The following is a 72,089-nucleotide window of genomic DNA, read 5'->3' on the forward strand; positions in this document are numbered from 1 at the left end:
GTTCCAAACAACCAAAGACGTTCACGAAGGAAAACCATTCCAAAAGAGTAAGTTTTTTTATAAAAAAAAATTAAAAAGAAGTATAGGTTTTAATTTTTGTTTGTATGAATCTTTTCCTATTTCATAGATGGATTGAACGCTCCATTTATTAGGAGTATAAGATTTTTTGTTTTACGTGGAAATCTTGTTTTTATTCATCTCTAATGGCCAAAGAGGAGATCCAAGCAATCAAAGACTTTCACGAAGGAAAACCATTCCAAAAGAGTAAGTTTTTTGGTTGAAAATGTTCAGAATCCATAAAAGAAGCACTCTTGAATTGGAGATACAGGCATGGACACTCAAACGTTACAACCAATATTGCTCGAGTGCTCCTTAAGGCACTCAAGCGCTCTCAATGGAAACAATATGGTTTTTAGGGTTTTTCTGAGTTCCTAACCCTAATTTTTTGTTATAAGGATATTTTGATAATTTTAATGTTTTTGGAATTTCTGGATTCCAAATTTTATTACCAAAATCTATAACAAGATCCCTAAAGGCAATTAGAATTTTAATTAATTTCCACATTTGTGTTTTTGGGTTTTTTACATATGTTTATTATATATGACATGTTTGGCATAGAAATGAGTTTTTTCAGTAAATCTTAATAAGAAATAAATTTTTATAAATTGACTTTCCAAATATGAATACTTATTTAAAGGGAGAATTATGTTTTGGAGGTAGATGGGCCCCCAAATTAACAAAAGGTCCATGTAACTCTTCAAATTGAGCCAAAAACCCAATAAAAGTATGGAAATTGAGTTGAAGGATATCATCCTTCAGTATTTCCAAAAATGCCCTTTGTTGATTTTGAGAAAAAAAATTAATATTTTTGAAAAATACTTTTATTTAATTTAATATTTTTTTAAAATACTTTTATGTAATTTAATATTTTTTAAAATACTTTTATTTAATTTAATATTTTTTAAAAATAAATTTATTTAATTTAATATTTTTTAAAAATAAATTTATTTAATTTAATATTTAAAAAAATTTAATTTAATATTTTTTTAAATACTTTAATTTAATTTAATATTTTTGAAAAAAAAATTTAATTTAATATTTTTGAAAACTGCTTTTATTTAATTTAGTATTTTTGAAAAAAAAAATTATTGAAAAAAAATTATTTAACTTAATTTTATAAAATATTTTATACGTGTTCTTAAATGGTATATTTGTCCGTTACTATTTCATATCCTTCATCTCAATTTGAAGAGTTATATGGACTTTTTGTTAATTTGGGAGTTCATCTACCCCCAAAAGATAATTCTTCCTTATTTGAATTTGAAAATGTAAGAAACTAAGAAAATATTTTTATAGAAAGATTTTAAGAGGATTAAGAGCAATTTATTTCCTTTTATAAAATTAATTCTTAAAGATTTTATCTTTAAAATCTTCCCTAAATTTTTTAGATATTTAGGAATATTTTTTTTATTTAAGAAAAATGCTCTTATTTTCTATATAAAATGGGATTTTCCTTATTTGCATAAGATTCCATTTTAGAGTAAGTACTTTTTGAAAATTCATGATGAATAATTTATTATTAAGAAAGCTACCAAAAACAGTTGTGAAGAGATTATGGGAATAAAATTCTTTGAAAATAGGTTCCAATATGAAATATTTACTAAATTGGAAATAATGTATGAAAAAAAAATGAGAGTTTTAGGAAAATGGAATTTTAAATTTTAAGAGCTTATTTTATTTTCAAATTAATTTTTAAATAAGGCACCCTCATGGAAAATTTTAAAAATTTTCAAAGATACTTTCTCCTTTTACATTAAGGTTCTAATATAGGAAATAGATATTTTTAGAAAATTTTCATAGAGGATATTTTATTCAACAAGAAATTACTAAGGTTAAAGCTCTTAATTATTCTAAAAGATTAAGTTGGATAGGATCATAGCAAAACCCACAACCTTCATTATTAAACTCATCTTGATTTTGGATCACCACTACCGTAATAGTGCATTAGGTCAAAGGAATTAAGGGATATAAACTTTCCATTTGGACAAAAGTAGACATATTTGTGGTGGGGGCAACCACTCCAATGGTGGGTTCTTCACTTGGTAACATTGATGTCAAGGATAATGATTATATAGTTAACTTGGATATGAAGTGATTAAATTGTCCGCTATTGTCTCCCTTTCTAAGTCTAAAGGCTAAATAAAAATTGTATGTTGATCTTAAGGTTAAATATGATAGGAAAATCAATCTAAGAGGGTCTTTACTTAATAATAAGATCATGACCTACTCAACAAGGGCTTGATTCTTGTGATACTAGGATACTTAGCAAAAGACATTAGTAAAATGTGTAACTCAAGAATTTGCTCTAAATACCCTAATGAACAATCCTTACAAGAAGAAAGGAATGCTTATCATAGATGACATAAGGCGGATTAGAAGACCAAGTTTATTATACTTAGGTCTTTGGATAACGTGTTACAATAGTAACACGACTTATGCCATAACTTAGGATATTCTCTTCAGATTGCAAGAGATGTGTGGTGGCAAAAGTAAGTCATCTAGACAAACTACCCTAAGGACTATCATGAACACCAAGATGATGAAAGGAACTCTTGTTAGAGACTATATGATATATATGATCATGCTCTTCAATGAGATGGAATTATTTAGAGTTGAGATTAATAAGGAAACCAAAGTCAATATGATCATAGAGACCTTGTCAACTTCCTTCAAGTAGTTCAAGTTGAACTATTTTGTGAATAAGTTGTTGATGAACTTACTAGAGTTTATAAGGGAACTCTAGATAGCTAAGAGGATTCTCAAATATCGAGAGGGTTTTCACATGGAATTTAAGGATTCTTCTAGGTCTTCTACCAAGAAGAAGAAGAACAAAAATGGAAACACCAAGCAAAGATGTAAGTTTAGGTGAGGAAAAGAAGAGTAAAGAAAATAGTAAGTGATTCCTTTGTGGAAATAAAGGCTACTAGGAAAAGGAGTGCCTTGTATTCCTCTTAATTGAATCATGTTTAGTGATACATTTCACATATTCTTAGTGTATAGATTCCAAGGCCACTAACTATATCTATAAATTTGTAATTTTTTACAAGGGTTTCAATTAAGGAAAAGGGTGAATGATAGGAACATGTGCTTGATTGTAGCTTCTAATGTAAGGATGGTTGTACAGAAAGTGTGAGATATTATCTTAGTCTTAGAGAATAAGAGTCTTCTAAAGCTTAAAGATTGTCATTATGTTCCTAATTATACAAAAAAATTGATTTCAATTTCTAGTTTATGTAAATCAAATTGTTCAATGTTTTTAAATAAACAAGTATTATTAAAATAAATTATCATTTATATGCTTAAGATTATTAGTTGAAAGTCTTTATCATGTGACTTCATTATTACTATTGCCAAGTAATAAGAATAATCATATCTCACTAAAAAGGAACAAACCTAGCAATAATCAAACTTATGTTTGACATTTACATCTTGATCATATTAATCTAAATAGGATCTAAAGATTGATCAAGTCTGGATCATTGGACATTTTGATTCTAGAGGATCTTCCGGTTTGTAAATCCTATATAGAATATAAAATGATTGAAAAAGTCATTTATTATTAAAGGATATAGAGCCAGAGAATGTTTATAGTTAGCTCATATTGAAGTATGTGGACCTTTTAATATTCATGCACAAGAGGGTATAAGTACTTCATCACCTTTAGTTTGGATATATTTACATAATATATAGAAAACCCAATGCCTTGAAGATAAATTCATTGAATTTAAGGTAGAATTAGAGAATCAATTAAGCAAACATATGAAGGCATATTGAAATGATATAAGAAGTAATAATATATCTTTTGAAATTGTTTTGTTGAAAAAATTGATTTATATAATATAATTTGTCATATGCAACAATAATATCATGTTCGTCAATAATAAATATGAATTTCATAAGTGTACATTCATTATTAAGTTACATTAAATATTATTTAATAATAATATTGTAACATTTGATAATAATACGTAAAATTTGAAAATATATTTAATATTAAAATTATGATATATTTAATTCAAATATATTCAATAATAGAAAATAAATGGTGATATATGTATGATATCTTGATTTATAATTTTTTATTCTTAACAACCAATTAAATGAAATTTAAAAATAAAATAATTAAAATTAATTGATTTTATTATCTTATTTTTCCCATAGATATTTTTATATGTACTTATTAAAATTAATTTAATTAAAGCTAAATTTAAAAAAAAACAATAATATAATATATAATTGTATTTACATCTTTGCCATAAGATGGAAGTGGCATAGTTGATTACCTACTTAGGAACCAGCTAAGAAAACCAGGTTTGAATCATTTGGTAACATCTTTTGGGCATTTGACTAAGAATTTGGTAATTGTTGACTTGCACCAATTTTATCGTAGAAAATCCTGATAAATCAGGACATAATTGATAAATCCAGAAAAATTACCAGTAATTTTGAAAATTTTTGAAAAATCGAAAAATGGATATATCCTACCTTGATATCATATCGTGACATTTGGTTCAAAGTAAATAATTATTTTCTCACAAATTTTTTTAAGTTTGTGTATCTTTATTTCTATTTTATATAAAGAATAAAAAAAAATGTAAAATGTAAAATCTTTCAAATAATTTTCCTTTTTATTTTCTATTATAAACCGAAGAAGAATGGGTTCCTATCCTAGGAGGATACAACTATTCTAAGGATTGTCATGACCCTAGACTTTAACTAATTAATTTACAAACTTATAGATGGTAAAAATTTCATTGAAGATGACATTGCCTGAACTATCATATGAGCTAGTTGTTGAGTGAGAGGGTGATTAGCCTAGTTGTTAGTACCCCTAAAGAGAAAAATAGGGACCCTTTATCGTGAGCAAGGAGGAAACGGTACTACAGTACCTCGCGCTACAGTGCCGCTCCAAGTCTCCATTTGCTTGCTGCAAAGGGGATTTGAACCCCAAACCTTAGTTTGGGGTTCACCCACTTACCACCTGGGCTAAGTCCCCTTTTGATATATAATATGCAACAACTATATATATACTTAAATTCATTATATAAAGAAAATATAAGAATATTTTAAAGAGCAAATTAATTATAATTATTTTATAATTAAATGCAAAGTCTTTTAATTAATTACCAAAAATATAAAAATTATATAATTTTCTTCATAATGTTTTTAATATCATTAATAATTAATTAAATATTAAAAAATTATACATATATCATTATTCATTTTATATTGTTTAATACAATTGAATTAAATGGATCATATTTTAATATTAATATATATTTTAAAATTAGACATATTATAATCAAATATCATAATATTAGGTGTAATTTAATAATAAATGTACACTTATAAAATTCATATTTTTATCGATGCATACGATATTATTATCAAATATGATAAATCATGTTATACATATATCAAAATTTTTAATAAAATAACTTTAAAATGTCTATTATACTTCTAATTATATTATTATGAGGTTTTTCTTGCATTTCCATGAGTTTTTAACAATTTTAAGCCTACCAATAATATCCACCGATATATCTCCGATATATCCAAAAATATCTCCGATATATCCGATATATCCGTAAAATCGAATTACCGATATATCCGTGATTACCGATATTTTCATCCTTGATCGTGAGTGCATGCAAGGCACATATATGCCCATTCAGTTTTGAAGCACTAAGCTTGGTCAACCTATTTCATGTACTCAAATATTGAAATATAATCGCTCATATTCATCGACTAGGAATACACTCATTCATTGCCACACACATAGACTCATGGAGATCCCGACAACTACTATAGTATAGCCTATGTTTGGTTTTCATAAATTTTGAGAAAAAAAAAAAAAAAAAAGAAACTAGATAGAAAAAATATGAATAAATTATTTTTATATATTATTTTAAACTTATTTTATTAATTTTAATTCTTCAATATAAAAATAAAATAATTTAACAATACATAAATTTCTAACTTTTTTTAATTTTCTTCTTTTTTTTTCCTTAATATTTTCTCAAAACCAAACATAACCTTAGGCTATGTTTCGTTCCGGAAAATTTGAGGGAAAATGAAGGGAAATAAAATAAAAGGAAAAAATAGAATAAAAGAAAAAAAAAACTATGGAAAATAAAAAATAGATTTAAAATTTATAAATTGTTTTTATTTACTATTTCAAATTTATTTCCTTATTTAAACCAAACATAACCTTAGGCTATGTTTCGTTCCGGAAAATTTGAGGGAAAATGAAGGGAAATAAAATAAAAGGAAAAAATAGAATAAAAGAAAAAAAAACTATGGAAAATAAAAAATAGATTTAAAATTTATAAATTTTTTTTTTATTTACTATTTCAAATTTATTTCCTTATTTAGCTCATCAGATGTAAAGATCAAATAATTGAAAAATATGTAAGTTTTTAATTGGTTTTAATTATAATTGATTTTTTTTCATAAGACTATTTTTTTTTTAACAATTTATTTTTCTTTTCTTAATATTTTCTAGAACCAAATATAACCTAAATATTTTAAAATTTCAATCAACATGGGTCATAGGGCTCAAACCTGTGCCCAAACCCAAAACAAACACAATGAGCCAATGGGCTAACTTGCCCATTTACCAAATAATAAGCACCAGATAAATATATAGTAAAAGCATCATAAAACAAAATATTAAAAATTTATTTTAATAAGCAAATTAATTCTAATTATTTTATTTTAAAATTTCATTTAATTAATCACTAAAAATATAAAACCTATCATTATAATTTTCTTAACATTTTTTTTATATCATTTATATATATTAATTAAATTTAAAAATATAAATATTAAAAATATTTATACATATATCATCATTTATTTTATATTATTTAATACAATTGAAAGTAAATGGATTATAATTTTAAAATAAGATATATTATAATCAAATATTACAATATCATTGTCAAATAAAATTTGAAGTAATTTAATAATAAATATATATTTATAAAATTCATATTTTTTTTTATCAACTCATATGATATTATTATCAAATATAATTAATTATCTCATATACATATATCAATTTTTTTGTAAAACAACTTTAAAATTTCTACTATTGTTCATTATATCATTTTTAGAGTTTTTCTCAATATTTTCATAAGTTTTAATTAATTTTAGGCGTATTGAAATTTTTTTTCAAAATATCCATCGATATATCTGATATATCTGTAAAATCGAAATAACTGATTTATCTATGATTACCAATATTTTCATTAATGGTTTCAACAAAATTGTCAAACATTCCAACATGTACAAGTTTCTCACAACTCTTCCTAGCTCAAAGTATTATTTTTCCACGCTCATTTGATTGGTTAGCATCTAAATTTTTGAATGAAAATTTTGTACTTTCCCAATAAATTTCTAAAATGAGATATACATGAGATTTTTATACTAATTGTGGGGGGTTTCCCTCCACGTGTCCTCCCCCAAATCAAAAACCCTCGGTTCGTCCAAGGTAAGCAGATGATTAGTCTAAGATCAATCCATTTGAACCAAACCAAACCCTGTCTAGTGCAAGAGGAAAGAGATTTCCTTCTTTTTATGTGTCAGACGGAATGAATAGACCAAGTCAATTGAGATTTCCAGATCGATTAACTAACACAGTTGGAGATTCTAGGCATTGAACAGATGGATAATCACACCCAATGCCTAAGCAACGGCCTAGATGGCATTTACGCCTAAAAGTCAATGAATACTAATTGCTACGTGCAATTAGCAACTTTGACAAACGTAAATACATAGTCCACTACATGGTTCGAGACTCTTACTCGACAGCCAGCAAATGACACCAATCAGCGAATTTTGTTTGGTATGATTGTCAAATACGTGCAGAAATGATGGCATTAACTCTCTTGCTAAGGCTTGATTTTCCTCCTAATGGCAATCATCATCACAAAAAAGCCATGAATGCATCATCAGAGCTATGGCGATGATGTCATCCGCTTTATAAAAACCTCTCAAGAAGCATGAAAAAGGTACACGTGTACAAAGTCATTCAAAATAATTAGGTCCATCCTTATTACTTTTTGACTTGAGCTTCGGAGGGGCGTGTCTTGACCATCTGTCCGAACATCATTTTGTGCATGAAAGAAGTCTGAATGCCTCTAGAGAAACTAGACGAACTCAAATCTGGTTGGCACTGCATCAACATTGGTTATCTATTAGAATTTGGAATTTAAATGGGACCTCCTTTAACTTACATTATATATATAAAGTGATCAATCTATAAATAAATTAAGAAATAAATAAAAAAACTAATCATCTTTTTTTTTTTTTTTTGTCTAATTCTTTATTTTCAATACCTACAAATGGGAATAAAATAAATACTGAAAAGTTGAGTGAGATTTTTAAAATTTTGTTGAATTAATATAGGATTCCCAATAGGATTCTAGCAAACCAACACGTCAAGCCAACACTCCAACATTTATTTAGTAATATCTTTGACAATAAAACATAATATGACAATGAGAGAATCTAAAAAACTAGGATTGATAACTGATCATGGAAAGCTTATTTTAGAAAGGGGTACATGCACGTTCTGAAATATAAAACTAGTAATGAAGCAGCCATGTTGAATGTTGGATCGATGAAGCAGCCCTGTTGAATGTTGGTCATCCACTCTTAGTCATGGAAACAGTGACATTTACGAACGCAGTCTTCTCTCTGGACATGCGAACAACGACAATCTTTTTGTACCTGCTGAACACCTCCTCGATTATTCCATCACCAAAGTGGCTTACAAGCAATGGCTCCATCACTGCTCTTATCAACTTGGCCACATTGTATCCACAATCTTTATGAGCATTTGATGCGCAGAATTCACCGTGATACGCATTCCAGTTCACTTTAGAAACCTCCAGCCTATTTATGGTAAAGGATCCTTCCTTTTCAACCTCACATTTTACTTCAACTGGGGATGGTACATATTGAGGAATATTGAAGGAATCCATTTTCTCCTCGTCAATGAGCCCCTGGATTTAAACTTCGTTAAATTACATATGCTATTGTTGAATGATTTAATCTATACAAATTGGCAACATTAAGGCATGTAGAAATTGAATGTGCACCTCTGCCACCATATCGTTGAGAGCTACAGCTAAGAGCTCCCAGATGTAGCAACATTCTTTGCTAGAGGGATCGTCACTTCTTCCTAAAAATGTTAAAACCATACTTCCTCCTTCTAGTAGTTCCTCCGACCGACACCTGAGAAACATGGAGAAATGGCTTTGGAATTGCTCATAGTATGCTTTAAGCACGCTTGGTGGGCTCGAACTTGCCATGTAAATGTTCCCTTTGTTACTCTCCAGTCCTTGAGGAACCTCATGAACAATTGAAACTAGCTTACATGCTTTCTTCTTACTCAAATAATGGACAACCAATGGAGGCTGGAGGAAGAATGGACAAAATGAAGACTTTTGCTGGGGAAGAGCCTGCCGTAGAAAGAACCTGGAACTCCGGTTACAAAACATGATTCAGCTCCTGCTCCCATTGTTTTCTCAAGATCTTTTCAGAACTTGTTCAAGGATTTGAAAATGGTGTTGAAATCATTCCCCGGCAGATCATTCAAAAACACTTGAATTTCGGGCAATTGACGGTCCATTTTCTTGCACACCTTGTCCACTGTAGTGACAACTTCCAAGACCGCAAAAAAAGTGTTGGGTCCAGAAGAACAACCCAAGTCTATGATGCATAGGCTGGCCGTAAAGTTGTTGCAGTAAAGATTTGTTATGGCTTCCCTGATCATAGGTTTTGTCAAGGATATTATTTTTTTCTGCACCATTAATGTAGAACTTGTCATTGGAACCTTTTTAGAAATACTGCAGTATTTGATACCTGCACGATAAAAAATAAAAAATAAAAACAAAACATCGAAGTGCATAGGTGCTAGTGATCAATTAGCATATCTTGACTATTCATTCTTCAAATTAATTAAAGGAAACAGTTTATATGTATAATATATGCATGTCAACTGATGTATTAGGATTGACGAAGAATTAAATTTAGCAAAAGACACAGCTGAACTAATGAGTTTTTTGTGTAACTGATATCCCCATTTCCTCCCTTCATGCAAAGCACTTGAACTACTTCCATCTCTCCCTTCGTGCCTCTTTGTTGATTGCTCTCTCAGTTGGCACTTGGAATGGGAATTGTGTAGAAGGAGATGCTCCCTATTTATAGAACTTAGAGTCACATTTGTTGGTGCAGTGTCAACCAGATTTGAGTTCGTCTACCTTCTCTCGAGTCAGACGGGCTTCTTCCCTATACAAAAGGATATTCGAACAGGTGGTCTGGACATGCTCCTTCAAAGCTTAAGTTAGAAAGTAATAAAGATGAGTCTAATTATTTCGAATGGCTTTGTACGCGCGTACCTTTTTCATGCTTCTCAAAGGGTTCTTATAGAGCAAATGGTACCATCGCCATAGCGTTGATGATGCATTCATGCCTTTTTTGTGATGATGATTGTCATCAAGGCGAAAATCAAGTCTTAGCAAGAGAGTCAACGCCATCATTTTTGCGTGGATTGGGCAATCATACCAAAAAGAATCCGCTGACTAGTGTCATTTGCTGGTTGTCGAGCAAGAGTCTCATACCATATAGTAGACCATGCATTTACATTTGTCAATGTCGTTGATTGTGTGTAGCAATTAATATTCATTGACTTTTAGGCATAAATGTCATCTAAGCCATTGCTCAGGCATTAGGTGTGATTATTCATCTACTCAATGTTTGGAATCTTCAACTGTGTTGGTTAATCCGTCTAGGAATCTCAACTGGCATGGTTTGCTCATTCTGTCTAACATCCAGGAATAAGGAAATTTCTTTCCTCTTGCACCAGATAAAGTTTTTTTTTGTTAAGACGAATCATCTGCTTATCTTGAACAGACTAAGGGTTTTTGATTTTGGGGAGGACACGTGAAGAGAAACCCCCCACAACATCTTTGTGGAATTAATGATTTCATCTTCTTTGAACTCCAATTCCACGAAACCTTGCAGTCACTAATGATCATGTTCGATAAGTAAATAAATCTCATGAAATTCAACATTTTTTTTAAAATTAAATTTATTAAAATTAGAATGAAGATAATTTTTCATTCAATTTAAAATCTTTATCGTTTACCAATAAGTTTGTCAATAAATAATACAATTATTGATGAGTCCAATAATAATTTTTCTATTGCTATACCTAAAATTTGGAGGGTGAAATAATAAGAGAATTAAGAAGGATGAAGCAATAAGAAACTCTAAGGCTACGTTTGGTTGGCGAGATATAATAAAATAGGATTAGATATGTATATCTTAAAATATCATATCCCATTGGATAGGATATGCATATCCTATTATATGATTTCCAAGATATTATTGGATATACATATCAACATGATATTTTAAAATAGCATATCCAATGAGATATGTTATATCATATTTATATTTAATTTGTAAAATGAATAAAAAAAGAATATAAAATATATATTATTTTCAATGTTTAAAATAAAAATTATATCACATTCAAATATTTTTTATTTTTTAAAAAAATGAAAATTTTGTTATGTTTAACAATATAAATTATTAAAATATTTAAACTTTACAAATAATTTTTTTTATATTATGTTATTTAATATATAAAAATAATTTATATATCATATATTAATATTATTTTATAAATATTTTTTTAGTTTCGCTTTTTTAAAAATAAATTTAATTTATAACGAAAAACATATTTTGTAAAATGAGTATATTAAAAAACAAAGAATTGATAAAAAAAAATGAATTTTTAATGCATGGATATGTATATCCCATATCTTACCATGGTATTAACATATCACATTTAAAAATAGATGAAAAAAAAAAGTGGATAATATATCCCATCATTTACCCTATCTTATATATGTTTGATCGAACATAGAATATGATAAGTAATAGGATAACTTATCTTATCTTATATATTTCATCTCTTATCATATCACATATTATATCCTGTCAATCAAATATGGCCTAATAATTTTTTTTTAAGAAGAAAATTACCAAATCATTAAAGACTACAATTCTGTGTTACAAAGAACTTCTTCAAATATTTATCTAGATTATAATTTTATTTTTATCTAACAATTGATAATTCACAAGGTGGATAGAACTCATGACATTCACCATAACAAATCATACATAATACAACACGCCATATGACATAGTATTCACTAATGACAAGTGTGTCTCTTTATGGGTACTACCATTAAAACAGAAATAAGTAAATCTCAATGTTTTAAGAATCAAACTTATCGTTGAGTCATAAAAATGGTTGATTTACTATTTACTAATTGAATCTATGGTTGAATTACATTGATATCATAAATATATAATTTATATATTATATAAAATTAAAAATAATTATAAGAAATTTAAAATATATATAATTATTTTTTTATAATATTTTATTTTTATATTTGATATATCAAATTAAATAATAAAAATATTAATATTTTAAATTTTATTGAATAGAACATATATAATATTTAAGTATGAATATCTATTTAAAATGAATATATATATATATATATAATATATATATATATATATATATATATGATATTTAATTTTATTTTCATGTATTTTTATTTTATTATATTAATTAATTTATATTATTTTATAATTATCATTATATAATCATTTTATATAATAAGCACGTACCAGAGAGAATAAGATAAGAGAACTTTCGTTGATTTTTGTGTAATGATTCTCGGTGAAAAATTAGATAAAAACACACAAATTTAACATGATTTGACCAATTTGCCTACATCCACGAAAATAGGGATTAAGACTTTCACTATATTTCAAATTAGGGTTACATAAAAGGGTATTTATATTAATCTTCATGTCATAAAATTTCAAAAATACCCTTAAACCATACTGCGGGGATGTTTCACTATATCTCAAATTAGAGTTATATAAAAGAAAATTTATACTAATTATCAGATAATGAAATTCCAAAAATACCCCTGAATCGTACCACGAGAGGGCATTACCCCTCGCACCCCCCAACCTATCGTTTGCCCCTTCCGTACCCCTCCCTAACCTATTGTTTGCCCTCAGCAATAAAAATACAAGCTTAAATGGAAAATGTCGTCGCTCCACTCCAACATTTATCCCATTTTTCTTTGTATATATTTCACTTAATATGAACCACCAACTTTTTAAAAGAACGTTAAATTGATGTTTCATATGAATCAAACTTGCTCAAATAATTACACACACCAAAAAAAAAACAAAAAAAACAAAAACAAAAATAAAATGGGTTTATTTGTTTCCTTTGCGTACACGAAACTAAAAACAATTGGCAAACAATGAAAACAATACTAATAACGTGGGCATGAAACATGATGATGAAAGTAGGACAAGGTGACAGTAGGTGCATGCATGAGTTGGCCGCTTATACCAGGACAACCCGCTTAAAACAAATTGGGATTAAATATCAGCCACAACTGGAGGTATCAGTGGAGCATGCAATGACGTTTCTTCCATCACACAGCCTTATTTGTTTTTTTTCCCACGTTCTCACATTCGGAGCGTTGACTGAATCGAATAAATTATTGATTCACAATTCATTAATTCAATAAGATAATATCATAAATATATTTCATTAAAATTAAAAATAATTTTAAGAAGTTAATACATATAATAAAAAAATTTAATAATATCCTTTTTTTTATGTTGGATATGTCAATTAAGTGATGAACATAAATATAAGCATATTAATATATTAAATTTTAGTAAATAGAAGAGGTATAATATTTAAATATAAAAAAAATTATAATGTTTAATTTTATTTATATATCTATATATTTTATTATTTTAAAATTATTAAATATTTATATTTGTTTCAATGTTTCATATTATTAAAATATGGAAACAACATTAATACAATATGTAACAATATATTAATCATAGGGATTGTGTAGTATAGTAATTGTCTCTTCATTTTAAGAACCTCATGACCTTGATTGAATATAATTTACTTTCGGATTTTAAATATTTATATTAAAATTTTCTTTTACTTATTATTTATTATTAAATAGAAGAATACAAGATATTTGGTTTTTTACTCAATGGTAAAAATAACTTTTTAAGACAACAAAAACATAATCTCAATATGACTTCTATTCTATTAATACTTAATTAACATAAATAAAATAATTATAAATAAATAACTTAATATTTAATATTATTAAGTTGCATTTAAAATTAACTTAAGTTAGGTTATATTACTCTGCTTGATATCCAGGCAGTAACAATTAACATGAGGCTCTGATTTCTAACATAATCTGAGCCACATAAACTAATGTCTGGAAGAGAAGAGAAGCGAGTGCAATATATTTTGGCATGAAGATGCCCCACAATCTTTGGATACTGGTTTTGGAAATGAATAAGGGCCTTATATTATGAGAAAAATAACAATGGACACAATTTTTAAAAAATAATTTAAATGTAATTAAATATATATATTTTTAAATTATTTATAAAATATATTTATTTTAATGTAATTAAATAATTTTAAAATATTTTTTTGAAAATGTTAAATGAGAGAGAGGAACGGTTAGGGAAATTCTTATACTTGCCTTGTTCAACCCAATCTGATCTTATTTAATTTTTTTAATGAGACAAATAATAATTATTTTGAATAAATAAGACAAGGTTGAGATAAGAACAACCCGTCTCAAACCTATCATGTTGTCATCCTTACTAATGAGGGAAATTTTACAACCAAGGATGATTCAAATTAAAGTAAAAGAGAAATTCTCACAAGGATCAACGTCAATTTTGAGAAATACTACTAGCCCCCAATCTTTAGGTATGTCCGAAGATATTGATAAAATGAGGGTCAATCATCTTTCATAGAATAAATTTGAGTTGTTTTTAGTTACTTGTTTTTATAAATTGTTATAAATAATAATTAAAAATACAAAAAATATTTTAAAAATATGTACATGGTACAAAAGTGTATAATATTGTACACAATTTTTCATATTTAAATTTTTGGATAAAATTTTATTTGTAAACATAATTAAAAACTATTTTTTAGGACGTAAATATTTTTTATTTTAAAACCTAATATGGCCATTCATGTAACCTCCAGTGCCTTGCAGAGATCAGGTGGGATTAGCTATAGCCGTTGGGTCAGACACATCCAAGTCCAACAATAAAAGGGTACATTAATTAAATCATTCTAGCATTAAGATTATTTGACACTAAATGGTTCTGTGATTTGAGGGTTAAAACCCAATATGATAATTTGATCCCATTTAAGGATCATGAGCTTAGTCTACTTAGATGAAATTGTCAAAATCCGATCCAAGATGTACTATTTTTATTATATTTTATTTTTCTCAGGGCTCCAAGGCTGTTCCTAGTTCAAAGTATTATCTTTCCACATTTGATTGGTCAGCATCTAAATTTATGAATGAAAATTTTATGCTTTTCAAATAAATTTTTAAAATGAGATAGACATGAAATTTTTATACTAATGTTTATCGGTCAGAATTTGAAATTTAGTTTGGAACTCATTTAAGTTACATTATTTAAATTGAGCTACCCATAAATAAATCAAGAAGTGAATAAAAGAAATTGATCATCTCTTCTTCTTCTTTTTTTTTTTTCTAATTTTTTTTTCCAATACCTACAAATGGGAATAAAATAATTACTGAAAAGTTCAGGATGCTGACAAACCAATTAATTAACACGTAAAGACAACAAACATCTATTTAATAATATCTTCGACAATAAAACATCATATGACAATCTAAACAACTAGGATTGATAAATGATCATGGAAAGCTTATTTTGGTAAGGCGTACATGCACCTTCTGAAATTTGAAACTAGTAATGATAAAGCAGCCATGTTGAACGTTGGACCGATGAAGGAGCTGGCCCTGTTGAATGTTGGTCATCCACGCTTAGTCATAGAAACAGTGACATTTACGAACTCAGTCGTCTCTCTGGACATGCGATCAGCAACAATCTTTTGGTATCGGCTGAACACTTCCTCTATTATTCCATCACCGAAGTGGCTTACAAGCAAAGGCTCCGCCACTGCTCTGACCAGCTTGGCCACATTGTACCCACCATCTTTATGAGCATCTGATGGGCAGAATTCACCGTGATACGCGTTCCAGTTCACTTGAGAAACCTCCAGCCTATTTATGGTAAATGATCCTTCCTTTCCAACTTCACATTTGACTTCAGTTGGGGATGGTGTATAATGAGGAAGATTGAAGGAATCCATTTTCTCCTCGTCTATGAGCCCCTGCATTTCAACATTCTTAATTTACATGCAATTTCATATATTTATAGTTACCACAACGATGCTATCGATGAATGATTTAATGCATACAAATTGGCAACATTAAGGCATGTAGAAATCGAATGTGCACCTCTGCAACCATATCGTTGAGAGCCACAGCTAAGAGCTCCCAAATGTAGCAACATTCTTTGCTAGAGGGATCTTCGCTTCTTCTTCCTAAAAATGTTAAAACCATACTCCCTCCTTCTTGTAGTTCAGCCGAACGACATCTGAGGAACAAGGAGAAATCGCTTTGGAATTGCTCGTAGTATGCTTTAAGCACGCATGGTGGGCTCGAACTTGCCATGTAAATGTTCCCTTTGTTACTCTCCAGCCCTTGAGGAACCTGATGAACGATTGAAACTGCTAACTGACATGCTTTCTTCTTAATGAACGATTGAACCACTATTTAATTAAGAGCAAAGATTCACCTGAGACAGCCAGTGGAGACTGTAAGAAGAATGGATAAAATGAAGACTTTTGCTGGGGAACAGCCTGCCGTAGAAAGAACCTGGAACTCCGTTTATGAAACATGATTCAGCTCCTGCTCCCATTCTTTTCTCAAGATCCTTTTGGAACCCGGGCAAGGATTTGAAAATGGTGTTGAAATCATTCCCCGGCAGATCATTCAAAAACACTTGAATTTCGGGCAATTGACGCCCCGTTTTCTTGCCCACCCTGTCCACTGTAGTGACAACTTCCAAGACCGCAAACAAAGTGTTGGGTCCAGAAGAACATCCCAAGTCTGCGATGCATAGGCTGGTCGGAAATTTGTTGCAGTAAAGATTTGTTATGGCTTCCTCGATTATGGGCTTTGTCAAGGATATTACTTTTTTCTGCACCATCAAAGTGGAACTTTGTCATTGAAAACTTTTAGAAGAACGGCAGTACATGATACCTGCATGATAAAAAGACAAAACATCCAAGTGCATGTCTTGACTATTCATTCTTTAATTTAATAAAAGGAAACAGTTCGTATATATAATATTTGCATGTCAGCTGATGCATGAATATTGACGAAGAGTTAAATTCAGCAAGAGGCACACCTGAAGTAGTGAGTTTTGTGCGTAACTGGTATCCCCATTTCCTCCCTTCATGCAAAGAACTTGAGCTACTTCCATCTCTCCCTTCCTGCCTCTTTACTAATTGCTCTCTCTCTGTTGGCAATTGGAATGTGAATTGTGTTGAAGGAGATGCTCCCTATTTATAGAGCTTGGGGACCCTACTTCCTCGAAACCCCGCTAGTCACTATGGGTTGATAATTCGAAAGGGAAAGTTATTCTACCGACATCCACCAGAACAAACCATACGCAAAATAACACCCCACGTGGCATGCTGTCCACCAATCACTCATGGGTCTCCTTATGGTTCATGAGCTCCAGTCCTGGAGGCCTCAGACTACCTACTGAGAGCGATAACTGAATCCTATTGGCCAGATGAGGAGGATCCTATCGTTTTAAACTAATTGCTACGCGCAATTAACGACTTTGATAAACGTAAATACTTAATCAACTACATGGTCCAAGACTCTTACTTGACAGCCAGTAAATGGCACCAGGATTTTGTTTGGTATGATTGCCCAATCAATGTAAAAATGATGACGTTAACTTTCTTGCTAAGGCTTGATTTCTATCCCGATAGCAATCATCATCACAAAAAAGGCATGAATGCATTATCAGTGCTATGACGATGATGTCATTCACTCTATAAAAACCTTTCAAGAAGCATGAAAAATGTACATACAAAATAATTAGGTCCATCCTTATTACTTTCTGACTTGAGCTTCGGAGGGGCGTGCCCGGACCATATGTCCAAAGGTCTTTTTGTGTATGAAAGAAGTCTATATGCCTCTAGAGAAACTAGACGGACTCAAATCTGGTTGGCATTGCATTAACATTTATCTGTTAGAATTTGAAATTTAGATGGGACCTCCTTTAAGTTACATTAGATATATATAAATTGATCTATCTATAATTCTGTGTTACAAAGAACTTCTTCAAATATTTATCTAGATTATAATTTTATTTTTATCTAATAATTGATAATTCAAAAGGGAAAGTTATTCTACTAATACCACAAGGTGTATAGAACTCATGACATTCACCAATATTCACTAATGACAAGTGTGTCTCTTTATGGGTGCTACCATTAAAAGAGAAATAAGTAAGTCTCAATGTTTTTAGAATCAAACTTATCAATGAGTCATAAAAATGGTTGAATTACGTTGATATCATAAATATATAATTTATATATTATATAAAATTAAAAATAATTATAAGAAATTTAAAATATATATAATTATTTTTTTATAATATTTTATTTTTATATTTGATATATCAAATTAAATAATAAAAATATTAATATTTTAAATTTTATTGAATAGAACATATATAATATTTAAGTATGAAGATCTATTTAAAATGAATATATATATATATATATATATATATATATATATATATATATAATTTTATTTTCATGTATTTTTATTTTATTATATTAATTAATTTATATTATTTTATAATTATCATTATATAATCATTTTATATAACAAGCATGTACTAGAGAGAATAAGATAAGAGAACTTTTGTTGATTTTTGTGCAATGATTCTTGGTGAAAAATTAGAGAAAAACACAGATTTAACATGATTAGGCCGATTTGCCTACGTCCACGAAAACAGGAAATAAGACTTTCAGTGTATTTCAAATTAGAGTTACATAAAAGGGTATTTATACTAATTCTCAGATAATAAAATTCCAAAAATACCCTTATATTGTACTATGAGAGGGCGTTTGCCCCTCCCTAACCTATTATTTGACTTAAGCAATAAAAATACAAACTTAAATGGTAAATGTCATCATTCCACTCCAACATTTGCCCCATTTTTCTTCATATATCTTTTAATATCAACCACATATTACAACTTTCAACTTTTTAAAAGAACGTTAAATTGATGTTTCATATGAATCAAACCTGCTCAAATAATTACACACACGAAAAAAACAAACATAAAATGGGTTTATTTATTTCCTTTGCGTACACGAAACTAAAAACAATTGGCAAACAATGAAAACAATACTAATAACGTGGGCAAATGTTACTCCACCGACATCCACAGAACAAACCATACGCAAAATAACACCCCACGTGGCATGCTGTCCACCAATCACTTATGGTTCATGATCTCCAGTCCTGGAGGCCTCAGGCTACCTACTGAGAGCGATATCTAAATCCTATTGGCCAGATGGGGAGGATCCTATCGTTTTAAAGTATTCTAGCTTATTACAATACGCTTAAGAAAAACTAAAATTATTTGTTAGTCCTAGGTTTATCTGTGAATCTCACATTACTTTAGAAACAAATTAATAAATCAGTTTTTGTCTTATCCATCTGGTACTTGGTATTGAGTGGCGATTGATTTTCATATGTAATGAGAAAGTACCAGACAACAAAAGGGAAATTTGGCTTTTTACTCACTAATTAAAAAAAAAAAAATTATTAAATTGATAAAATATAAAAATAGAAACTCAATTTTTATAAATAAGTTTTATTTTATTTCATTTAAAATATTTTTAAAAATATTCACTTTTTCATAAGTTAGATGATTATTTTCTAAAATGACTTTTCATTTATCACATAAAAACTGATTTGAGATCAATAAAATAAAAATTTTTAAGAATTAAAAATACAATTAAAACTAAAAATATAAAAATAAAATATTAAATTTCACTTCATTAAATCATACTAGTATAATCATACTTGTAGAAAATATAGATTTAAAAAAGAGTTGGAAATATAATAGGAATCGATATTTTATTTTTAAAATTTTTAAGTTTTTTTGTTTTAATTGTATTTAATTTTTAAGTATTTTAGTTTTAATTGTATTTTTAATTCTTAAAATTTCTTATTTTATTATTGATGTCAACTAAAAAAAATTTTATTTAATTTTAATAAAAAAAATTAAGAATATGAATGAATCTATATAATAAAAGATTTAATTCATTATTAATTGGGGAATTAAAATCATTTTATTTATACTTGAGGGCCTGAATAATTTTTTTTTAAATGATTTGTATTTCATATTTTACAATAACAAACTTATAATATATTTATTTGCAATATATTTTTATCAAATTAAAATGATAATTAAATTATTTAATATAAAAAAAAGTATTTTAAGAAATAATTATTTAACTTATAAAAAAATATATGTATTTTAAAATATTTTTAAATGAATGAAGATAAATCCGTTTTATAAAAATTGGGGTTCCTTTTTCATATATTTTTTAAATTAATGAATCAAAACCCATTTTAAAAAAAATAAATAAATACGAGAAATTCTAACCTTTAAAAAGAATGTAACATTTTAGGTTTGATATGCATAAAGGAGACTCAAAACAATCGGCAAACAACAAAAATAATTTCAACCTATCTAATGGTTTTGGCCTTAAGTTCTGAGGAAAATATGGGCCACGGGCCAGCACGCTTTTTTTCTTTTTGATACTGAAGGGGTCCTTATGTTGTCCTGCATGGATGACCCAACACTTCTTTCGGAGATAATTTCCAGCAGTAATTGAAGTGACAGAAAGATGGCCTAATACTTCTTCCCAATAGTAAAGTCAAGGGATTACTGAAGATTTATACACAAAACCGTGAATCTCCAAATAAAACCAAACCGACCAAATTTCTATCACAACATCTCCATTGATTTAGGCGCTCATAAGGGTAAATGTTACCATTCTTCATATTTTTTATGAGATAGTTTGCCTAAAGTTTAGAATATATATATATATATATATATATATTTAGTCATTGATGAATATCTTTGAGGTGCACAATTGAGAGAATATTTGTCACCTTAAAGTATAAAAGGAAAATCCTACGAGGAATACATAATTTGCCTCTTTAAAACAAGTAAATGTTATGGTTCTTCACAATTTCATAAGAATTATGCAACAACATATATAAAATTTAAACCTTATGATGACAATGTACTTATGGAGCAAGACAACTCATGTTATGCAAAAAATAAATAAATAAATTTATTACTTAAAATTAATATCAATGTAATAAATATTAAAATTAATAAGGGTAAACGTATTAATTTAATGATTTGGAATAAATTTTAAGTTAACTTTAACAAATAATTTTAATACTCAAAATAAAAAATAAGTAATAAGTTTTAATTTAACAACTTTTAATTTAAAAATTAACTTAAGTTATTAAATAATAAGTATTAAGTTTTACTTGACACCCACTTAAAAATTTTTCTAATTTTTTCTTATCAATCAAATATAATTTGAAATTTTAGTAATTATCTAATTACTAACTTCCTATTATACATAATTAATCTTCATAAATTTTTATTATGACAATAAATTATGATATTTTGAAATGTTTGGAAATACTTTAAGTTAATATATTTTTTTTCATATGATTAGTCTTTTCGTAAGAATTAATTTTATAGATTTTTATGACATGTAAAATAAATAAATTTAATATTTATAACATTAAAATATTGATAAAAACAAACAACTAAGACTGAATAACATTCAAAAAGTAATAAAAAACAAATGACCACTATTTATATTAAGTTTCAATTCATGCCTATTTAAATTTCACACAAAGAAACAAACACAATCTTTGTTTTGGTTTGAAAAACTACTACCTTATGATAACTTTTGTTTATTTATCTGGTTTTTTCAAAAAGTACTTTTCAAAATTTTCTTTTAGTGATAAAAATATTATTATTATTATTATTATTATTATTATTATTATTATATACATCTTTATTTATCCTTTAATCATAAAAATTATTGTTTTTTTATATTTTTTTTCCTTGTTTAATTAATTTTCAAAATTTTTAATCATGATAAAAAATATTTTTATTTATTTTTAATATATTTGATTTGGTTTTGATGAAAAATTGTTTTGAATTGGATATAAGAAAGTTTTGTTGAAAAGTTTTGAATATATTAGCATGTTTAACTGAAAAGTTTTTATGAAAATGAATATATGATATATCTCTTATTTGTAATTATAATTAAAAATGTTTGATCCATAAAACTATATTGATGTTCCTTATTGAGCTTTAAACTATGCCCCTTTGTTGATAATTTTTTAAATATTCTCAGTTCAGATAAGGAGTGATGGTTAGGTTGTGAAAATTTTCTTTGTATGATTTTGGTTCAACTTTATTTTGAACATTGTTTAGGTGTTAAAATTTAATTCTCGTTAAAATTATTTGAATTTAGAGTTATTTGAACAATAACACTCTGATTGATGTGTTAGTTTTTAAAGTTGAGAATTGAGGGTCATATAATTTATTTATTTTACTACTTTGAATAGGAAATTGATAATTGGTAAATTCAAGTTATAAGATGAATGTTGTGTTGTTTCCACTTTGAACCTTTAGGTTTGAGGTGTGAAATGACCGGCATGCTTTTAGAGTGAGTTTTGGGGACGACAAAAGTGGTCAATGGAATGTGATTAGTTGACTTAAATATGAATAGTACGAGATACCAAATAAAAAATTAAACCATTTATTGAGCCAATTAGCTCTAATGTTCTACAGTGGTAATAACATCAACTACTAGTAAACAACCATTACAAAACAACCACAGATACACAGCCGTCTGTTTCCATTAGCAACTTCCAAACGGGTCTTCTCCAAGCATTGTTGTACCTTCCATTGCCTTTGGAAGTCGAAACAAGAAGAGGGACAATAGAAGAGGGTTGAATCCCCCAAAATCCCTGGATTAAATTATGGTAGAAAATGTAGACAATAGAAGAGGGACAAGCCTTAGAAAATGTGGACAAGGGGGTGAAGAATCCAAAGATCCATGACAGATGCCGGTCTTTCTCCATAAATTGTAGCCAAATACCACTGTAGTCTTATGATTGAGTTTGAAAGGGAGAGTCCATGGCTCAGAGGACCGTCTTGAAGGTTGATATTTGGTGCCCAAAATGCCAGAAGAAGCTCCTCCAAGCAGTCTCTGGATTAGAAGGTGAGATCAAATCCCATCCTTCCCTTTCTTAACTTTTAAAATACTTGAATAAATGCTAATGAAGAAAACTTTTATTTATTTATTTTTCCCATATTAGAAGGTTATAGAGATGCTTCAAACCCATTTCTTTTTCCCTTTTTTTCTTTTTTTTTGTGGGGGTGGGGGAGGGGAATTGCAGGTGTGAATACAATTGACATTGACGCAACCAAAGGTTTATTGACAGTAACCGGTGAGGCAGACCCTTATGAAATTATAGTTCGTGCTAGGAAGGCTTGCAAACACGCTGAAGTGGTGACTATTGGGCCTCCACCTGCTCCCTCAAAGAAGGCCGGAAAAGAGAAGCCCGAACAAAAGAAGCCCGATACCAAGGTCCACTCGTCTGACAACTGCCCTACGTGTCAGCGTTTTGCTGTCATCTATTTGGACCGGTGGGAAGAGCCCAATGTTATATGCTCTATCCTGTAACTCCACCCCATGCCCATTCATGAGCATTTCATTTTGCAATTTGGAAATTTTGAGTGAAATTTAATGATTGAAGTATAACTCCGTGTTGTACAAAATATGTTAGAATTTGGGTTACTAGTCCAGCACATCCAAATTTCTGGCTGAATCCACATTAACGTTTTTTAATTGGGCTTAAATGGTCCGATGGTGTCAAATTTGTTATTTTCTCCCAATGAGAAAAAAAAAATGTATCTCCTTCATGTCATAGACAGACCCCTCAAATAAAAGTGGTCCATCGTGCCTAAGGACATTTTAAAATTGAAGGGTTTTTTTTTTTCGCCAATGTTTATATCAAAACAAACTTTTCCCAAAATCGATTCCATTTATTGTGTCATTCCAATCCAGTAGGCCCATCCGGATTAATCAAACCCAACCAAACCACAGTGTTGGGCCGTGGCAAGGGCTGAGTTGGCCGGCCCAAAATAGAAAAAGTGACGGAAGAGTCAGAGATGATGATGCCAGCATGGCTCATGAGTCCTGGCAGTGGCCGCTGGCCCCTGGAACCACCGCTTTCGAGTTTTGGACCTCCTACCAAGTACCGACGACCCATAGATAAAAGGTTTATGTACTGGCCTCTATGGATCTAATTTGAACAATATCTCCGACGCTTATTCTACTACAAGGTCTTCATCATTTCTTTATCTTATTTGTTTTCAGGGTTATTTGATTAAAAGGGTCTCACAAAACCCAATTTTTGGAATTTAACCTCCCACGTTTTTTTTTTATCATTTGGATAAAAATGCCTTTATTATATTTTTGTAAAAATAATTATTATTTTTAAAACATACACTTAAATACTTGAAATAAAAAAAAGAGCATTTATATAAAAAAAATGAGTTACTTTAAAAAATAAAAAACATGAGATGAGTTAGATTTTCGATTTAGGAATTATTTCATTATTTTTAACCAAATATTTTTATTTTTAATTCAAACTGATATCCAGAGATACTCCCAAAATGATTTTAAAAAGCATGAAAATCGAATGGCCAACACCATTTGAACGGACTGGTTTGGGTTTATTATTTCTAGCGTCTTTTTAATAAGAGCGCGTGGCATACTTACCTTAACTCTTAAAAGAAAACACGTTGAAAATATTTTTAGAACTTTTTGTTTTCTCTTTAGAAAAATTGTTCCAAATTTCTTGTATTTTTAGAATACTTATATCAAATTTAAGAAGCTAAAAGTAAAAAAAACAACAAAAACAAAAAGCCAACATATACTTCTGAAAAATACAAAAAAAAAAATGTCTAATTATTAAAAACATGGAGGTAAATCAGTGCAGGTTCTGTTCCTTGTGTTTGATGAACTTCTAGTTTTGAGAAGAAACTTCAGAAAAGATGGCAAAAATGGGAGTTGATTTGGGAAAGAAATCCTTTTATGCCCCACTTGGTTAAAAGGTCAAAAGGGTCTCTATAAATGGGAAACGGTGTGTTCTTGTTAAGCTGTTGGGAAACGGGGTGTTCTTGCTAAGCTGTGGTGTCCTTTTCTTCCTGCCTCTATGGCCGCACCATTCTTTTGTCCATCAATTATAAATAGGAATTGCATATAAATAAAGAAAGAGAACAAGAAAGGGAGAAATGCAAACTCAAGATTTGTAATGGTGGGGTTCAATCCCGACCTACATCCACTCTCCTTGCTTTAATCCCAAGCGCTCGTCTAATTTCAATCCCAAGCTCTCCTTTAACTTCAATCCTAATGCATTATATTAAGGCTTACAAATCAAGGCCTTAAGCTTTACACTTGATTAATAGGCTCCAATGAACACCTGTAATTTTCTTCAGAAAAAAGTTTCACTCTTAAACTCCTCAAGTGATACCTGCACTTGAATTCACCTCACGAGATTCACAATAAAATGAATTTCTCGTTACAAATTCCTAATTTACAAATTTTTGCTAAGAATACAAAGAAAACTAGAATTGATTAGGTATACTAATAATAAAATGTTTGTTAAGTTTAATGCACTCAAAATATTTTCCTAAGACTCAAGAGATGATTGAATAGCAATTTGAAACTCTTCTCTTATTTATAAAAAGAAGTATAGAGTCTGTATAGAGAAGTTAAAAGGTCAAATTAGTCGATTCTTATAATCGAACATTTGTGTGGTCATCCACATATTAACCATTGGAGTATTTAATGAGGTGTAGAGAGTCGATGAAGGTCAAAAAACATATGTGAATTACCAAGTGGTCATCTATATTACCAAGCGGTTGTCTTAGTGGACTTTCACATGGCTTCTCGGAGCCAAAAATCACTTCTCGAGGTAAGTAGTTGTCCAGGAGGATTCTTATTTTTCGCCTATTAGTCATTTTGTCCCAAAACAAAGCACATGAATGATCGCCTAGACATCCACATGACAACTGGATGACCACTGGTCATCCACACGTAATAGCACAATATTTTTTAAAGTTCATACATGTTTTGGGGTTAGACCTTTTTTACCTCACTCATATGAATGTAGACCACTTTCTAACAAAGTCTTAATTGATATTTTAAGAATTTTTCAAGTCCAAAGAATTTCAGACATTTTTTACCTAACTCATGAATGTATACCACTTTCTAACATAGTCTTAATTGATATTTTAAGAATTTTTCAAGTCTAAAGAATTTCGATTAAGTTGATGATGTTTTTAAGCACCTTAAAAAAATTTCATGAAAAATTTGAGGTCCAAGTTAGTCTCCTAGGCTTGGTAGGTCTTTTCATTCACAAAAAGATTTCATCCAAATTATACAAGTATAAAACCTTATAAACCTATGGATGAATGTTTTGGTGTTTAACAAAAATATGCAATACTAACATAGTACACCCATCATCTTACATCAAGTATCCTAATGATAAACTTGATAAACCTTTTCTTCATTCTCCCTAAAGTTCTCTTTTGCTCCATTTATCTTCTTCTTAGTGTTTCAAGGAGATCTCCTTGCCTATCAAACTTAAATATAATCATTAGATCAAAACCTTATTTTGTTATTATAAAAATATGAGATTATACAAAAACTTGGTCTAACATTTTTTATATTTTCCTGGCAATGTGGTTTGAGTCCGTAAACAGGTGGAAGGGCTATGGAGGATCTTGTCAGAGGGGGTTTTATACAGGTACACTTGCCAAGTTAGCACTTCTGTGTATTGAAAAAGTTTCTAGCATGATCATAATCCACATTTTGTTAAATGTAATTGACCTTTCAATCTTTGGCAGTTGACCAGAAAACATGACTTTGAAGAAGTATCAGGCCGTTGCATTACACTTTTAATGCTTCTTCCTATACATGTTTCTAAACTGGACTATTAATTGAAAGATTATTGGACCAAATTTACTTTGATGCTTCTAATTTCAAGCTTAAAGTTGTTCAAGTAAAACTGAAGCCAATAAAAGGAGATGGTGTTATTTGATTGTTGAAATTTCAGGGCTCAAGGGGTTGGCTCAACCCTTGATTTTTGTGTCCTTACAACATACATAACGTCGACCCGTCAAAATTGGATTTTTTAAGGTATTTTGGAATTTCAACATATCCATATTTTGGAAAAACTCTATAGTGATTGGCTTCTTAAAATAAATTTAAAATAAAATTTCATTATTTAAAAATGAAAATTTGATAAATTATTTTGTTCATATTGCATGATTTTTATTATTCTGCTTGATATCCAAGCAGTAACAATTAACATGAGGCTCTGATTTCTAACATAATCTGAGCCACATAAACTAATGTCTGGAAGAGAAGCGAGTGCAATATATTTTGGCATGAAGATGCCCCACAATCTTTGGATAATGGTTTTGAAAATGAATGAGGGCCTTATATATATTATGAGAAAAATAACAATGAACACAATTTTTTAATTATTTATTTACAAAATATATTGTTGAATACAGGATTCCCATCAGGATGCTGACAAACCAATTAATTAACGCGCAAAGACAACGACACTCCAACGTCTATTTAATAATATCTTAGACAATAAAACATCGTATGACAATCTAAACAACTAGGATTGATAAATGATCATGGGAAAGCTTATTTTAGTAAGGCGTACATGCACCTTCTGAAATATAAAACTAGTAATGATCAAGCAGCCATGTTGAACGTTGGATCGATGAAGGAGCTGGCCCCGTTGAATGTTGGTCATCCATGCTTAGTCATGGAAACAGTGACATTTACGAACTCAGTCGTCTCTCTGGACATGCGATCAGCAACAATCTGTTGGTACCTGCTGAACACTTCCTCTATTATTCCATCATCTAAGTGGCTTACAAGCAATGGCTCCGCCGCTGCTCTCATCAGCTTGGCCACATTGTACCCACTTTATGAGCATCTGATGGGCAGAACTCACCGTGAGTTCACTTGAGAAACCTCCAGCCTATTTATGGTAAAGGATCCTTCCTTTCCAACTTCACGTTTTACTTCAGTTGGGGATGGTGTATAATGAGGAAGATCGAAGGAATCCATTTTCTCCACGTTTTTTCAAAAAGTACTTTTCAAAATTTTCTTTTAGTGATAAAAATATTATTATTTTTATCATTATATACATGTTTATTTATTCTTTAGTCTTGAAAATTATTGTTTTATTATATTTTTCCTTGTTTAATTAATTTTCAAAATTTTTAATCATGATAAAAAATATCGTTATTTTTTTCTAATACACTATAATAATATAATAATATTTATAATGCCCTTTTTAATAATTTATTAAAATTAAAAACGTTTTTATTATTATGTTACACGGTACCAAAACACATTATTAGAATAATTTTAGTTAGAGCATGTTTTACAATCTTTTTATTTAAAACATTTTTTGTGAAAACATTTTTTTTTTAAATATGTTATTTAAAAAATCATTTATCAAGTATTTTTTTTGAATAATTAATTTAAATAAATTTTCAATTTTGTAGAAATGCTTTTTAAAATAATTTGGAGAGTGTTTTAGTGATTTTAAGAAATATTTTTGATATTTTTAATATTTAAATGATAAAAAATTTTAAGTGTTAAAAAAATTAAAAATACTTTTTAAAAACACTATCAAACAACTCTTGATTTTTTTTTTTTTTTATCAAAAACACTTTTTATATTATAAGTGTTTTCTAAACGTAATATCAAATGGAATCTTATATTTTTATAGAACGGTTCTGACATACTAGTGATGGATAAAATGCTCAAGAGGCTGGGGGCCTCTGAGTCGGTTCTTTATGGAATTTTTTAATAATTATTATTTATCATTGTATGAGTGATTTACAAAACTACCCAAATGGGCCAAATCTTGAGTCGTTAATTATACCTAGCCTCTTAGGTAATGACCAGCTTACATCTACTTCGTCTGTTGCTTTCCATAAAGTGGGCTGCGGAATGTGATTAGTTGACTTAAATATGAATCGTACCAGATACCAAATCAAAAATTAAACCATTTTTTGAGCCAATTAGCTCTAATGTTCTCTACAGTGATAATAACATCAACTACTAGTAAACAACCATTACAAAACAACCACACCTAATACACAAAGCCGTCTATTTCCATTGCCTTTGGAAGTCGAAACAAGAAGCTAAATGTAAAAGAGGGTTGAATCCAACAAAATCCCTGGATTAAATTAATACGAATATTAGTGGTAGATAAATGTAGACAATGGAAGAGGGACAAGCCTTAGAAAATGTGTACAAGGGGGTGAAGAATCCAAAGATCCATGACAGAAGCCAATCTTTCTCCATAAATTGTCGCCAAATGCCACTTTAGTCTTATGATTGAGTTTGAAAGGGAGAGTCCATGGCTCAGAGGACCGTCTTGAAGGTTGATATTTGGTGCCCAAAATGCCAGAAGAAGCTCCTCCAAGCAGTCTCTGGATTAGAAGGTGAGATCAAATCCCATCCTTCCCTTTCTTAACTTTTAAAATACTTGAATAAATGCTAATCAAGAAAACTTTTATTTATTTATTTTTTCCCATATTAGAAGGTTATAGAGATGCCTCAAATCCATTTCTTTTTTTTTTCTTTTTTTTTGTGGGGGTGGGGGAGGGGAATTGCAGGTGTGAATACAATTGACATTGACGCAACCAAAGGTTTATTGACAGTAACCGGTGAGGCAGACCCTTATGAAATTATAGTTCGTGCTAGGAAGGCTTGCAAACACGCTGAAGTGGTGACTATTGGGCCTCCACCTGCTCCCCCAAAGAAGCCCGAAAAAGAGAAGCCCGATAAAAAGGTCCCCCCGTCTGACAACTGCCGTATGTGTCAGCGTTTTGCTGTCATCCATTTGGACCAGTGGGACGAGCCCAACGTTACATGCTCTATCCTGTAACTCCACCCCATGCCCATTCATGAGCATTTTATTTTGCAATTTGTAAATTTTGTGTGAAATTTAATGATTGAAGTGTAACTCCGTGTTGTACAAAACAAATTAGAAATTGGGTTCCTAGTCCAGCACATCCAAATTTCTGGCTGAATCCACATTAACGTTTTTTAATTGGGCTTAAAATCGATTCCATTTATTGTGTCATTCCAATCCAGTGGGCCCATCCGGATTAATCAAACCCAAACCAAACCACAGTGTTGGGCCGTGGCAAGGGCTGAGTTGGCCGGCCCAAAATAGATAAAGTGACTCAAGAGTCAGAGATGATGATGCCAGCATGGCTCATGAGTCCTGGCAGTGGCCGCTGGAACCACCGCTTCCGAGTTTTGGACCTCCTACCAACTACCAAGTACCAACGACCCATAGATAAAAGGTTTATGTACCGGCCTCTGCAGATCTACCTTCCTTCCTCGACTTTTGTATATATATTTGAGGACCGAATCCGATCTCCACAACATACTAAGCTGCATCCTCTTTGTAACTACTTAGAAACCCTAACCAAATTTGCGAGTTTCAAATGGCAAATCCAGATGGCGCTCCCCGAGTTTTCTGCATTGGAACTGCCGACACGAAGCTGGAGGAGATCCGATTCTTGGCCGAGTCTGTTCGATCCAGTTTGAACAATTTCTCCAACACTTCTTCTACTACCAAGGTCTTCCTCATTTCTTTATCTTCTTAGTTTTTAATTCAAGCTGATATCCAGAGATCCTCGGAAAATGATTTTTAAAAAGCATGAAAATCGGATGGCCAGCGCCATTTGTTCGGGTTTATTATTTCCAGCGTTTTTTTAGTAACGGCGCGTGGCATACTTACCTTTCTGTTTTCTCTTTAGAAAAATTGTTCCAAATTTCTTGTATTTTTAGAATACTTATATCAAATTTAAGAAGCCAAAAGTAAAAAAATAAAAAATAAAAAACAAAAAGCGAACATATACTTCTGAAAAATACAAAAAAATAAAAAATGTCTAATTATTAAAAACATGGAGGTAAATCGGTGCAGGTTCTGTTCCTTGTGTTTGATGAACTTCTAGTTTTGAGAAGAAACTTCAGAAAAGATGGCAAAAATGGGAGTTGATTTGGGAAAGTCATCCTTTTATGCCCCACTTGGTTAAAAGCTCAAAAGGGTCTCTATAAATGGGAAACGGTGTGTTCTTGTTAAGCTGTTGGGAAACGGGGTGTTCTTGCTAAGCTGTGGTGTCCTTTTCCACCTGCCTCAATGGCCGCACTGATTCTTTTGTCCATCAATTTTCACCTATAGTTTATAATCTCGCCATGGAAGAACGGTATGGGAAACCAACCACGCTGGGTTCCACTCAGGCTCCTTTTCAGCAATAATAAAAAGTAATAATTCTTACCAACGTAAAATAAACACCGAAAGAGGATAAATTGGATATTTATCATTTTTTTGCAATTATAATAGAAATTAATTATGATGGGTATAAGAGACGAAAAAAAACAATGATATGATAAAATTATAAATAGGAATTGCATATAAATAAAGAAAGAGAACAAGAAAGGGAGAAATGCAAACTCAAGATTTGTAATGGTGAGCTCAATCCCGACCTACATCCACTCTCCTTGCTTTAATCCCAAGCTCTCCTCTAATTTCAATCCCAGGCTCTCCTTTAGCTTCAATCCTAATGCATTATATTAAGGCTTACAAATCAAGGCCTCAAGCTTTACACTTGTAATTTTCTTCAAAAAAAAGTTTCACTCTTAAACTCCTCAAGTGATACCTGCACTTGAATTCACCTCACGAGATTTACAAAATAATGAATTTCTCATTACAAATTCCTAATTTACAAATTTTTGCTAAGGATACAAAGAAAACTAGAATTGATTAGGTATACTAATAATAAAATGTTAGTTAAGTTTAATGCACTCAAAATATTTTCCTAAGGTTCAAGAGATGATTGAATAGCAGTTTGAAACTCTTCTCTTATTTATAAAAGAAGTATAGAGTCTGTATATAGAAGTTAAAAGGTCAAATTAGCCATTAGAAGGAAGTTTCTTAGAATTGAATATTTGTGTGGTCAACCACATACTAACCATTGGAGCCTTTAATGAGGTGTAAAGAGTCGATGAAGGTCAAAAAGCATATGTGAATTTCTAGGTGGTCATCTATATTGCCAAGCGGTTGTCTTAGCGGACTTCCACATGGCTTCTAGTAGCCAAAAATCACTTCTCGAGGTAAGTAGTTGTCCAGGTGGATGTCCATTTTGCTCCTACTAGTCATTTTGTCCCAAAACAGAGCACATGAATGACCTCCTGGACATCCATATGACAATTGGATGATCACTGGTCATCCACACGTGCTCTAGCACAATATTTTTTAAAGTTCATACATGTTTTGGGGTTAGACCTTTTTTACCTAAGGCATATGAATGTAGACCACTTTCTAACATAGTCTTAACTAATATTTTAAGAACTTTTCAAGTCTAAAGAATTTTAGACATTTTTTACCTAACTCATGAATGTAAACCACTTTCTAACATAGTCTTAATTGATATTTTAAGAAATTTTCAAGTCTAAAGAATTTTGGTTAAGTCGATGATGTTTTTAAGAACCTTAAAAAATGTTCATGAAAAGTTTGAGGTCCAAGGTAGTCTCCTAGGCTTGGTAGGTCTTTTCATCCTCAAAAAGATTTCATCCAAATTATACAAGTATAAAACCTTATAAACCTATGGATGAATGTTTTGGTGCTTAAAAAAAATATGCAATCACCCATCATCTTACATCAAGTATCCTAATGATAAACTTGAGAAACCTTTTCTTCATTCTCCCTAAAGTTCTCTTTTGCTCCATTTATCTTCTTCTTGACGTTTCAAGGAGATCTCCTTGCCTATCAAACTTAAATATAACCATTGATCAAAACCTTGTTTTGTTATTATAAAAATATGAGATTAACCAAAAGTTGGTCTAACATTTTCTATATTTTCTTGGCAATGTGGTTTGAGTCTGTATATAAGATTTTTAGTTTTTGGATTCTCTATAGCTTGTGATTTTTAAAGGTATATGACATGTCTATGGAAATGACAGGTACAAGTGACAGTTGTTGATGTATCTACCCACCAAAACGAGATTGACAGTGTGGGGGATTTTATATTTGTACCCAGAAAGGATATCCTCTCTTGCTATTTTGGGTCTATGGAACAAACACCTGGCCCACTGCCAGAGGACAGAGGCAAAGCTGTTGGCATAATGAGTAAAGCACTTGAACATTACCTTAAGAAAGCTCAGAAGGATCATGTTCTTGCTGGAGCAATTGGTATTGGAGGAAGTGGAGGCACATCTATTATATCATCTGCTTTTAAATCTGTTCCCATTGGAATGCCTAAGATTATTGTATCAACTGTAGCTAGTGGTCAAACTGAACCTTATGTTGGCACCTCAGATTTAATATTATTTCCATCAGTAGTGGATGTATGTGGGCTTAACAATGTAAGTAGGGTTGTTTTATCAAATGCTGGTGCTGCTTTTGCTGGAATGGTGATTGGAAGGCTCCAGGCATCCAGAGATTCTTTAAATAGTAATGAAAAGTTTACTGTTGGCGTAACCATGTTTGGAGTGACAACTCCATGTGTAAATGCTGTCAAAGAAAGATTGGTTAAAGAAGGATATGAGACTCTGGTTTTCCATGCCACTGGAACAGGTGGAAGGGCTATGGAGGATCTTGTCAGAGGGGGATTTATACAGGTACACTTGCCAAGTTATCTCTACTGTGCATTGAAAAAGTTTCTAGCATGATCATAATCCACATTTTGTTAAATGTAATTGTCCTTTCAATCTTTGGCAGTTGACCAGAAAACATGACTTTGAAGAAGTATCAGGCCATTGCATTACACTTTTAATGCTTCTTCCTATACATGTTTCTAAACTGGACTATTAATTGAAAGATTATTGGACCAAATTTACTTTGATGTGTCTAATTTCAAGCTTAAAGTTGCTCAAGTAAAACTGAAGCCAATAAAAGGAGATGGTGTTATTTGATTGTTGAAATTTCAGGGCTCAAGGGGTTGGCTCAACCCTTGATTAGGCTTACTTGACCTGGAACCAAGAATGTGTCTTAGTACCATTGAATGGAACTTTGTTTGAGATAAGGAGGTAGTTGAAATGTCAATGATCTGAACATGAAATGCTTGTTATTTTCCGTTTTTTTGTGTGTACTTTATCAAATTAATATAAGCACTCAGAGTTAATCATTAATTATCTGGTTTATGTATATGATCATTTGTTCTTTTGATAAACCTCAACTCGAAAAAGAGAGTTTATTTAGTAGTTTGTCTAGTATTTAATATTTTTACATTCTCGCTTCTTATCTATAAAATACCCCTCAAGATTTGGCTATAGATCATCGATTTAACTGCCTCTAACTTCTGGATGAACCTAACCTTGGTACTAACCGGTGTCAATTAAATCCATTTTTGTGTCCTTACATCATACATAACCTTATCTTTTATTTTATTCAGGGTGTTTTGGACATCACAACAACAGAGGTTGCGGATTATGTAGTTGGAGGTGTCATGGCTTGTGACAGTTCCCGCTTTGATGCCATGATAGAGAAGAAGATCCCTTTAGTTGTGAGTGTGGGAGCATTGGATATGGTGAATTTTGGAACCAAGACTACCATACCTTCTCATTTACTGAAAAGAAATATTCATGTACATAATGAGCAGGTATTGGGGTCTCTTCATGGTTTTTCTCATCTTTAACTCTGTTCCAGCTAGGTTGATTCATTAAACATATGCACCCTAATTTTAGCATGATATAATCCTTGTGTATATTTTATTATTGCCATGCCTCTGTTCTCAAGACTTTAAAATTGACAGTGTCATAGTCAGTCTTTTATGGAGATGATATGTTTAATTTCATTAATCATGCCATGTGACTGACCGAAGGGAGTGATAAAGCATGTGTTTCTTCTCTGGATAATTGAACAAAATACTTAATATACTAGATTTGACTCCGTATCTGTTTTCTAATATATCTGCGACTCAGATTACTTAGGTTATGAGAGATGCCTTTTACATGGATTTCTCATTGCTTGTTGTTTGCAGGTATCTCTTGTTCGAACTACGGAAGATGAAAACAAGAAATTTGCTGGCTTTATAGCAAACAAACTGAACAAAGCATCATCAAAGGTTCGTGTTTGCCTTCCACAGAAAGGTATCTCTGCTTTGGATGCACCAGGGAAGCCCTTTTATGATCCTGAGGCTACCGTTACTCTAATAAAGGAACTACAGAAGCTTATTCAGACAAATGAAGATCGACAGGTACCATTATTGCATATCAGATGGTGTCTATGGCAATTTCCATCCTTCTCTGTCTGCCTGGGTTTGATGGAATGATTCCATTTATGGATCATCTTGATTTTTCTTCTAAATTGGAAGTTGTGTATGATAGGTAGAGGTGTATCCTTACCATATTAATGACCCTGAGTTTGCGAACACATTGGTTGATTCATTTCTGGAGATCAGAAAAAGGCATTCCGAAGATGCTGATCCTCGTAAAATTGCTGCTTTTGTACCCAATCAAGACCTTCATGAAGATTCTATTTCTAAACCGAATTTGTTGGGCAATGAAACAATTTGTTACAGCCCAAGTGATTTTCCTGATGCGAGGCCAGGTTAGAGTTTGTACACTTTTTCTATATTCATAATTAGCAACTTCTTGAATTCATATTTATATCCATTCTTTAAATTCATCCATCAGTAACTTCAAGATTATTAAAGATATATTTCAGATTACACTTGCATTGATGTCATTACCTTAGTTCATGTCTTAGATCTTATCACAAGTTTGCAAGAACAATACACAAACACACACACATTGATCACAGTTCTAAATAACATGACAACAACAACAACAGCAAATTCATGGATGAATCTATCTTTTTAACTTTTCTTAATCTATTGCTGTTATTATTTGATATTAGTTTGCAGATATACTTTATTACCTTCTAGGTTTGCAGATATACTTTTCTCATACATGAAATACATCTTCCTCTTGATCAAGAAGAAGGGAAAGAAATAGATCTCCTTCTTCCTTATCAGTTGAAATACTTAAGGGCTATGATGGATTTAAGAAATTTTCTCCTCAGCTAAGGATTGAAATTTCTATGACCCATGAGCACTCTCTTAAGAGAGCAATAATTCTTTAGAGTGATTAGTATGGCAAAATGATTTCTCTTATTTATGTGATCATGCACATCTTTGAGGAGAAATAATTGTTTGGTTGTACATGAATTGAACTTTGGTATTGTGGCTGAGGAAATCTGAACCTGAGTCAATGGTGGTTTTAACTTTTAAGAGGCAGTGTGTACTTATGAGTAAAATGGGAAGCCACTGAAAAATAGTTTTTAACTATCCTCTAGATCCAAGGGAAAAGTGGAACTAATATCCTGGTGTACCAAGTTCTAATCCAGAGTCAATGCTACAGCTGTGGGGGAATCTGCCTGGTTTCTTAGATATGGAAACGCGGCTGAAGTTTCCTGTTATCTGAAAAAATGGGCCTGGGGATATATTTTTGTATTCCATGTTGGTCAGGTACCATTCATTTTTTTCCCCTTCAGGGGAAAAAAAAAAAAAGACAAAACTAAACAAAAGGACCTACTATCTCTTCTGGATGCTGGAATTTGGTATGACTGAAAGTTGTGCCTTTCCCATACTTGTGCACATGTTATGTTGTGTCATCGCAACATATTTACTTGAGGTGCTTTTGAAGTGTCCATGTAATGAAAATAGATATATTCAAATTGTAAGTATAAAATCATGCTGTGATATGTTCATTTAATGTTTGTTTACCCACCACCAATGTTTTTTAATGTTCGGAGACCAGCTGCTTTGGCTGTTAAAAGTCTATTGAAGATTGCAACACAAGCTGAGTGCAGTCTGTGGAGAGCAAAACCATTCTGAGCTGCAAGATGGTTGCTAGTCTTGCCAGAGACTGACCATTAGGGAAAATTGTTGGCTGAAGTTACATTGAACCATGTAATTTTGTTCAAGATTATGCTTCATGAATGAGCTATTGTGGTGACATTGAATTCTTGTAACCATTAGATTTAAATACCTCAAAATGGCATATTGTGCAGAAAATGAGGAGCTTTTTGTTATCCAACTTAGTTGTCAGCATTGTTCTCTCTATATATATAAGCAAATAGAGGATCTAGCATTGTTCTATATCAATATAGACTATGACCTAATCAAAAGTAACTGAATTTATTTTCTCAGAGACCTTGCAAAGAACTAGGTCAATAATACAGCGTCTGAAAGATCAAATAAGTAAAGGGAAACCCATAATAGGAGCTGGTGCAGGAACAGGCATATCTGCAAAGTTTGAGGAAGCTGGTGGTGTGGACTTGATAATTATTTACAACTCGGGCCGCTTTCGGATGGCAGGAAGGGGTTCCTTAGCAGGACTGTTACCTTTTGCTGATGCAAATGCAGTGGTAGTTGACATGGCCAGTGAAGTGTTGCCTGTAAGTATCAACTGCTTGTTTATTCTAGAACTTCTTTAAACAAAAGTCCTTGTCAAATTATCAATTACATCAGATGGAAATATGAATTTACATTTCCTTAACAGATCATCCAGAGTTTGAATTGTTGGGTTCAGCTACTCTCTATTATGCCTTTCCCTCAATTTTCTCAGCCCCTTACCTGCATCCCGTGTCTTGTATTGTTTAAATCTGTCTGGTAACGAAAAGGACATTATTGCATATCAACTGTGGATCATAAGAAGCCTTGATATTGAATGCTGCCAAGTTAAAGAGTTGAGGTATGAGGATGTAAAAGAAAAGGGTTAAACCTGGAGTTGGTCAGCTTAAATGGGAGACAGATGCAGAAAAATTTTGCTAAATTTTGGCTGCCTGAAAATCATTTGATATGTTCACTATATTTTTCCCAGTCATAACCAGTATTTAAAGATTTGTCTGAATTCATACCAGATGATCCAAACAATTGGAAATTTTTGATAAAAATGTATTATTGTTTCATTGATATCAAATTTATTCATTTCCATTCCTTTTTATCTATTATATGAAAGAAATGTTATGGGTGCAAAGATGATGTTGGACTTACCTGCATGGTAATGGTTTTAAATCAACTTCAACCAATGCTTGTGATTTATAAATATGTGTAGGTGGTTAAAGAAGTACCAGTTCTTGCTGGAGTATGTGGAACTGATCCTTTCCGCCGAATGGATTCCTTTTTAAAGCAGTTGGAATCGATTGGATTTGTTGGTGTGCAAAACTTTCCAACTGTTGGACTTATTGATGGTAATTTTAGACAAAATCTGGAAGAGACGGGAATGGGATATGGGTAGGAGCCTAAAAGGTTAAGTTTACTCATTTTCTTGTTATAATTATTTATATATGCTTTCACCAACTGTCATTTATTACTTTTCTCATGGTCAGCTTGGAGGTCCAGATGATTGGAAAGGCACATAAAATGGGTCTCTTGACAACTCCATATGCTTTCAACCGAGATGAAGCTGTGGGAATGGCAAAAGCTGGTGCCGACATTATTGTGGCCCATATGGGACTCACAACATCTGGATCTATTGGTGCAAAAACATCTGTTTCAATTGAGGATAGTGTTGTTCGTGTGCAAGCTATTGCAGATGCTGCACATAGTATTAATCCTGAGGTTATTGTGCTCTGCCATGGAGGTAATCTGAAAGACCTGCTCTTTGTTAGAAAGTCTATTTATCCAGTTTTTCTGAATATAGTAGTGATTTGCTGTATGAAATTTTTAAAATGGATATTTTCTGATGGATCAGGTGAACAATGGTATGAATAATCCCATAGTTTGAATCATAGGAAGGCGATATTGCACCATTTACTGAGGTTTGGGTCCCCATGGAGAGAGTCCTAAGGGCTTGACCATGGAAGGTTCCTCAATTATTAAAAAAAAAAAAAAAAACACACTCACACACACATCAGCTGCAGACAATTACTTTAAAAGCTCATTTTCTTTTGTGCAGGAGTGTAATTCCATCCACCAACAAGAAAACATGACCCATTGCAGGTTCTATTCCTGTGGTTTTGCAATGGGTAGACTTGTAATGGGCATGACCCTCGGAAATTTGGTATAAGTAGATGCACATAGACTCAATTGACCAATAAGAAATCCCTGAGTGTTGTGGAGTTAGTGCTGCTACTTCTAATTGATGGTCTGGGTTTTGACCAGTTAGCTATTACTATCCAATAAACTTGAAGTTCTAAATTGAAAAAGGTTTTTGACACGCATATTTATGGTGATATCATGACTGTTTTTCATTTTTTTCAATCTTTAAATCAATTTCAGTATTATTCTAGTCCTGTTAAAGTGTATTTGTCTTAGGCAGATTAAGTCGGTCAATTTTGGGGTCTGGTTTATTTCTTATGGTTTTTCAGACTGTTCTAACAATATTGGTTGTTTCGATCGATGGTTTACTGGTTATCTATTATTCTTAAGGTTAATCCCCTAGATGACCTGGCAGCTGACCCATTGCCAGCTCTGTGCTAGGAATACATGCATATGTTATTTGTATAGTGCTAGATATTGGAACTAACAGGGAAAAGGGAACCTCCTTGGTAATCAGTATTGGAGGCTGGAGGCTGGAGGCATGCCCCAGGGGAGCAAGTGCCCCCCTTGAAATTTTTGCACAAAGGGAGATTTGATCCTTTTCTCGAGGATGACATATGAATTTCATAAGTTAATAACTAGGCTACACAACAATTTGTTCCTTTTCTGAACCTCCTGGAATCAATACCTAGATTTTGCACCTCCTCACCTCAAATAATATCCTGGCTCTATTAATTCTTTTTCAGAAATGTTGGGTACTGGCTCTTGGATATATCAAACCTTCCAATGCTACGTAGCCAAACCCTGGTCTTCAATCTCCAAGGATGCACAGGCTATCCAATTAAAAATAAAAATTTGTGATAGAGAATCAAACTATTCTTACCCAGCAACATTCAGAAAGATTTTGAAGATTGCTCCTAATTACCTGTGTATCATATCTAACCATATTAGTTTGAAACTTTCATAACCGTAAATTATAATACCTCATAAGTCATTTGTTTGGTGTAACTTGCAGGTCCTATTTCTGGTCCCGAAGAGGCAGAATTCGTATTAAAGAGGACCAAGGGAGTTCATGGATTCTATGGCGCATCAAGCATGGAGAGGTTACCAGTTGAACAAGCTATAACAAGCACAGTCCAACAATACAAATCAATTTGCATAAAGTGAAAGTGCTTTTTGCCTCATCAACCCAGATTCAATATCTTATCCCTGAATGCTTTCTATTCCATATACGCAGGTAAGAACAGGGGAAGGGATCAGATTTGTCCAACTAGTAGCTAGTGTGATAACTTTCGAAATGGAACGTCTGATGTTGGTAAGGAATAAGTTTCATGGCGCAAATAAATATCGGAAAAAAATGTTGCCATTTTTCTTACAGAAAATAAAGCAAATCTATTCATGAAATGGTTCTTTCAAGGAAATTGGCCTGGGCCTGGAATTCTAGTCCTCTTCATTTCATGTTATGTAGTTTCTTTGCAATATAGCTTAACACGTCATGACCATAGTCAGACCAGGGACTCCTGGCATCATGAACACACTTCTACCTGGTTTTTTTCTTCAAAACAAACACAACCTGAAAATTGGTTTCAGGGGAAAACTTTTCCTCATCGCAACTCCCTGCTTATCATAGAAAGATAACAAATCACAGAACTCCGAATCTAATGAATCATGCGCATATCTCTCATAAGCCCTTCATGAGTTTCAAGCATATGCTTCGAAGCCAGTCAGTTTATATGATATCCCTCTTCTTTAGGGTCCTTAAGGTTATGGGGCAGCCACTTCTCAGCCTAGGAATGTGTGCCTTCTTTTCTAGGCAAGGATCTCGATCATCGACTCTCCACCTGCACAACAGAAGGGAAATGTTATTGCCAAGAGGACGAAAGGATGAACAGGGTAATGAGTCATGATATAAAATTGCCTCACTTGAATCCACTGGTCAGCCGGCTTAAGAACACCAACATTGTCATTTTGGCCATATTAATTCCTAGGCAGGTTCTTGGTCCTGATCCAAAAGGCATGAAGCTGTATGGCTTTGGCACTTCCTGCAGACATGATGATATGTATACCTTATTAGATGTTCATAGCTTAATGTGAATCCTAAAACAGCAAATTAATAGCAGGCTGGATGTTACTACATCAAATCTCGAAGGATTGAATCGCATAGGGTCCTTGTACAGACTATGGTCGAAGTGTATGTAAGTCGCATCAATGTTGAGGTGCCATCCTTTTTTTATTTCAAAACCTGCCATCGGGTAATATCAATCTAGTTGATGCCATTTACATGAGAAGAACAATTACTATTAGAAAATAAAAAAAATACTGCTTTGGTAGTTTTATCTGGTTAAAGAAGCTTTAGTAAGAAAGGTGCATTTTCAATATAAATCAAGTTGGTGTCTTTCATATTAAGACCATAAAATCTTCTCCCAAATGGCCTTTATATGTAACTATCAACTTCTAATCATGTAGATATTATTCATTTTGGGTCCGATAGATCCTCACACCTTAAAAACATATTTACAAAGTTAAGAGGAATTCATAGATGTATAGCATCAGAAACTTTTTCTTTTATCCAACGTGAAATATCACAATAAAGCTTTAACTAGAAGAACTAAAAGAAAAACTTGCCTTCAATTCTGCAGTCATTAAGTGCAACACGAGGAAACCACAATAAAACATTTGACATTCTCAATGTTTCCTTCACAACCTGACAAATTAATTAGTAAAAACATCGACATCATTCTATATAAATACAACAAAGAGGTTAGAAAATCAAGAACATTATCAGTATTCAGTATAATTGTTTGCTTGACGAATATCCCACAACACCCCACATACATAAACAAGGTTACCAGCTGGTTTAGTTTTTCTGACCTGTAAGCCATAGCACATGCTGTTTAGATCTTCAAGGGTAAGTAAGGCTCCTTCTGCTTTGTTTCTGATTATTGACAGTTGCTCTTCCTGTTAGTTCATAAGAATGTTAGCCGACCTTTAGTAAGTACTGAATATTGATATCAAGTAACTGAAAGGCACTATAATTTTTTTTTCATGTGTAATTGTTTGAAGGATGTTGGACTGTGAAGTTTGAATAAGTTTTATTGTGTTTTATTCAAAACGTCGGGTCGAACTTTTTGTTGAGCTAGTGGGGATTTAACTGCCTGATCAGGTTATAGAGGTTAAAGGGAATAGTGTTCCTAAAGATTTTTTTTTTTTTTTTTTTAATTTTATGTAATGAATGGCCAACTTACCCTCATTATATATTGAACCATGTTATATTTTTACGGTTTTTTAGTGAGTGGCCACAATTGAAAGGAGTTTTTTGAGGGTTTTATTATTGTACTTTTTTTTTTTTTTCTATTACTGGATTCTTGAGTGTTTGTGTGTGGAAGTTGTTAAAGTGGAAGCCAGTGGAAATTATTCTTTTCCAAGGTTGCTTCCAGATGGGGATCAAGTTGTAGGATAGTGTGTATATATTATCCAGATTCTCACCCTTAGCCTGTCCTGGACTTCTTCGTTTTCATCCAAGAACTTGACACTCCACATCATTGCAGCCGCAGTGGTGGTTTGTCCTGCAATTATCAGTGTTAATAGGTTATCCATAATCTCTGAGTCTTCAAGCTTTTCACTGGGCGGGTATGAATCCCGTTGTAACATGGACTGCAAGAAGTCATCAGAGTACTCCTTTCCACTTCGCCTGCTGCTAATCATCTCTCCAAAGGTTTCCATTAGACGTTTTCTTGCCTGCTTAAACTATTTTCGTTAATATTGTGGAGTTGAAGGCAAAATTAAGCTTTGATTGGATACTATAAATTGCATGCTCTTCCCCAAGTAATACTCAGCCTAGTTTACAAATTACTGGGCCCCTTTTCTTAATTAAGAGCTGTCTCATCACAAAACCCAGGTTATTGCAAACAAAATCCCCTCCCTCTCCTCACTAACAAGAGAATTAGAAGGGAAAATGACAATTTTACCTTGATACCTTTGTAGTATCTGGTGCCAGGGATCATGAGAGGAAATGACAACATAGCATTGGAAACATACGTGCAGTCTCTCTCAATCTCTTGTAGCAAGGGAGCCTCGGTGACACTTATTAGCATGTTGCATATTGCATCAAATGCTATCTGGGTATTACCAAACATTTCCAGAGAACTAGGTTAGTACGTAAGTGGACTAATTAACAATATTAATTATCATTTTGTCTAGTTTGATACTTGTTTTTGGCTTTTCTGTGTTAAAAATGGATGTGATAGTTCCAAAGAAGCATAATTAACCACATAGCGCAATACTGAGGCAATAGTATGTGACTGGTGAACTTACCATTTACGGATAAGCAGAGATAACCACAACAAAAAAGGCCGAAAACAACAAGTCAAGCGATTGACTAGGATGTTAATACCTTCATACAGAAGTCGAACACTACAAAGCTTTTCCCCCCTTCTTCTAATTTGTTGAGTCTTTGGTACAGCATGTTGTCGAATTCCATGACAAACTTGGACAAAGAATTCATGGAGAAAGGATCTGATAGAAGACGCCTAATCCTTTTGTGACTCTCTTGAGGAACACATAGCAAGCTCTTCTTGCCTACAACATCTGCCATTGATTTCACATAACCCTTATTGAAAAGCACCAAATCATTAGCGAAAATCGTTTTTGCTCCATCAGTAGTTGGGACAAACACATGGACCTTGCCAAATATCCTTGTCTTGAACCATTTCCCATGCCTACCTTCATCATAATCATCAAATTAGGAACAGGTTTTCTTAACCAGCAACTGCAACTTTGTGTTCCAAATTAAGAGTATGCATGCCCACAAACTAGGTAAAATTATCAGTGCATGGAGTTACTTGTGCAGATTTCTAGAGAGTAAAAGACACTAGGTAAGATTAATGTTGCTGCCAAGAAAAAATAAAAAATAAAAAATAAAAAAAAACAAAAATCCAAAACCCTTTTGGAGAAAGAATAGAATCATGATGGATAAGAAACGAAGAATTAGACTACGTATGATTGTTGTTTTCCACAGCTTCTCAAGTGCTGCTGCTTTACAGCTCTTGGCTTCATCATGGGAGGAGAAGCCAAACAGCTTTAGCAAAGAACATTGGCAGGCAATGTATATGTGGAATTAATATTGACAACAGTAGAAGAGGATCACTAACCACAGTCGTCTTAGCCTCACAAAATCATAGCATCCTTTTGTACTACCAGTGGCTGATAGAAAAGAGAAGGTTTCACCCAGAAGCGGCAACCCCAGACGACCAGGAATAACACTTTTCTCACTTGTGAATCTTCTCAATGCTTTTTGGACAATAAGCATTACTCCTAAGGAGAACACTGCAACCATCATAATTTCGATATGGTTCTGTTCAAGGAAGACAAGCTTGTTCCTAGGTAGATTAATCATCTTTAGCTTTCCTTGAGGCAGTCAACAGACTAAGAAAAAGGAAGATTGAAGATGTAATGAATCACAGTTCAAACAACACACTGTATATATAGATAAATGGAAGTCGAAGCCTAAGGAGAGACACTTCAGATCATCTATTGTATCAAAATGTGGAGCATCCTAGGAAGAGGTGAAGAAACAAAAATGTTCAAAGTGGTGAAGAAAAACAAGCTCTTCCTGATGAAATAAACTCATTCCTTGTCCTAAAATGGGCAAATTGACTCTGAGTTAAGCATTAAGCTCCTCTTTAAGGTTGATATAGTAATGATGTGAACCATTGAAAAACTCTATCTCTGAGTGATATTGCACATGCTGCTCCGTAAATGGTAACTGTTGGGACTGATCAGTCACATGTAAAGTGTCAAATCATGTTCAACCACTGAAAAAGGAAATGAATGATTGATGATTGAAGTGTAAATGGGCAGGAAATGAGGTTTTGCTGGAATGGTCTTTCTGGCTTCACGTGCCCATGGAGATGGAAGGACCCACTTGGACATTGGTCATTTGAACTGAGTGGTCCGTCTCATTCTGATTTCTGAAAAAGATTTGAGTCATTTGGGTTACAGTTTAAAACAGCACAATATTAGTGCTTGGGCAAGATTGATAGTTTTCATTCAACAATGGTTAATAACAGCTTGGACTGGTGCCATCCATACCGTTGTGGCACATATCATGCTCAAAATGCCAGTAGAACTGGATGGGCAGGAGGCCCATATGCTTTGATCTAAAGCTGAATCTTTACTTGCAAACAAAATCAGACAAGTGGATCAAAGTATGCGATTTGCTAGTAAATGCATATCAAGTTATGGCCCGCTGCATTTGGTCTTTTGGAAGCATTCATCCAATTCAGATCAAATATTTTGATCAATTTGAAAGCCTATAAGGCAAAACTTTAGCTGTTATAGAAAGGCAGAAAAACATGAAACAGATGCAGGGTTTGGAACGTGATCTATTTCATATCCACAGAGTTTGAGTGAGCCGAAGAGATCTCTCAAAGAAGACCTGGTTCTAATTGCACCATCGGTCCCTCCAACCACGTTGCATGTAACATTATGAAACGAGGGTCTGTGTTCAGCATCCTAGTAAAATCAAACTCTATTAGGAGAATTATGACTAAGGTTTCTTATTTATTATGAGAGGGCTGATGGGTATCAAAGTATGGGAATTCATGGAACAACCCAGAACAGTGAAACATATTGTTTTGAAGGTTATTTAGTTTTCTGACTCAAAAGCGATGTTCAAAATATTCTTGCCAGGAAGCAAAATAAAGAGGGTTTTAATTTTTTGGCTCTCCTTCCAAAAATCGATTCAAAGAGTGGGAACCTGGTTTCCAGCCCATGCCCCTTAGTGGGAGAAAAAAAATCATAAACCAATATGATGGTTCACTTTATAGGGAAAACATTGTCGATTTTTTTTTTTTTTTTCTCACTTCATAAACACGTGATCTATTAAGATATGGCACAACAATTGACTACACCCTCGGTGTGCAGGGATTCAATGAGGTACCATAGTACAACGACCACCATTGAGTTGTTGATAATACAATTCGACTAATTTAAACTATAGTTAATAATACAAATTTATCTCTCATATTTCATTTTGTGTTACAAATCATTACTATGATGTAAATTTCTATTTGATTGCTAAAGTTACTTAGCTATTTTAGGACACATTTATTATATTGCTATAAATGTTTTGTGCATTATTATAAATGATCATCATATTCCAATAGATGAACCATCTAAGTCACTAAGGTCACCTTAGAGACCACCTGCATCAACTACTACCACTAAGCTACGTCCTACTCAAGGTTAAGAAAGAAGTAGTGGGAGACTTAGTCGATGGCCTCAATTACCTATGCAACCAACTAAGAACACTTTTGCTTCAACCACTCATCCACTTAACTCATTCACATTAAATTACTCCACCACCACCCTATTCACCATCACTAGAGTCATCTATTTCTAGCCCTTGTACCACCGCCTCAAGCATCTACGTCATTATCTCTACCATTGCCTAGGTCATCTATACCAACCCTTCCACCCCCACTAGATACATTCACACTCACCCTCTAAACCACAAGAATCATCCATATCTACCACCACTTGATGCAACTCTATCATCATCCTCATCCCTACTTGAGTTATCTACGCTTTCCCTTCTACTCTCACTTGATACATCCATACTCATCCCTCCAACCCCAACAAAATCATCCATTTTAGTTCTTCTGTTACCACTTGAGACATCTAGTATTGGGATATCCATGAATCATAGGTGCATGCTCTCTATACATCTAGGGACACTAGATTTACACAACGGAAGCAATAAAAGGGATAAAACATAGATTTGGGGCTTTAAAAATTCTACTTTTGATCGAGATGTTCCTAATTAGTTCAAATTAAAGAAGAAGATAATGTAAATCTCAAAAACCTCATGATCTTCCACCTAAACTCTCTCTTAGATTTTGGCACTTGAGAATGATGGAATTCTCACTTGGCCTGAATGATACATTTATCTCTTTTGGGAAGGCAAAATGAATCTAATTATGTTCTAAGTAACTTAAGCTCATCTTAGGCTTGGATACTTAATCAAACTTAGTGATTTCTTATTAATTAATTAGTTTTATTAGGCCTAAATTAATTAATTAGTCCAATCTAAAAAGATCATCCATAAGCTCTCATGTAATCTTGTGTTTTTCCCTAAACACCCTTATGCACACATATGAACAAAGAACCAAATATCCTTAAAAACTATGGCATCAAAAAATGTGAGCTCAAACAAGAACCATTGGGACTCATAGAAAAATATATGTTATCTCATAATCCAATTCTAAAGTTGATTCAACATCCCATTATGGAAAGTCAACTACCCTTCAGGATTTTAGATGATATTAAATTGAGATGTAAAACTCCAGTCTATGACTTACTATCAACTGAATGTAAATTTTCTATGAACTAGCGTTTGTAATCTAATTAGGTAAATGTTATTAACCTCTCAATATTAATTTTACAATCCTTGAATCTCATATCCTCTTATTATATAATTAATTGACATTCTCTAGCTTTTTAAAGCATATGTCAAATTCCACTTAAGAAATTACTATAACCACAAATTTCATAATCACATGTCCTTAGGATCACCTAAAAGGACATATTATTTCAATTCATAAGATATTATAGTGTCTATCTTGAAATATTTATTGTCATTTACTTTAATCAATAGCAACCTAATTTGTATATGAGTGCCTTAGGATTTCACATATAGTTCAAAGTCATTAAAGACCTCAATATTAGTTCAATATTCTCTCAAGGTTAAAAACTTATACAATATAGTAGCTTAGTAAATCATAACTACCTGGTAGTTAATATCATGATTTATCGTAGATGTTGTCTAATGTGTAACCTTACATACTAGTGCACTCAATATAGGAAACTCATCATGATGACCAAAACAAGTTATCCCTCTAAATAAGAGATGGTGCGCTACAATTTCTAATGGATTACCTAATTAAATTCATGAATGAACTATAAATAAATTATTATCTTATAAGGAATCCATAACTTAGATTTTCTATGCAACTCCTAATGCAGTCAAGTCATGTATAATACAAGTGATATAGACATAAATGCTCAAATAATAAATAATACAATCAAAGATAAAAAAAAAAGATCAAAATTCATAAAACATAAATATATCAACGAAATCTTATTCTATTGCATCATATTATGCTTTCAAGGGTTATATCATAACATTTATGTCATTGTCCCTATCTCTACCTAAGTCATCTGTACTAGCTCGTCTACCTCCACCAAATACATTGACCCTCACCCTTCCACTCTCATCCTCATTTACCACCATTTCAGGCACATTCTATGCCATCATCCTTACCCTTGCACAAGCTATCTACATAAGCCCCCTCCTACTTGAGTCATTCATATCATTAGTTGTATCCTCACTTAAGACATCACTCCTCATGTTAAAGATGTCTTAGGTTATTCAATTTGATGTAACCCTACACATTCTAAGGTATAGGCGCATGATTTGTCGACCTAGAGTGATGTCTCCATGGCCTTTAGTTCCATCTCTATCACATGTAGATACAACAACTCAGGTATGTAATGTTCATCATGGTGCATGGTTGAATCTATCATCCTTCAATGGCAATGATTAAGGAGTGACTCGAGTGGAAGAGAGTGTTAATTAGATGGAGGTTTTCTCCTTGTGAAGAAATGTGTTATAATGTACTTTTTTACTCCTACTATATAGATAGATATTTTACTTTGACAATTTTTATAAAACTTATGCATGTACAATAATAGAAAATGTTTCAAAAATATTTTTCAATTATTTTTTTTCAACTTTAACTATTTCAAAAAAAATACATATAGCAAAATAAACTGGGTAAAAAATGACACTATCAAATTGTTGCTATGTAATTAGCCATAGGAATATGTGAAAATAAATCAATAATTCAAATTTTTAGATGTCAAATATTTAATTTGAAATCAAAATAAAGAAAGTTAAATATTTTATATTAGATTTCAAATATTTAAATTGAAATTATATATATACATCAAATTAACTAGTTATTGTATATCAAATTAACTAATTATAATTTACATTTATAAAAATATCGAAAGACGTAAGTTGTTATATCCTTTTTATTAGGGAGAATTATATTTTAGAGTCAAATGAATCTGATAATTAATCCAAAATCCACATAACATACAAAAGTAACGAAAAGATATGAAAAATTAAGGAACAAAAAAACCCTTATAAGCCGTCACCCCATCCCACAAACACCACCCCAACCCAAACACGCCCTGCCCTACCCAATTTTACTTAATTATTTAATTATTTAATTATTTAATTATTGATTATTAATTATTATTTTATTTTATTTTATTTTATTTTCTTTATTTATATGTATTTTTTATTTTCAATTTTTATTTTATTCTATTTATTCATAAATATACTATTTTTTTTCTTTTTTTATTTATTTTTATTGCCACCCCCAACCCAAACATGGCCTACCCAATTTTATTTAATTATTTAATTATTTAATTGTTTCATTACTAATTATTATTATTATTATTATTATTATTATATATAAAGAGATGAGAAACTAAGAAAAAGTATGTGGGGGGGTGGTCGACCATGCCTGGTCTTGGCTGAAGGGTAGTCGCTGAAGGTGTGGTTGTCGACAATGTGATGGTGCGACCGGTATGGGTATGGGTATAGGGTGGTCTGGCAATGGAGGTGAGATAAAGAAAATGAGATGGGAGAGGAAAAAGAGAAAGAAAACGGGGAGAGAGAGAGATGAGGGTGTGGGGGTGATTCGGTTTTTTGTTTTTCTTTTTACAACAAAAGGTGTTTTAGGGTTTTTTTTTTTAATATGATATCCTTTAACTTAATTTTCAGATACTTGTTAAGTTTTGAGTTTAAAGTATTACGTGGGTTTTAGGTCAATTATCAATCTCATTTGACCATAAAACACAATTTTCTCCAAAAATAAAACTCTTCCAAATAAAAATTGAAAATGGTCTTTTTTTTTAATAAAAGTAGAGAAAAAAACATTTTAGAATAAAATTGAAAAGCAAAAACAAAAAATATATTTTGTTAATAAAATCGAATTTCCCTTTTTAATAAATTGAAATTTTCTTTTAATAAATTATTATTTTTAAATAAACCTTTTTTTTTTAATTTGAAATCACATTTTTTTTTTAATAAATTTGGACTTTTTTCCTCTTAATTTTTAAAATATTTTTTTAAGGAAAAAGCAAGTATAACTTTTTTTAAAATAAATTATAATGTTTTTCTAAATAAATTTGAAAGTTTTTTTTTAAAAACATAAATTAATTTTTTTATAAATATTTTCTAATTCAAATAAAAATTTGTTTTTTGTCAACCAAAAAAGATTGAAAGATATTTTGTTCTTATATTTAATCAAATAAGAAATAGGGTCTTTTCCAAGTCTTCATCATGTGTGCTACCAATCAACTTTTTAAAAAATCTATTATGTCATCTTTATTTATATTTTGGTCTCTTATAATTTCATATCCTTCCGATCAATTATGTCACTTACATGAATTGAACGTCAATTTCAAGGCCCAATTAAGTGCAAAGCACAATTCTTTTTTTTTAAAAAAAATAAAAAATAAAAAAATCAGATATGATTTTCAAGTTGGATTTTGTGATTTTGTTTTTTCTCAATCTATAAAGGGCATTTGGATTTTGTGATTTTGTTTTGTCGCAATCAATAAAATGCATTTCGAAAAATATTGAAGTTTCATATCCTTCGTCTCAATTTTTGTACTTTTATTAGGTTTTGGGCTTAAATAGGTAGGTTTTATGGATTTAAGATCAATTTTTTGGCCCAATTGGATCCAAAGTATAATATATATATATATATATAAATATTAAACAATATAAATAAGAAGTGATGAAAACGCAATCATGGGTTGCAATTGAGATTTCCAATTAAAAACCAAGTCATATAGTGTTGTTATGTTTTTCATTTTGGGGCGCGATTATATTTGTTTGTTAAAAATGTGGAGTGAGAGCTATTCCATAATGAATCTATACAGATTTTTTTTTATTTTTTTCACAATTTTAAGTTTATTAGGTGGCTTGAGCCTGTCAACTAATTTTACGATCTCTAATGTTGTAGAACTCTTAATATACTTTTAAATGCCTCCCAACTTGAAGGCACAAAGCATTTTTGTAAATGGGGTAAGATGGAGTTGAAAGAATTTTTGAGTTTTTCATGTTGCATGCTATTAAATTTTAATGCCATGCAGAGGATAAAACATTGTGGTGGGTGGATGGGGTTCAATTAAAATCAAAAGACTATTGTAATGCGCGAGGCAACACACCTAAATTCGTAAGTTTTTTTTATGTCTACCAAACAAAAGATTTCAACAGCTAAATGTGTGATGTAATTCAATATTTCTATTATTACTTTATATATATATATATATATATATATATATATATATATATAGATATTTTACAATATTTTCATGATTTTTTATCAATTTTCATTTTATTGATATTTTGTATTAAAATATTCATCAATATTTCGATATATATTTCCATATATCTCTTAAATCAAATTATCAATATATCCGTTAAAATTGATATTTTTATCCTTATCCTTAAATGTTAGATGTGTACAACAAGATCTTATGATCGGAGTCTCATTGATTTATATTCTTATACTTTAAGGGGGTGTTTGGTACACGGGAATAGGAAGTGGGAATAGACATCTTATTCCTTTTCTCCCTCATTCCTATGTTTGGATAAATGTTAAGAAGGCGGAAATGAAATAAAAAATTATTCCGGCAGAAATCAAATTCAACTTATGAGACGGATTTGCATTCATTAAAAGTAGGTGGTATTCTGATTCATTAAACCTATTTGATAATATAAAATAACCTAAATTATTATTTTACCCTCTTATCTTGTTTTTCAAACCCAATGTTTATCTTCTTTGTAAAGGTCTATCCATTCATCATCCACTTCTTATCTTTTTTTTTTCTCTTTTTTTTTCTTAGTAAAATATAATTCTATAGCTTTTTTTTGCATGACAAATTATTTAAAATTTTGATTAAAAAAAAAACGAATATTTAAAATTTTTTAAGGTTATGGATTTTATCGGATATGATATTTGTTGAAAATTAGAATAAATTTGAATTCTTTTATTTCCTCTTTTGAAAATAGGAAAAACATTTGCTAGCTTTGAGAATTTAAATATTATAATAAATAATTTTTTTTTGAAAAATATAATTTTATAACTACTTAAGCATGATAAATTATTCAAATTTTTAATAAAAATAATAATTGAATATTTGTGCATTAGGGTTATACGATTTTTTATGGTTAATTTTTTATTTATTGAGTATATATATATTTTTTAGTCTTATTATTTAATAACAAAAAACCTCTCAAATTTTATTTTTTAAAAATAAAAGTAAAAATAAAAAAATATTTTAAATTATATGTAAGGATATTATTGTAAATTTATTTCTTTTTCATTTCCATTCCTATTATTATCAAACATTGGAATGGAAACAAATAATCATTCCAATCTTGCATTCCTAAGTTCATCCAAATGCTAGAAATGGAATCATCAAATTCATTCCATTCCACTAAGAAATAGGAAAGGAAACAAAATATTATTTTCATTCCCTATTCCGACGTACCAAACACCCCCTAATATCATTTGTTTATATTGTTTAATATTTTAAAATTTAATAAAAATATTAAATAAATACCGGATAATTTAGTATTTTTCCTATTTCATAACCAAATACCGAATTTTAATCTAATATAACTCCTTTCTTTATTTAATATTTGTTAAAGTCAATTTTCATATTTAATATTTGATTTTATTTGTGTATATCTCTTAAATTTAAATTTAAGATTGAAGTTTATTATTTAGGAGTTGAGATGAAGGGTTTGATATATTTTAGTATTTCCAATTCCATAATCAAATACTTGAATTTTAATATAGTATTTAATGTTTCTTAAAGTCAATTTACATAATTTTAGCAACTTTCTATGAGGGGTTCTCCCTCGAATCCAAAATTAATTAGGAGAGTTATTTGCGTTTCCACATTTATAATTAGGAGAGAATTATTTCCTCTCTCCTAATTAAAAAATAAATAAAAAGTTAAATTTTAAATTAAAATAAATATTATTTTTATAATAAATTGAATAAAACTAAAAGAATTTTTTTTAATATCTATTTATTTTCTTTTTAAAATTTAGGTTTTAACTTTTAACAAAATATTTATTTCATATTTTAGGTTTATTTAGAAGAGATGTGATTATATCAAAAGGAAAGTGGGAGTCTAACCGGTATCGCGGTTTCCAAGGCACCGGACGTTCTGTTCGGTGAACCCAAGACACACGCTAAGGGGTAGGGTAGACTGAGCCCTCTGTAAATAGACTAGAAAGTCCTCGTTTTCATGTGCTCCTGCCGTTAATCTGGAGCAGCACAGGGGCATTTATGTCAGTTTGGAGGTTGCTCCAACAGCATACCCCAGATCCTTGATCTGAAACAACAGTTCATCATAATTCATCACAGTCCGCGAAACCGCTCAGAAAATTCTCCTTTTCTCTGGTTTTTTTATCCAGATCTCTCGTCCTCTCCCCAAGCAACTCCATTCGCCTTACCATGAATAACGCCATCAACTTTTTCTCTGAAACCAAATTGGCCTCCGCCAAGACGGTGTTCTCCACCGTTGCCTCTCTCCTCGCCACCGCTATGGTGTTCCGAACCGTCCTCCAAGATTTCTTGCCTTACGAAGCCCAGCAAATTTTTTGTTCTGGAATTCGACGCTTGTTCAATCGCTTCTCCCCACAGATGACCATGGTGATCGACGAGTTCGATGGCATCGCTTACAACCAAATCTTCGAGGCTGCCGAGACCTACTTGGGCAGCAAAGTCCACTCCTCCCAGAGGCTGAGAGTGAGCAGGCCGGCCAAGGAGCGCAAATTCAACATCAACGTGGAGCGTGATCAAGAGATCGTCGACGTGTTTCGTGGTGTCAAATTCAGGTGGCTCTTGATATGTATTAAGACTGATTCCAGGAGTATATTCAATCCTCGCGATTTCAACTCCACAATTCGATCCGAAGTTCGATCTTTCGAGCTCAGTTTTCATAAGAAGCATTTGGATATGGTTCTCAATTCCTACTTTCCATACATATTGAAGGAATCAGTATCCTTGATGCAAGAGAAGAAGACTTTGAAGCTCTTCACCGTCGATTTCGAGAAAATGTTTGGGAAGATGACCGATGCCTGGTCATCAATCAGCCTTGATCATCCATCAACTTTTGATACGATCGCCATGGACTCGGAACTAAAGAGCAAAATTTTGGAAGATCTTAAAAGGTTTGTCAGGAGGAGGGATTATTACAAGAAGGTCGGGAAGGCTTGGAAGCGCGGATACTTGCTGTACGGACCTCCTGGTACGGGTAAATCGAGTTTGATCGCCGCCATAGCTAACTATTTGAACTTCGATATATATGATTTGGAGCTCACGGAACTCCGGTGCAACTCCGAGCTGAGGAGGTTGCTGCTTGCGACAGCCAATCGATCAATTCTGGTGGTGGAGGATATTGACTGTACGATTCAGTTGCAAGATCGTTCGGAAAGCCAACTCATGAATCCACGCTCATTTCAGTTCGAGAAACAGGTCAGTACACTAGTTTTAATTGTGCACTAGTTTTAATTTTCCTCTGTTTGGTCGCTGAGAAAAAAAAAGTAGAAAAGAAAATTGAATTGAAGCTGTGAGTCTCTAATTTCCCCATGTTTGATTAGTAGGAAGTTAGAATCCTTCACGAAATTGGTTATAAAGTCGGTACTATCTTTCCTTGGAATAAGCCTTCCGGACCTCGCGCACAGTTTTTGGATCATTCGTGAATCAGTTTATTTTTCTATTATGATGTTCCCATATTTGGGTACACACGCAGGCTTGAAATTCATTTCGTTGTTGAGTGACTAATTTTTCAATGCCGGCTAATTTTAAGGCATTCTCAACCATATAAGATATTGGTTTGGAGTATGAAACTATTTTTTCCCCCCTAGGGTCATAAAAATTGGCATACTCAAGTCGTTTTCAAGGGATTTTTTTTTTTCTTTCTTTCTTTCTGTGAATTGCTTTCTTGCTCAAAAATATAGTACTCTGTTACTAGTCTTAGGACTTCAGCTCATTTGGTAATGAGCTCTCCAAACTGCCACAGCAACTTCTCTCTCAAGTTTGACTAAATTGATTACAATATATATGAAGAATTTGTTTATTGTAGAGGTGTTGACAACTGAGTTAAACACCCACTTTTTTTCCTCTTTATCGATGACGGAATATGGGTGTGGAATAGGTAACAGTACCCCTCAGAAAATGGCAATGACTCCGTAGAGGGTTTTTTCGAAGTTAGGGCCATTTTCTCCTACTTTTGCCTCTTCTAATTCCGTATTATGCATTAAACTGTGACAGGTGACGCTTTCAGGATTGTTGAATTTTATCGATGGACTTTGGTCAAGCTGCGGTGACGAGCGAATCATAATATTCACAACAAACCACAAAGACAAGCTGGATCCTGCTTTGCTGCGTCCAGGGCGTATGGACATGCACATTCACATGTCATATTGCACTCCATATGGGTTCAAAATTTTAGCTGCCAACTACCTTGGAATAATAAACCATTACCTATTCAGTTACATTGAAAATCTCATTGAAACTACTGAAGTCACCCCAGCTGAAGTGGCCGAGCATCTACTCCAAAGTGATGAGCCTGAAAAGGCACTCAGAGATTTGATTAAATTCCTCGAAGTGAAGAAGGAAGAGGCTAGGGTTCAAAAAGAAAAAGAAGAACTAGAGGAAGAAGAGGAAGAAGAGGAGGAAGAAGAAGCCAAGGCAAAAAAAGAACTGGAATTGCAGCAAGGTGGTAGTGTTGGAGAAAATGACGAGGTGACGATGATGACTAAACGAATGCCACAGTCTAGTCTGGGCTTTACACTTGGAGATGGATAGTCACTCTTGTTTCCTTGGGAAATACTCGTGTCCTGCAGTGAAAGAATTGAGAGGATACAAAGCCAGTCTGAAGACTCTGCCATCAATTGATCTCAAACATTTTTCATTCCTTCTGTTAAAGAATGTTGCCGTGGTACTTTACCATAATATTTCTGCAATTCTTTTCACAGGGTCCTTGCAATTAAGAAACTGGAGATTTCTTCATGTTTTCTATGGCAGGACTTGGAGATCGGTGGAAAATCTTGAGAGGAGTTGCAATTGTGGTGAGTGAAAGCCCTCTGAACCCAATTGGTCCCTTCTCTTTAATACATTGTTAGGGAAATTGCTATGATTTTGTTCTTTGTTTCCAAATCCTGTTTTGAAGATAATGCAGTATCTACCATAATATATCTATGGGATTGTAGGAGGAGGGTAGACTATGGTTGGAAAGTGCTTTTTGAAATAATTTTAAAAAATAGTTTTAAGTATTATTTTTTTAAAATACTTATGGAAAGTGCTTTTCAAAATAATTCTCAAAAACTCTTTATAAAAACTGTTTGTTTGGGTTTTTATGAATAAAAAATATGTTTAATAACTTGAAATATTACTTATCTTCTTTTATATTGTTAAATTTTAATTATAGTAAATCATTCTTTATTTATACAATTATTTTTTTGAAATATGTTTAACTATTTTTCTGTTATTAAAAATAAAAAATTATTTTTAAAATAATATGTAATAGGGCGTGTTTAAGTAGTTTGAAATTTAAGTCCACCATTCTTGAAAGAAAATTATAGATGACACGCTCATTTCAACATTTCATTAAAGTTGTGAAATAAAGATTTTTGTGAAACTATGTTTGGGTTTGAGGAATTAATCATTCTAATGATTATTCAAAGTAGTACAATATTTATAAAATAAAAATTTACCTATCAAAAATGAAAATAAGAGTTGGTTTGAAAACTGATCATAGTTTTCTAATTTAAAAACATGTTTAATAAATCTTTACCATAACAAACAAAATATATATATATATAATACAAACTTATGTATTACATATAAACTTATTGTACTTTCAAGGAAAATAAATGAGGAGAAACAATTTGTTATGTTTGAATTAGAAATATAATTTTATTCTTAAAAATAACTAGAATTGTTCATAAGAATTATTTATTAAAAAAAAACCATTTTTTTACAATTATTTTAAGAAAATATTATCAAATAAATCTTATTTTTTATTATTTTCCTTAAATTTATTTTTTATTTTCAATGAAAATACAAATAATGATGGTGGTAAGTGCATAATCACTTCTATTACCAATTTTATTACTATTTATGCCATAAATATTAAGTGTGTATAAAACAAAAAAATTATAAAATAAAAACGTTTAAAATTAATGGACTTGCAGCTCCACAATGTAGCGGTCTTAGAGTTTAAGTGGACTTACACCGTGGTTGCAGTAATTTTAGAAAGTGTATAATATTTTTAATACTTTAAAAATATAATTTTTGGGGTGTTAGCAAGATTAAAAACATTTCTCGGAATCATCCTAGTAATATTAAAAATACTTTGTAACGAAATATTAAAATCACCTGTTATGGGGAAGCAATTTTCTGTGTTGCTGTCTTCTCGTACTCTCGCTTCATTGGCAAAAGACTAAAAAGAGTCTCACGTGCTCTTTTTTCCATGATCGTTGATTTTGTCCGTGTTTGTTTCCTTTTCCTGCTAGGATTACCCCAAACGCATGCCAAAACCATATAAACCAAATATTCAGCCACATCCCAACAGCACATCACTTGTTGAGAGACCATGGCGCCTTCGCCATCATCGTTGTTCTCAACCTATCTCTCCATCTCCACTTCAGTTCTGCTGATTCGATCTATCGTAGACAATTTCATTCCTAACCCAATGCGAAATTTTCTGCTACGAATATTATATTCTTTGCTCTTACTTACGAAGCCCTTCAACGCTCCCCTAGTCATCGAAGAATATGGTGGCATCACCCAAAATCAACTTTATTCTGCGGCTGAGATCTACTTGTCCAGCAGGATCAGCCCTGACATTCAGCGTCTCAAAGTAAGCAAAAGCGCCAAAGAGGACAATCTAAACCTTCAGTTCGATAGAGATGAGAGAATTAACTATACCTTTGAAGGGATAGTGCTTAAATGGGTATTTGTCTGTACACATGCAGTCCCCACCCAGGACTCAAGGAGATATGGGTGTGCAATTCCTTCGCCATTCTAAATCGGTGGTTTCTTCTCTTGTCTCCTCCAAACAATAGTGTCGATACTTTGAGTTGAGTTTCGACCAGAAACACAAGGAGAGGGTGTTGGGCTCCTACTTGCAGTACATACTAGAACAATCCAAAGCCATTAGAGACGCAGAAAAGGTTGTGAGCATGCATACGTATGTGAACGCTCAGGGATCATCCAAGAACATCTGGGTGTCGGTCATTCTGCGACACCTATCAACCTTTGAGACACTGACCATGGACATAGAGCAGAAAAAGGCTATTATCGATGATCTAGATAGGTTCGTAAGGAGGAAGGAGTTTTATAATAAAGTGGGAAGGGCATGGAAACGAGGGTATTTGCTGTATGGGCCTCCAGGCACTGGTAAGTCGAGTTTGATCGCTGCAATGGCTAATTAATGGATCATAAATTAATTAATTAATGATGAAGAGTGAACCTCCTCAAGCGCAAGAGAACCAAAGCCGCAGAGATCAAAGATAGAGATGAAGATGCTGATCAACTTCGTGAAGCTAAGAGGCAAAAAGTGGGAGAACGAATTAATGGATCTCTAAACCTAATGCTCTAAGATAATTCTCTAATTTAGATAATATATCACATTACACCAACTTCATTTATTTATTTGGGTTTTTTCTCGACGCCTTTGATTTTATTTCTTTGCTGTAACGATAGCTGTCCATCGTTAGAGCTCTACCGGAGAGGAAACAAAGAATGGTATTGTTGGAGACGATTTCGTTTAGGAACATTTCCTTCTGGTTAGCCCTAAGCATCATTTGAAATAATTAATTTAAGTCCAATAATCCTTATGAAACAGTGAGCGTAAGTTTATGGCTTTACTAGAAACTAGACGAGAAGTAAGCAAACGAGTGTTGGGTCACATGAGAAGGACCATTCTGTGCGTGGGCTCTATTCCTGATCCACTTCTTCAGAGTTTCTGTATGATATCTTAATTGGCTTGGGTTGCTACATGGGTTGCATTTGTGCAGACTGATTATGATACCTTAAGAGCTTTATAACGAAGAGATAGTAGGGATTCGGGATGAGTCATCCGATTATTTAAACTTATTCTTCTTTATATTAAAAATAAATAAATTAAAACAGAGTAAGGTATAAGAAATATTTTAATTTTACTCAAAATAAATATAATTGATATAAAATTAATATTCTAAATTTTTATAATTCAGTTTTGTAAAAAAAAAAATTATTTTATAGTTATTAAAAAGTAAAAAAAAAAACTAAAATATTTTTTATTTAATTACATATATGTATCTTTGGCAGCGTTGGTGACGCTGCTGAGAACCTTGGCTGCGGAGACCATACCCGATCGGCTCCGATCTTACATCGTCTCTTCCCTTAAACGCTTCTTAATTCCTTCCTCCCTCTTCTCAACTCACTCTCATCATCGACCAATTTTGCGGTCCCACTTCCAACGAAATTTACCAGGCCGCCCACATCTATCTTCCCACCAAGATCTCTCCTTCTCATGACCGAATCCAAGTGAGCAAACCCAGCAAGCAAAGCAACTCAACCATCACCCTCCCAAAGGGTGCACAGGTTGAGGACTCATTCCGCAACATTCGGCTCCAGTGGAAGCTTGTTGATGACCGCAAACTATTCTTCGAGCTTAGCTTCGACAAGCAGTTCATAGAAATCGTGTTGGAGTCTTACTTGCCTTACGTCATAGCCATGTCTAAGGACGTTAAAGAGGAAGACGAGGAAGTGAGAATTTACACTCGTAAATATGCCACACATAAGACAGTGAGTTGGGACTCAATCCAACTCCATCATCCGGCAAAGTTTGAGTCCTTTGCCATGGATCCCGATCAAAAGAAGGAGATCATGGAGGATTTGGAGAGGTTTACCTAGAGGAAGGAGCTGTATAAGAAGATTGGCAAGGCTTGGAAGCGTGGATACTTACTGTACGGCCCTTCTGGTACGTGTAAATCCAGTTTGATTGCAGCCATGACCAATCACCTTAAGTTCGATATTTACGTACGATTTGAAGAGGGTGTTAATTAGTAAATCAACTTGACAATTTAATTTGATTTAATAATTTAATTTAATTTATTAAGTAGATTAAATATGGTAAAATAATATCACATTTTAAAGTAAAAAATAATTTTTAAGTATTAAATTAAAATAGTTAATTTATTTTTAACTTCAATTTTTTTTTGTTTCATTTGTCTATGTTTAATGATAATATATTTTGTAATCATAATTTTACATTCACAACTTATTTTTTATTATAAATATTTTAGTTATTATTTAAGATTAATAAAAATTGAAATATTAAATAAAATTAAGGAGGTAAGATATGTCAATTTAATGATTTAAAATAAATTTTAAATTAATTTTATTAAACAATTTTAATATTTAAAATAAAAATTAAATAATAATAATTTAATTTAAAAAATAATTTAAATCATTAAATAATAAATATTAAATTTTACAAAACAATCATAAACACATAACACAAATATCAAAATATTGATAACATAGATTGATGCATATGCTCGAAAGTGCACAAGAGGAAAAACCAAAAAAGTTTTAGCCAATTGTTTGACCATTTAAAAAAGAAAAACTATCTATATGATTTTAAATTAAGATAACTTATATATATTCATCTTATTCATATATCCATATTAAAATGTTAATCATATTAATACATTCTGTAGACCCCCTACCGGAGAGGAGTTTTTGGGGTGATTTTTCTATCATGATTACCCTTCTGACCACCCCGAGATTTAAGCTGATGGGGGCGGCCAGATTAGAGAGGAGTAGAGAGTGGGTGAGGGCTGTAGGAAAAAAAAAAAAAAAGGTGGGGAAGGAAAGACAACTAAGGGGAAGGGATTGGCAAAAGAAAGAAAGGGCAGAGCAGAGGAAGAGGGGGGGGGGGGGGGGGGGGGACTCATGCATTTTTCCGATTGGTTCCTACTAGGAGAGAGCTCTTCCAGGTGCGAATATTGTGGATCTTCTGTTTACATTTTCTTGTTGCATTGTTCTTCATGCATTTTCCTTGATGTCTTTAGCTTTTATTCACTGTTTGGATGCAACTTTTCTGCTACTCTCTCGTTTTTTTATGATTTTCACTTAAGGATATTTATGCATATGAGAGCATCAGAATCATACATATATTCTCTGTCCTTCCCTGTACGTGGAGCTTGGAGCATGCATGGATATCTCTATCTCTCTCTACCCACACCCTAATGCATGTGTTCATCTAAACATACCGCCCAAAACACATTCTTTCTCTGTATCCTCATGTCCTTTATCCACCCCTACCCACTCATTCCGCATATCTCATGCCCGCACCACTACCTGCTTTTCTGAAACACCCCTCATACCCATCTCCTTTTTCTATCACACCCATTTGTAGCAGCTAACCTCACCACCGATACCAGCCCATCCTTCACATCCAAACCACCCAAAGCCCATCTACCATGGCGCGGAAGTGACAGTGGTGACATTTTCAGGTTACTGCCAGCTCGCCGCCGTCGCGTTCCTCTCCATCGCGTCGCTGGTGGTGGAGGCTCCTTGGCTAAAGGTGACACCCAAGTGGAAAACCAGCTTTGCTGGAGATTGAAGGCAGGCTTGGGTCGTTTGGGCTTATGGACCTGGGTTTTTTTTTTTTTTTAATTTAATGACCTGGGTTTTTGCTGGAGATGGAGGCAGACTGGGCTTCTTTTAATTTAGTGGGCTTATGGACCCGGGCTCTTTTTAATTTGATGACCTGGGCTTGTGATGGAGATGGAGGCAGGTTGGGCTTCTTTTAATTTAATGAGTTTACGGACCTGGGCTCCTTTTAGTTTAATGACCTGGGCTTAGGATATTATTATTTATATTATTATTATTATTATTATTATTATTATTATTATTAATTCAACTTTTAAAATCTTATTATTATTATTATTATTATTATTATTATTATTATTATTATTATTATTAATACAATTTTTAAAATCTTACTATTATTATTGTTATTAATTCAACTTTTAAAATATTGTTAATTCAACTTTCAAAACCTTATTATTATTATTATTATTATTATTATTATTATTATATTATTATTATTATTATTATTATTATTATTATTATTATTATTCAGCTTTTAGAATCTTATTATTATTAATTCAACTTTTAAAATCTATTATTATTATTAATTCAAATTTTAAAATATTATTGTTATTATTATTCTTGATTCAACTTTTAAAATATTATTCTTATTATTATTATTAATTCAACTTTCAAAATCTTGTTATCATTATTATTATTATTATTATTCCAAAACCTCATGTTACGTCCCGTGTCTTAAGACCACCCTGAGGCCGTGGGATCAGATATCGTCTTTGACAGCCTCTACTTGGACAGGTGATTGAGATCTGGTTGACATTTAGATATCGTCATGCTTCTTCTTCTGGGAGTCGCCTCTTTGATGTGTAGGACTGATTCAGTTGTGTTCGGATTACCGGGATCATGAGTTTGACGATGATTGACTTGGTGTCACCTGATTTTTTTTACCTATCGTACCTCTGGTGCCACACTGTGGCATATCCCATTTCATTTGGAGGTTTATGGATCCTCACAGATTTGCACGTTCATTATCACTTACTGGATGCTCACTGAGACGTGGACATGATCGTTACCTTACGGAGCCCCCGAGATCCATCCAGCTAGTTCCGCACTTCTCGACGCTTGGATGCCATCATGCCTCTCCATTTGGGAGGACATCTTGGATATATGTGCATGATTCAGTTATGGATTCGGATGACCAGTGTTACATGTGCGACGATAGATGATTTCATGACATTTGTCCTTCGGACCTGTCGCGCACTTAATGTCATACTGGGGCATATTTTCCGTTTCAGATGTGATTTATGGATCTTCGCTTATGTCGCATGATCGATGATAGATGATTTCATGTCGCCCGATTTCTGATCTGCCATACGTTGGATGCCCATACTAGGGCATATTTCCTTTTCAATTGAGATTTACGGATCTTCATGGAGTTGCACGTTCATCCCCACTTACGAGATACACATCGACACGATATTTCCTCCGTGGAGCCTCTCGGGAGTTACCCAGTTAGGCCTGCACTTCGCGACGCTTCGATGTCATCATGCTTTCCTTCCGAGAGACGCCCCTTTGATCTATGGGTCTGATTCGGTTGTACACGTGGATGACTTGGATCGCGCATTCGATGACGGGTGATCTGAGCTCATCTGGTTCTTTTGACCCATCATGCATTGTGTTTGATAGCTCTTATGTGAGCGGTACTTGGGATTGATTCGAGAGCATTCTGATTGTGATGGACCGGGAGTTATGGTATGACCTTACACTGGGGCATAGCCATCTCAGAGAGTTTTATTATCGGATGACCATTATGTCGAGGCATACTCTTCTCAGTTGATGACGGATTTTTGAGCCATGTCCCTTCCTGGGAGGATATCAGATGTCATTTTTTCACATTGGAGCATGAGACATGATTGGCGCGTTTCATCTAGTGTACTTTACATAGGGGCATACCCCTTTCGGTCCATGATGGTTTTTAGGCATAGTTGTTCCTTGGAGCGATTAGATTCATTTCACATCGGAGTACGAGATATGATTGGGTGATATATTTGATGTGATCACAGTAGCATAGCCTTCTCATCATTGTTGACATATTTTTTAGATGATTGGATCAGGACATGGACACTTATGAGGGCATGCAGCGGAGTTTAGTCATTTCAGGGTTTGCCCTATACTAGGGCATAACCCTTTCATTGGCGGTTGATCTTAGAGATATCAGTTCACATTGGAACATGCTCTTTCTTTGGGGGAGGTCAGATATTCTCTTCACATTACCACGATGGTTTTGATGAGCAAATGTTCATTTTGATCAAATGATGTATGATTGGTTGTACTCCTCTCATTGATGTTTGATTCAGAGATGCTTACACTGGGGCATAGCCCACTCATCGATGATGATTTTGTGAGATGATAGTTTATGCCAGACACATACTTCCCAAGGTGTATCTTGCACTGAGGACTTACCCATTTTGAGATGATGCATTCATACTGGGGCATACCTACCTTGCTGATTTTGACATTGAGACTCCACTTCCTGTTCTCGATGGATTATAGAGTCATTGGCACCCTGGGTTCAATATTCTCGACGTACTTGGTCCGACTTGGGTACCCATTTTCCTTTGTTACACACCTATACATCCTACATTGGACTCTATTATACCTGCACTCATCTTATCAGAGCCTTACATCTTTTGAGCCCACATATTTCACCATCTTACATGACCTTATCCTCTTATCTTGATCAGAGGAAGATATGGACTAGTCTTGAGCTTTCTAGTTGAGCTTTCACACGCCTTTGGACATTAGGTTCAACATCTTCCGTGATGGTAGGGCCTGGTAGATTGATGATGTATTTGTGATGATGTTCTCATATTGATAGTTGACACGTCGTGTCTTGATTTGCTTACATTTCAGACCTAGAGTTTTGGTCAGCATTTGTTTGATCCATTATTTTAGTTTTGCTTTGTCAGCATAGTTTCAGTGATGTTTGGACTTGTTTTAGCGTTTGTTCATTGAGGCTATGTATATCTTTTGCATTGCATCATCATTGAGCATATCCCAAAGTGTTTTGTTTGGTGACATTTTGTGTCTTATCTTGGTTACTATTTCACACTGGGACATACCCCCATCCTTGAGTCCACCAGATCTTTTGCAGATTTTCTCACTGGTCGATCTATTTTTTTATCTTTGTGGGTCATCACTGGGGCATACCCCCATTCTTGAGTCCACCAGATCTTTTGCGGACTTTCTCACTATTCGATCTATTTCTTGATCTTTGTGGGTCATCACTAGGGCATACCCCCATCCTTGAGTCCACCAGATCTTTTGCGGTTTTTTCTCACTGCTCGATCTATTTCTTGATCTTTGCGAGTCGTCACACTGGGGCAACCCCCCACTGTCATTTCGTTTGGGGCAACCCCCCCCCCCCCCCCCCCCCACTGTCATCTCGTTTAGGGCATCCCCCTACTGTCTTTTCATTTAGGGCATCCCCCTATTGTCATCTCGTTTAGGGCATCCCCCTACTGTCATTGTTTAGGGCATCCCCCTATTTTCAGTTTGTTTAGGGCATCCCCCTTTGTTTCAGATTTATCACCACCATAGATCAAACATCTATAGGCTTTGATCAGTTTTTCACCATCATAGATTTTGAGCTTTGACCCAAAATAGTGCTTTTTAAAAAAAAATTCCAAAAAATAAAGTTGTTTTGAAAATAATGCCCGATCTAATGCGTCTGTGCCACATAAGCTGCCACGTCATAAAACCGTAGTTGGTGACTACGGTTTTATTTTTCTAAAGTGGTTAGAAACCGTAGTTACCAACCACGGTTTTAACTTTAAGTTTAAAGCCGTAGTTGGTGACTACGGCTTTGACTTTTTTTTAAAATGGTCAAAGCCGTAGTCACCAACTGCGGTTTTAACTTTATGTATATTTATATATAATTTTAATTTTTTTAATAAAAATATTATATTATTTTGATTTTAAATATACTTATTTTATTATTTTAAAAATAATAATATATGAAATTAAATAATTGATATTTTTAATTTGATATAAATATATTTTTAAATTTTATTAAAATAATATACTCTATATTTAATATAAATATATTTAGTTAATTATATTTAAATATAAATAAAATATAATAAATTATGAAAGCCTATTAAAAAACAAATAATATAAATTATTATATTAATTAATAATTTTTTATATACTATATGTAAGTGGTATATAATGTCACATGTATATAAGTTCAATTAAGTTTAAAATTTATCATATTTTAATTTAAGTTCATAATATTATATCGATATGATAATTATTTTTTTATATATATATTTAAATAAATAAATATATATATATATATATATATATATATATATATATATATATATATATATATATCTGTGTGTGATATTATCTACTACTTACATATAATATATAAAAAAATTATTAATTAATATAATAATTTATATTATTTTTTCTCCAAATAGGCATTTATAATTTATTTATTTTAAATAAACATAATTTATTATATTATATTTATATTTAATTTTAATTAAATAATTATATTTATATTAAATATAGTGTCAATTGTTTTAATAAAATTTATTTATATATTTAAATAAAAATGTGATAAATTTTAAACTTAAATTAAACTTTTATATATATATATATATATATGTATATATGTGTGTGTGTGTGTGTATGTGTGAGGTATTATATACCACTTATATATAATATATAAAAAATTATTGTATTATATACAACTTATATATAATATATAAAAAATTATTAATTAATATAATAATTTATATTACTTTTTTATTTTTCTAAATAGGCATTTATAATTTATTTATTTTAAATAAATATAATTTATTATATTTTATTTTAATTAATTTATTATATTTATATTAAATATAGTGCCTATTGTTTTAATAAAATTTAAAAATATATTTTTATATCAAATTAAAAATATCAATTATTTAATTTCGTGTATTATTATTTTTAAAATAATGAAATAAGTATATTTAAAATCAAAATAATATAATATTTTTATTAAAAAATTAAAGTTATATATAAATATATATAAAGTTAAAACCGCAGTTGGTGACTACGGCTTTGACCATTTTTAAAAAAAATCAAAGTCGTAGTCACCAACTACGGCTTTAAACTTAAAGTTAAAACCGTGGTTGGTAACTACGGTTTCTAACCACTTTAGAAAAATAAAACCGTAGTCACCAACTACGGTTTTATGACGTGGCAGCTTATGTGGCACAGACGTATTAGATCGGGCATTATTTTCAAAACAACTTTATTTTTTGGATTTTTTTTTTAAAAAGCATTATTTTGGGTCAAAGCTCATAGATTTTCATCTATGAGCACTTATTTCAGATTCACCACCATGGATTTTCATCCTTGGGCTTTCAAATTCACCACCATAGATTTTCATCTATGGGCATTTTTATTGTATCACCACCATAGATCGGACATCTATGGGCATTTCAGATTTATCACCACCATGGATTTTCATCCTTGGGCTTTTGAGAGTTTCACCACCATAGATTTTTATCTGTGGGTCTTTGAGAGTTTCACCACCATAGATTGGCATCTATGGGCATTTTTATTGTATCACCACCGTAAGTCTTCACCTATGGGCCTTCTAGTTTAGTGTTTAGAGTAAGCTTTTAGGTTTGGCTTCCATAGCTATTATTTTCTCGGTTTAGCATTTAGAGTTAGTTTTTTTTATTTGGCTTCCAGAGCCATTATTCTTCTAGTTTAGTGTTTAGAGTTAGTTTTTTGGTTTGGCTTCCAGAGCCATTATTCTTCTAGTTTAGTGTTTAGAGTTAGCTTTTTGGTTTGGCTTCCATAGCTATTATTTTCTCAGTTTAGCATTTAGAGTTAGTTTTTTGGTTTGGCTTCCAGAGCCATTATTCTTCTAGTTTAGTGTTTAGAGTTAGTTTTTTGGGTTGGCTTCCAGAGCCATTATTTTTCTTAGTTTAGCATTTAAAGTTAGCTTTTTGGTTTGGCTTCTAGAGCTATTATTTTCCTCGGTTTAGCATTTAGAGTTAGTTTTTTGGTTTGGCTTCCAGAGCCATTATTCTTTTAGTTTAGTGTTTAGAGTTAGCTTTTTGGTTTGACTTCCAGAGCTATTATTTTCTCAGTTTAGCATTTAGAGTTAATTTTTTGGTTTGGCTTCCAGAGCTATTATTTTCCTCGGTTTAGCATTTAGAGTTAGTTTTTTGGTTTGGCTTCCAGAGCCATTATTCCTCTAGTTTAGTGTTTAGAGTTAGCTTTTTGGTTTGGCTTCCAGAGCTATTATTTTCTCAGTTTCAGCGTTCAGAGCCATCATCGTTCTCAGTTTGGCGTTCAGAGCCATCATCCTTCTCAGTTTTGGCGTTCAGAGCCATCACTATTTTCAGTTTGGCGTTCAGAGTCGTCATCACTTCTCAGTTTCGGCGTTCAGAGTCGTCATTACTTCTCAGTTTCGGCGTTCAGAGCCATCATCATTCTCAGTTTGGCGTTCAGAGTCATCACTATTTTCAGTTTGGTGTTCAGAAACCGTCATCACTTCTCAGTTTCGGCGTTCAGAGCCATCATCGTTCTCAGTTTGGCGTTCAGAGCCATCATCCTTCTCAGTTTTGGCGTTCAGAGCCATCATCGTTTCTCAGTTTTGGCGTTCAGAGTCATCACTATTTTCAATTTGGCGTTCAGAACCATCATCACTTCTCAGTTTGGCGTTCAGAGCCATCATCATTCTCGGTTTGGCGATCAGAGTCATCGTTTCTCAGTTTTGGCGTTCAGAGCCATCACTATTTTCAATTTCGCGTTTAGAACCATCATCACTTCTCAGTTTGGTGTTCGAAGTCATCTTTATTCTCAGTTTCGGCGTTCAGAGCCATCATCATTCTCAGTTTGGCGGTCAAAGTCATCGTTTCTTAGTTTTGGCGTTCAAAGCCATCACTATTCTCAGTTTCGGCGTTCGGAGCCATCATCATTCTCAGTTTGGCGTTCAGAGCCATCACTATTTTCAGTTTGGTGTTCAGAGCCGTCATCACTTCTCAGTTTCGGCGTTCAGAGCCATCATCGTTCTCAGTTTGGCGTTCAGAGCCGTCATCACTATTTTCAATTTGGCGTTCAGAACCGTCATCACTATTTTCAGTTTAGCATTCAGAGCCATCACTATTTTCAGTTTAGCGTTTAGAGTCGTCATCACTTCTCAGTTTCGGCATTCAGAGCCATCATCGTTCTTAGTTTGGCATTCAGAGCCATCATCCTTCTCAGTTTTGGCGTTCAGAGCCATCACTATTTTCAATTTGGCGTTCAGAACCGTCATCACTTCTCAATTTGGTGTTCAGAGCCATCTTTATTCTCAGTTTCGGCGTTCAGAGCCATCATCATTCTCAGTTTGGCGGTCAGAGTCATCGTTTCTCAGTTTTGGTGTTCAGAGCCATCACTATTTTCAGTTTGACGTTCAGAACCGTCATCACTTCTCAGTTTGGTGTTCGGAGCCATTTTTATTCTCAGTTTCAGCGTTCAGAGCCATCATCATTCTCAGTTTGGCGGTCAGAGTTATCGTTTCTCAGTTTTGGCGTTCAAAGCCATCACTATTTTCAGTTTGGCGTTCAGAGCCATCATCACTATTTTCAATTTGGCGTTCAGAACCGTCATCACTATTTTCAGTTTGGCGTTCAGAGCCATCACTATTTTCAATTTGGCGTTCAGAGCCGTCATCACTTCTCAGTTTCGGCGTTCAGAGCCATCATCGTTCTCAGTTTGGCGTTCAGAGCCATCATCCTTCTCAGTTTTGGTGTTCAGAGCCATCATCGTTTCTTAGTTTTGGCGTTCAGAGCCATCACTATTTTCAATTTGGCGTTCAGAACCGTCATCACTTCTCAGTTTGGTGTTCGGAACCATCTTTATTCTCAGTTTCGGCGTTCAGAGCCATCATCATTCTCAGTTTGGCGGTCAGAGTCATTGTTTCTCAGTTTTGGCGTTCAGAGCCATCACTATTTTCAGTTTGGCGTTCAGAACCGTCATCACTTCTCAGTTTGGTGTTCGGAGCCATCTTTATTCTCAGTTTCGGCGTTCAAAGCCATCATCATTCTCAGTTTGGCGGTCAGAGTCATCGTTTCTCAGTTTTGGCGTTCAGAGCCATCACTATTTTCAGTTTGGCGTTCAGAGCCGTCATCACTATTTTCAATTTGGCATTCAAAACCGTCATCACTATTTTCAGTTTGGCGTTCAGAGCCATCACTATTTTCAGTTTGACGTTAAGAGCCGTCATCACTTCTCAGTTTCGGCGTTCAGAGCCATCATCGTTCTCAGTTTGGCGTTCAGAGCCATCATCCTTCTCAGTTTTGGTGTTCAGAGCCATCATCGTTTCTCAGTTTTGGCGTTCAGAGCCATCACTATTTTCAATTTAGCGTTCAGAACCGTCATCACTTCTCAGTTTGGTGTTCGGAGCCATCTTTATTCTCAGTTTCGGCGTTCAGAGCCATCATCATTCTCAGTTTGGCGGTCAGAGTCATTGTTTCTCAGTTTTGGCGTTCAGAGCCATCACTATTTTCGGTTTGGCGTTCAGAGCCGTCATCACGTCTCAGTTTCGGCCTTCAGAGCCATCATCATTCTCAGTTTGACGTTTAGAGCCATCATCGCTTATTCGGTTTGGCGTTCAGAGCCATCATCAATCTCAGTTTTGGTGTTCAGAGCCATCATCGTTTCTCAGTTTTGGCGTTCAGAGCCATCACTATTTTCAATTTGGCGTTCAGAGCCGTCATCACTTCTCAGTTTGGTGTTCAGAGCCATCCTTATTCTCAGTTTCGGCGTTCAGAACCATCATCATTCTCAGTTTGGCGTTCAGAGCCATCTTCGTTCTCAGTTTTGACATTCAGAGCCATCACTATTTTCAGTTTGGAGTTCAGAGCCGTACTTTTAGTTTGGCGTTCGGAGCCATTGTTCCATTCAGCGTTCAGAGCCGTGCTTTTAGTTAACGTTCAGAACCATCATTCGTTTCCCATTCGGCGTTCAGAGCCACATTTGCACTTTGGCGTTCAGAGCCGTTATTCATTCTCAGTTCGATGTTTGGATCCGTAGTCTCAATCCACATCCATAGCCATTAGCATTTTTCCTCCATCCTTGGCATTTAGAGTCGTCTTTCGTACCCATTCATGCATTTTGATCCACTATCTTTCGTAGTTTGGCGTTCAAAGCCATTCTTCATGCCCATTCATGCGTTTTAGTCACTTTCTCTCTTAGTTTTGGCGTTCAGAGCCATTTTTCATGCCCATTCAGGCATTCGATGCCACCATCTTTCTTTAGTTTGGCGTCCAGAGCCATTGTACATATCCCTTCAGGCACCTTGAGTCATCACCTTTTCGTGTTTTGACGTTCAGAGTCATTCCTTCTCATCTATATCATTCAGAGTCACAAGCCCCGACATTCATATCCACTAGCATTGCGCATGTTGCCTTCATGGATTTGCATTTATCCTCGTTTTCCTCACCTTGTCACCCCGTGCTTATCGCCTATTCGTCATTGTCCTTTCATATCTCCCTTCTCACTGCTTATGACGATGTCCTTTGAGTTCACGACACATACTTCGGTCATGTTGTTAGATGCCCTACACTTGCCATTTTCATATAGTTCACTTAGGGTAGTCTCCTTCTGGCACATTCTTTCCCGTACTTCAGAGTGGTTCGACCGTTACTCATCCTTGATATGGTCTTTCGAGTCACTTCTGGAGACATTCTTGGAGGGAGCCTGGGTCCTCAGTGTGGCTTCAGAGACATTTTGAGGCTTCTTTTTCTCTTAGGATTAGAGCTTTTGTGTTCGTCTCTTGGCCTGAGTGAGTTCATGCTTCGCTAGTGTCCCTATGGGGGTCTCCTTGGTTCTTCGGTAGAGTTCACTTCATTACACTCACTATTCAGACCTTCTTTTCACTTCAGTGTTCATATTCCTTACACTCATGAACTCTACCGAAGAGGGGCATAT

The 72,089-nt window shown here is 32.8% G+C and overlaps 6 protein-coding genes and 1 pseudogene across 8 annotated transcripts; 4 read left to right on the top strand and 3 right to left on the bottom strand.

Annotated features, from left to right (window-relative positions):
• Positions 1 to 8,711: 8,711 nt before the first annotated feature.
• LOC117912050 lies at positions 8,712 to 10,209 on the bottom strand (annotated as a pseudogene).
• Positions 10,210 to 15,805: 5,596 nt separating this feature from the next.
• LOC117912049 (salicylate carboxymethyltransferase-like) lies at positions 15,806 to 17,581 on the bottom strand. Of its 2 annotated transcripts, none has more exons than XM_034826483.1 (4): positions 17,476 to 17,581; positions 16,861 to 17,265; positions 16,521 to 16,775; positions 15,806 to 16,393 (listed from the first exon to the last, which is right to left on the bottom strand). In XM_034826483.1, exons 1-4 carry the CDS (start codon positions 17,548 to 17,550, stop codon positions 16,034 to 16,036), a joined length of 1,095 nt encoding a protein of 364 aa, XP_034682374.1. In that variant the 5' UTR covers positions 17,551 to 17,581; the 3' UTR covers positions 15,806 to 16,033. The 2 variants fall into 2 exon arrangements, with proteins under 2 accessions (XP_034682374.1, XP_034682375.1); XM_034826484.1 differs by having other exon boundaries at positions 16,861 to 17,327; positions 17,476 to 17,562.
• Positions 17,582 to 23,349: 5,768 nt separating this feature from the next.
• Positions 23,350 to 23,961, top strand: LOC117912837 (heavy metal-associated isoprenylated plant protein 12-like). The gene is made up of 2 exons (XM_034827580.1): positions 23,350 to 23,437; positions 23,616 to 23,961. Exons 1-2 carry the CDS (start codon positions 23,353 to 23,355, stop codon positions 23,900 to 23,902), a joined length of 372 nt encoding a protein of 123 aa, XP_034683471.1. The 5' UTR covers positions 23,350 to 23,352; the 3' UTR covers positions 23,903 to 23,961.
• A 5,643-nt stretch (positions 23,962 to 29,604) lies between these two features.
• On the top strand, positions 29,605 to 30,317 carry LOC117912838 (heavy metal-associated isoprenylated plant protein 43-like). Its single transcript, XM_034827581.1, has 2 exons — positions 29,605 to 29,772; positions 29,947 to 30,317. The coding sequence occupies exons 1-2, from the start codon at positions 29,688 to 29,690 to the stop codon at positions 30,216 to 30,218; spliced, it is 357 nt and encodes a 118-aa protein (XP_034683472.1). The 5' UTR covers positions 29,605 to 29,687; the 3' UTR covers positions 30,219 to 30,317.
• A 238-nt stretch (positions 30,318 to 30,555) lies between these two features.
• Positions 30,556 to 40,734, top strand: LOC117912835 (toMV susceptible protein tm-1(GCR26)). The gene is made up of 9 exons (XM_034827577.1): positions 30,556 to 30,921; positions 33,308 to 33,964; positions 34,738 to 34,944; positions 35,326 to 35,541; positions 35,672 to 35,894; positions 37,498 to 37,745; positions 38,405 to 38,583; positions 38,679 to 38,932; positions 40,346 to 40,734. Exons 1-9 carry the CDS (start codon positions 30,787 to 30,789, stop codon positions 40,495 to 40,497), a joined length of 2,271 nt encoding a protein of 756 aa, XP_034683468.1. The 5' UTR covers positions 30,556 to 30,786; the 3' UTR covers positions 40,498 to 40,734.
• Positions 40,735 to 40,862: 128 nt separating this feature from the next.
• On the bottom strand, positions 40,863 to 46,017 carry LOC117912836 (abscisic acid 8'-hydroxylase 1-like). Of its 2 annotated transcripts, none has more exons than XM_034827579.1 (9): positions 44,481 to 46,017; positions 43,724 to 44,048; positions 43,299 to 43,448; positions 42,817 to 43,068; positions 42,202 to 42,288; positions 41,956 to 42,025; positions 41,466 to 41,572; positions 41,254 to 41,372; positions 40,863 to 41,171 (listed from the first exon to the last, which is right to left on the bottom strand). In XM_034827579.1, exons 1-9 carry the CDS (start codon positions 44,723 to 44,725, stop codon positions 41,060 to 41,062), a joined length of 1,467 nt encoding a protein of 488 aa, XP_034683470.1. In that variant the 5' UTR covers positions 44,726 to 46,017; the 3' UTR covers positions 40,863 to 41,059. The 2 variants fall into 2 exon arrangements, with proteins under 2 accessions (XP_034683470.1, XP_034683469.1); XM_034827578.1 differs by having other exon boundaries at positions 41,956 to 42,034.
• Positions 46,018 to 53,661: 7,644 nt separating this feature from the next.
• LOC117912367 (AAA-ATPase At3g50940-like) lies at positions 53,662 to 56,654 on the top strand. Its single transcript, XM_034826925.1, has 2 exons — positions 53,662 to 54,968; positions 55,767 to 56,654. The coding sequence occupies exons 1-2, from the start codon at positions 53,946 to 53,948 to the stop codon at positions 56,301 to 56,303; spliced, it is 1,560 nt and encodes a 519-aa protein (XP_034682816.1). The 5' UTR covers positions 53,662 to 53,945; the 3' UTR covers positions 56,304 to 56,654.
• Positions 56,655 to 72,089: the final 15,435 nt, after the last annotated feature.

The sequence above is a fragment of the Vitis riparia genome, chromosome 4 (genome assembly GCF_004353265.1).
Source record: "Vitis riparia cultivar Riparia Gloire de Montpellier isolate 1030 chromosome 4, EGFV_Vit.rip_1.0, whole genome shotgun sequence".
Taxonomy (NCBI): domain Eukaryota; kingdom Viridiplantae; phylum Streptophyta; class Magnoliopsida; order Vitales; family Vitaceae; genus Vitis; species Vitis riparia.

Excerpts from the sequence above, each read along its gene's own strand:
- LOC117912049 (XM_034826483.1), bottom strand. The coding sequence starts at position 17,550 with ATGGAAGTAGCTCAAGTTCTTTGCATGAAGGGAGGAAATGGGGATACC. Across the intron at positions 16,776-16,860 it reads GTCTCCACTGGCTGTCTCAG|GTTCCTCAAGGGCTGGAGAG; the intron begins GTGAATCTTTGC and ends ATCGTTCATCAG. Across the intron at positions 16,394-16,520 it reads TCAACGATATGGTTGCAGAG|GGGCTCATAGACGAGGAGAA; the intron begins GTGCACATTCGA and ends GTTGAAATGCAG.
- LOC117912837 (XM_034827580.1), top strand. The coding sequence starts at position 23,353 with ATGGCTCAGAGGACCGTCTTGAAGGTTGATATTTGGTGCCCAAAATGC. Across the intron at positions 23,438-23,615 it reads AGCAGTCTCTGGATTAGAAG|GTGTGAATACAATTGACATT; the intron begins GTGAGATCAAAT and ends GGGGAATTGCAG.
- LOC117912838 (XM_034827581.1), top strand. The coding sequence starts at position 29,688 with ATGGCTCAGAGGACCGTCTTGAAGGTTGATATTTGGTGCCCAAAATGC. Across the intron at positions 29,773-29,946 it reads AGCAGTCTCTGGATTAGAAG|GTGTGAATACAATTGACATT; the intron begins GTGAGATCAAAT and ends GGGGAATTGCAG.
- LOC117912835 (XM_034827577.1), top strand. The coding sequence starts at position 30,787 with ATGGCAAATCCAGATGGCGCTCCCCGAGTTTTCTGCATTGGAACTGCC. Across the intron at positions 30,922-33,307 it reads ACACTTCTTCTACTACCAAG|GTACAAGTGACAGTTGTTGA; the intron begins GTCTTCCTCATT and ends TGGAAATGACAG. Across the intron at positions 35,895-37,497 it reads TTTTCCTGATGCGAGGCCAG|AGACCTTGCAAAGAACTAGG; the intron begins GTTAGAGTTTGT and ends TTATTTTCTCAG.
- LOC117912836 (XM_034827578.1), bottom strand. The coding sequence starts at position 44,725 with ATGATTAATCTACCTAGGAACAAGCTTGTCTTCCTTGAACAGAACCAT. Across the intron at positions 41,373-41,465 it reads TCAATCCTTCGAGATTTGAT|GAAGTGCCAAAGCCATACAG; the intron begins GTAGTAACATCC and ends TCATGTCTGCAG. Across the intron at positions 41,172-41,253 it reads CGGCTGACCAGTGGATTCAA|GTGGAGAGTCGATGATCGAG; the intron begins GTGAGGCAATTT and ends TCTGTTGTGCAG.
- LOC117912367 (XM_034826925.1), top strand. The coding sequence starts at position 53,946 with ATGAATAACGCCATCAACTTTTTCTCTGAAACCAAATTGGCCTCCGCC. Across the intron at positions 54,969-55,766 it reads CATTTCAGTTCGAGAAACAG|GTGACGCTTTCAGGATTGTT; the intron begins GTCAGTACACTA and ends AAACTGTGACAG.